Source organism: Chenopodium quinoa, unplaced genomic scaffold (genome assembly GCF_001683475.1).
Source record: "Chenopodium quinoa cultivar QQ74 unplaced genomic scaffold, ASM168347v1, whole genome shotgun sequence".
Lineage (NCBI taxonomy): Eukaryota > Viridiplantae > Streptophyta > Magnoliopsida > Caryophyllales > Amaranthaceae > Chenopodium > Chenopodium quinoa.
Genome location: NW_018744991.1, coordinates 1,032,587 through 1,104,675, shown reverse-complemented (window position 1 = coordinate 1,104,675; position 72,089 = coordinate 1,032,587). Strand labels below are relative to the sequence as shown.

The 72,089-nt window shown below is 35.2% G+C and overlaps 8 protein-coding genes and 1 pseudogene across 9 annotated transcripts; 5 read left to right on the top strand and 4 right to left on the bottom strand.

Moving 5' to 3' along the window:
* The first annotated feature begins 12,105 nt into the window (after positions 1-12,105).
* LOC110706721 (polyphenol oxidase, chloroplastic-like) lies at positions 12,106-14,072 on the top strand. The gene has a single exon (XM_021884679.1). The coding sequence runs from the start codon at positions 12,138-12,140 to the stop codon at positions 13,986-13,988; it is 1,851 nt and encodes a 616-aa protein (XP_021740371.1). The 5' UTR covers positions 12,106-12,137; the 3' UTR covers positions 13,989-14,072.
* A 4,652-nt stretch (positions 14,073-18,724) lies between these two features.
* On the top strand, positions 18,725-20,722 carry LOC110706861 (putative protein TPRXL). The gene is made up of 2 exons (XM_021884837.1): positions 18,725-20,166; positions 20,256-20,722. Exons 1-2 carry the CDS (start codon positions 19,486-19,488, stop codon positions 20,538-20,540), a joined length of 966 nt encoding a protein of 321 aa, XP_021740529.1. The 5' UTR covers positions 18,725-19,485; the 3' UTR covers positions 20,541-20,722.
* A 132-nt stretch (positions 20,723-20,854) lies between these two features.
* Positions 20,855-22,012, bottom strand: LOC110706862. Its single transcript, XM_021884839.1, has 2 exons — positions 21,672-22,012; positions 20,855-21,408 (listed from the first exon to the last, which is right to left on the bottom strand). Exon 2 carries the CDS (start codon positions 21,403-21,405, stop codon positions 20,926-20,928), a length of 480 nt encoding a protein of 159 aa, XP_021740531.1. The 5' UTR covers positions 21,406-21,408; positions 21,672-22,012; the 3' UTR covers positions 20,855-20,925.
* Positions 22,013-23,323: 1,311 nt separating this feature from the next.
* On the bottom strand, positions 23,324-25,355 carry LOC110706860 (polyphenol oxidase, chloroplastic-like). Its single transcript, XM_021884836.1, has one exon. The coding sequence runs from the start codon at positions 25,298-25,300 to the stop codon at positions 23,468-23,470; it is 1,833 nt and encodes a 610-aa protein (XP_021740528.1). The 5' UTR covers positions 25,301-25,355; the 3' UTR covers positions 23,324-23,467.
* Positions 25,356-35,054: 9,699 nt separating this feature from the next.
* On the bottom strand, positions 35,055-36,519 carry LOC110706859 (annotated as a pseudogene).
* Positions 36,520-42,683: 6,164 nt separating this feature from the next.
* Positions 42,684-47,463, bottom strand: LOC110706857. Of its 2 annotated transcripts, none has more exons than XM_021884834.1 (8): positions 46,905-47,463; positions 46,158-46,343; positions 45,971-46,066; positions 45,658-45,778; positions 44,157-45,579; positions 43,734-44,064; positions 43,471-43,623; positions 42,684-43,150 (listed from the first exon to the last, which is right to left on the bottom strand). In XM_021884834.1, exons 1-8 carry the CDS (start codon positions 46,962-46,964, stop codon positions 42,947-42,949), a joined length of 2,574 nt encoding a protein of 857 aa, XP_021740526.1. In that variant the 5' UTR covers positions 46,965-47,463; the 3' UTR covers positions 42,684-42,946. The 2 variants fall into 2 exon arrangements, with proteins under 2 accessions (XP_021740526.1, XP_021740527.1); XM_021884835.1 differs by lacking the exon at positions 46,905-47,463 and adding an exon at positions 46,720-46,887.
* Positions 47,464-51,697: 4,234 nt separating this feature from the next.
* Positions 51,698-55,901, top strand: LOC110706856 (uncharacterized protein At4g04980-like). The gene is made up of 5 exons (XM_021884833.1): positions 51,698-52,762; positions 52,837-53,002; positions 53,086-53,250; positions 53,815-53,967; positions 54,100-55,901. The coding sequence occupies exons 1-5, from the start codon at positions 52,407-52,409 to the stop codon at positions 54,295-54,297; spliced, it is 1,038 nt and encodes a 345-aa protein (XP_021740525.1). The 5' UTR covers positions 51,698-52,406; the 3' UTR covers positions 54,298-55,901.
* A 4,507-nt stretch (positions 55,902-60,408) lies between these two features.
* Positions 60,409-61,946, top strand: LOC110706761 (TMV resistance protein N-like). The gene is made up of 2 exons (XM_021884715.1): positions 60,409-61,461; positions 61,811-61,946. Exons 1-2 carry the CDS (start codon positions 60,965-60,967, stop codon positions 61,944-61,946), a joined length of 633 nt encoding a protein of 210 aa, XP_021740407.1. The 5' UTR covers positions 60,409-60,964.
* Positions 61,947-65,321: 3,375 nt separating this feature from the next.
* Positions 65,322-66,111, top strand: LOC110706760 (TMV resistance protein N-like). Its single transcript, XM_021884714.1, has 2 exons — positions 65,322-65,719; positions 65,976-66,111. Exons 1-2 carry the CDS (start codon positions 65,322-65,324, stop codon positions 66,109-66,111), a joined length of 534 nt encoding a protein of 177 aa, XP_021740406.1.
* The last annotated feature ends 5,978 nt before the right edge of the window (positions 66,112-72,089 follow it).

Here is a 72,089-nt window from a genome sequence, read left to right as displayed (position 1 = left end):
TCCGGCACGAACACTAAAAAGACGGGGCCCATTGTGTGGTTTGCGATAAAGCTCTCCACTTTCTCTTGCATGGCCGTGATCCGGCCCCGAGGTACCGTGCAGTAGTAGGGGGTATTTTGCTCTCGGTGAGAGGCGGATGGCTCCGCCCAATCGTCCCCCTTCTCAACTGCGTGAGAAAGCCTCGCCTCTTGTAGGCGACTGTTTTTCTCTTCTGTGTCCAGAGAAGCATGGCCAGAAGAGCTAGACTCGGAATCGTCCTCTGACGAGTCCAAAGAGGACGACTTCTCCCCTCTCCCGGAGGGGCCCGCCTCCTCTTCTTTAAAAGGAGCAGGAGAGAATGTAGAATTGTCAACTGTAAAATGGGAAGGGGTCACTTTGACTCCTCCCTCAGAACTGCCGGCTTTCAAGCCGCTTTGTTTCACTTCCACATCTGGCGCCTGGTCTGATGTTTCACAAATCGGCACCCTGTGGGAGGAGCCGTCTGAGTTTGAGATCCTGGCAGTCTTTTTTGTTCTGGCCATCATGCTCTGCATAGACACAGATACAGTCGGACTTTGTATAAAGGGCAAATATGGGTCCAGAATAGGGCAGGCGGCACTCCTAGTCCTAGATTCAGCCGTCCCCGGTGACCGGCTGATCACTAACCTAGGTCGTGTCGTGTGCTTCCGTGGTGCCATTTCAAAAAAGAATAAAGTAAAGAGAAAATTAAGAGTAAGAGAACCGACGGTTACCTGAACGAGTGACGATTGATGAAGTTCTGAAAATCCTTTGCAGTCGGCTTGTCAGAGCAGGCGGTAGGCAGAAAGGGTCCAAAATGTCAGAGCAAGTTCAGGGGTCCGAATGTTCTCTCACAAAGTTTTCAAGTGTGAAAATGACCGAAGTCAACACTCCTTTATATAGGCGAAGTGAGAAGGCGAAGGGTCACTTCCAGAATTCAAAATTTTGGCGGGAGAATCTCTCGGCCTCTCGCCGAGTGACACCTGTAGCAGGCCGTCGCCTGTTACAGGGCGATACCTGTCACAGGTAACACGTGACCAGTCACGTGCCACCTGTGAGGGGCAAATGATTAGGGGATTTTGCTCCCACCAATCGGAATGCGCCACGTGGGCAAATCAGGTCCTGCCAAGTGTTCCCCAGTTGGACCTCTCAGGGCTTGCCACGTGGCACAACGCTTATTCGTCCGCCTTGGACCTATTATGTCATGACACGTGGCATACTCCATGCCTAATGGAGAAGTCGGCCACCCAGGCCCAACTTCCGAGGGAAGCCCAATCAGCCCAAGGTTAACCTAAACCTAGATTGGCACGTTTCCCGAGGTTATAAATACCTCCCTTAATCCTCATTAAGGGAGATTACGCAGATTACGCAGATTACACACATTAAACTCTCTCACCTAGAGAGACCCAATCACTTTAATTTCCGCATTAATTACTCCTTAATCAAGTACTAACTTGACCGTCGGAGGCGGATCTCCAATCATCCGGAGCATCCGTTTGTTTTGCAGGTACAGGCGTCCGGTTCCAGTCTCGGAATTGTAACTCTCCCGCAGGACATCAGAAAACCCCGAAACATTAGTCCTTTTATTTCATTGCAAATCAGATGATGAATGTTACAAAACTTTTTTTGTTTTCTTTTTTTTTCTACCAAAATATATAAAGTCATATATTCCCTACATTCCTACAAGACCAACCTCCACTAATGGGCTTCTACCCATCACAAATTGCAAGACCACTTAAAAAACAAAATCCACCGATGGAATTAGAAAACAAAGTACATAAACACGTTTGAGATAACATGATTAAATTAGATTACTAAATATCAATAACCTATTTAGCCTAATATACTTTTTACATAAAAAAAAACTTCAGTAGTTCAGTGCCATTTATCCAAGTTTGGCCTTGGATAATTAGACAACTATAAATTTTCAGCCTCCATCCTAGTCATTTTAGGGGCACACCCGGACACCAGACACAATGAGAAATATTGCTATTAGACCAATATTTTGAAACTCACCATAGTACAAGATGCGATTTGGACTTGTTCACTTCCATCTCAACCACCATAAGCCTCCTGATCGCCAAGGATAGACTTAAGGTACACCACAGTTGCATATCTACTTAATATTATCCACTTAATGTTATCTATGACTGTTGTAAGGGTACCTGTACACAACCTCCAGAAAAAATGCATCACCTTCGGGGATACCTCAGCTTTCCATATCTCCATCCAGGCTTGGTGAAAGTTGTCAAAATCACAACCTTTCCCGAGTAAATATGATGATTTCATAGAGTACTCGCCATTTTTAGAGAATGCCCAAATAAGTTCATCCCCTTGGCCCTTCTCACTTAGCGGTATTGCGAGAACGCATTGGGAATCTCTCTCATTAAAGTGCTCCTCAATAAATTCCCAATTCCACTCCATCCTCTCAGTGTCAATCAATTCACTCACAAGATTCAAGTCGGTTAAGGCATTACTCGTGATGAACCGCCCTTCTTCATCCGCAACCCAAGGCTCCTTCCATATGTTTATATTACTCCTATCCCCTACCTTCCGGATTAGCCCCTCTTTCACGAGAGATTTGGCTTCCTAAATGCTCCTCCATGTATAGCTGCCCCCATAGCCAAGATAGGAAGCTAGGAATTGATCATGAGGGTAGTACTTTGCCTTGAACACACAGCCAAGTAAGGAGCTTGGAGCTTTAACAAGACGCCAAGCCTGGCGGCCGAGCAAGGCATCGTTGAAGATAGCAAGATCTCGAAATCCTATGCCACCAAGACACTTGAGCGTACACATCGAATCCAGTTTTTCCAGTGTATTTTCCTCTTCGATCCATCCGAACCCCTCCAGAAACGAGCCATGGCAGAGTGAATTCTTTGAATAATCACTCTTGGAAACTTATAGACACCCATAAGATACCTCGGGATAGCCCGAATAACCAATTTTAGAAGAACCTCTTTATCCGCCCTAGAGAGAAGTTTCTCTTTCCAACCCTGCAACTTTTTCCAGATTCTATCAATAACTGCCTCAAACATCGCTCTTTTTGATCTGCCAACCGATTGTCAGAATGCCCAAATATTTCTCATGTCTCCCCACTTGTCGCATATTCAGAAAATTCATCAAATCATCCCTTTGCTCTAGACTGGCCCCTTTACTAAACGAGACTTCCGATTCATCATAATTAATTTTCTGCCCGTATGCTCCTTCATACTGGTTGAGGATATCAACTACAATTGAGCATTCCTTCTGATTAGCTCGAATAAAGTGTAAACTGTCATCAACAAAAAGAAGGTGAGATATTTCAGGCCAATTACGACTAGCTTTTGCACCATGTAATTGTCTTACGTGGATTTTATTCTGTATCATATTCGAAAACACATTAGCCACAAGGATAAACAAATACGGAGACAAAGGGTCCTCTTTTCGGAGCCCCCGAGTAGGGCGAACCGAGCCACATACACCTCCATTAATTACGAAGGAGTATGATACTGATGACACACATTCCATAACCAAGTTCACCCATCTTCCATTAAAGCCAATCGTAAGAAGTAATTTTCGTAAAAATCCCCACTCCACCCTATCATACGCTTTACTCATATCAAGTTTCATAGCCATTGTCCCCTTCTTCCCTTTGCTTCTATTTTTCATAGTATGGAAAATCTCGAGTGCGACCAGAGCATTGTCTGTAATAAGGCGCCCCGGCACAAAGGCACTTTGATTTTTGGAGACAATATTAGGGAGAAAATTTTTTAATCTGAGGATAATCGATTTTGACACGAGTTTATACATGACATTACAAAGGGCTATAAGGCGATACTCAGATGTACACATAGGCTTATTAATTTTGGGAATAAGAACAATGTTAGTATTGTTCACATTACTAGGGGAAGTACAACCATATAAAATATTACTAACAAAAGAGGTCACCTCATCACCAACAATGTGCCAGAACTGTTGGTAAAAAATGGCGTGCATTCCGTTCGGGCTCGGGGCTTTACAGGGATGCATCTGCTTAAGTGCTGCAAGGATTTCATCCTTAATGAACGGTCTCAACAGTTCTCTATTAATTTCAGATGTGATATATGGCCTGACATTGCTAAGAACTTCGTAAATAGTCGCATCATTCGGCTTTGACGATAAAAATAGGTTCTCAAAGTGGTGGGTGATAATTCTTTCAATCTCCTCGGCATCCGTCTGCCACTCATTGTCATTGTCAAGGATGCCCGTGATAAAATTCTTCTTTTTTCGTTGGGAAGCTTTGTGATGAAAATACTTAGTATTTTTGTCGCCATCACGAACTTCCGACACTTTGCTCCGAATATACCAATAGGCCTCAGATTTGTCATGCAAGTCATCTAATATTTTCTCCAACTTAGCACACTCCTGGTTGCCTCTAAGATTGCAGTCATCTATCGCCTTGCGAAAGTTGGCTTCTTCCTTCCTCTCTCTCTCTCTAACCCAAGTTCAATCTCACCATATTGTAGTACCTCATTGAAATCTCCCCCAGAAAGGATCGGCAAGTTTGTTTCCTCACAAAGGTGTCAGATTAAAATCCAAGTTTTGTGCTTGTCTTCCTCTTTTTGCCAGCCATAAATCCTAACAAACCTCCATTTTCCCTTCGAACTAGTAATATCCCCACAAATATGGTTTTGTGAAAAAGAAACTACGCTAAAATCTACCTCCTCCTTCCAGTATAAGCACACACCACCCCCCTTTCTTTTACTTGACACACCGAAAGCATTCGAAAAGCCAAGGTTCTCTTTTAATTTCTCCACTGCATTCTTTTTTATCATTGTTTCCGACACAAAAATCATGTCGGGGGCATGACTATTGTTCCACCTTCGAAGCTGTCGAACTGCCGGGTAGTTGCCCAATCCCCGGCAGTTCCAACACAGGGTACAATCATCTAGAGAGGCGGGGTTGGTTTGCACCAACCTCCGCCACCATCATCATGTCCATTATAGTTGCATCAGACTTAACACGCTTCAACCCAGCCACCTCTTCCTCCATCACCTCAGTATCCTTCCTTCGATCACGTTTGAGAGATTCTGGTAACACCTCCTGGTTGCCCCTCAAAACATTGTCTCTAGACAACCTCCTCCAGCTACGGTTGCCTGGTTTATCACTCTGACTATGCAATTCAGAATTAGCACCAGTGAGCATGTTCTATGCTTCACCTGCTTTAAACACATACCCTGCCTCTTGAACTTCAGAAGATGGGAGTGATATCGCCTTTGTTGTGATTGTTTGGGTAGCAGTAGTACTATTCAAGCCTTGCAGAGACAAATTTGAGGGAATGGGGTCCGCTTTTCTGTTCTCAACATACTCCTCATCAACCTGTTTTTGTCACGAATTGGGGCTTTTTAGCCATTTTCAGGGATTCCACCTCTTCAACTTCTTTTGAACGCCCCTTTCTTGGGGTGGCTTTTTAGTGAAGTGCTCCACCCTAGCTTCTCTTCTTCTGAGACTCCGTGGAAATTCTTCTCAGAATGCCCCATAATCCCACACGCAAAACAGAAGAACGGTAGCCGTTCATAAGCAAAATCAACCTGCAGTTCTCTTCCCCTACGGTCTATAATTTTCTGGAAACGGCGAAGGGGTTTGGACGTATCAAGCATTACTCGGGCTCTACGATACCTGCCAATCCCAAACACATCTTCCTCAATTTCTAACACCTCACCCATCCCCTTAATTAGGGCTCTGACATGGTTAATTGGTTATCAGATCTGCATTGAAGGGCAAGTTCTTTATTTGAACCCAGAAAGGCGAATCAGATAAATTCACCTCCTCAGGCTATTCACTACCATCAATTTCTTTCAATAACACAAGCATGTTGTCAAAACACCATGGCCTACCTTTTAGCACCTTCTCCAAGTCCTTCCAATGGAAAAATTGGAAAGAGAATAAATTGGGTTTAACAACCCTAATTGCTAATCCATGAGCCGGCGCCCATACCCCTGTCATCGTCTTCTTGAACTCGTCGACATTAAAGGATCTCTCCGTTAAGATTACCCAGTAACATGAGTTCCAGATTATTGTCATCCTCGTTTAGGCTAATTGCGCCAAGGTCAATTGCTGTTTTTTCCTCCTCCTCAATTCGAAGGTGAGAGCAAAGATCTGTAATCTCTTCCGCCATTGAATTGCAGCGAAAAAGCCTCGTTAATTGGTCAGAGAACCACCGGAATCCGGCAGCAGCCTATCAGAAAGATAGGGGTCGCTCTTTTTCTCGAGAGAGAAAACCCTTTCTTTTAAGGGAGTACACCTCTATCTTGTCAGATCATAAAAGGACTAAGATAGTCGTATCTTAATTGGTTAAAATTTAAAAATGATTCATACTTCAGATAGGATATGAGAATTGACTAACTGTAAAGGTGTATTGCATGGTAAGTTTGGAATTTACGGGCTTGACACTTGACGGGTGGAGGAAGTTATTGGATCACATACTATGTGATATGATGCAAAAATATTTCGATAGTGTTGGGTCATTTTCAAATAAGAAAATGTGCCAATTATTTCAATTGAAGTCCATTAAAAGGGAGTACGCTTCTTTTTATTTATTTATTTTTATTTTTTATGTGGGCTAGAAAAGCAATAATAGTTTATTTACCCGTATGATGCTAATAGGTGTGAACTTATCAGCTAAGTTGTTTATATGGAGTATTGCTTTCAACAACAAAAAAAATAAAAATGAAGAAAGAAAAATAGCTTCATTTTAAGGGAATGGTATTATCTTTCTGTTTTTTTTTTTCCCTTAAAGTTTTCCTCTGACGGTAGACAATTTTTTTTAATTATTACTATCATTGGTAGCCTTCTAGTATACAATATAGGGAGTATATAAGATATTATGTATTTATGTCTAAAACTCTAAAATATGAGAAATTCTAAAATTTGATGTCCGTCTCACTATTATCTTGATGAGCTCTACTCAGTACGTAGTTCTTCTAGTACTTCTCTAGCTAGTCAAACACAAAGTTGTTTAACCTTGGCTCATTCTAGTTGTTCTTGAATGTATTAGCTCATTTACGTCTCTAATACCTATACTATATTTAAGGGGTTCCTTTCAAGAAAGGGAGCCTTGTGATACTCTTCACAGTATATGCACCATGTCACAATGCGACGTAAGCTTGCCACTTTATTTAACATAATAAATTATGATTTGAACTAAATTCGAACTCGTAACCTCCAACACATAAAGGTCATACATTTACCATCTCAACAAACTTTTATTAATGTTTATTTCACATAATTAACATTATATATTTCTTTCATTTATTAAGTAAATTAGAGGTTATATAGCTTACTTATTTTTCACAAGATACATATGAGGTAAAAAAGAAAATAAATACATCTGAGGTAAAAAAGAAAATAAATACATATGAGGTAAAAAAAAAAAAAAAAAAAAAACACCCGAGACAACGCCCGACAATACACTAGCTATACAAGTAGTCGAACATAATTATCAAATTAAAGAAGTACATACTAGTAACCTGGGACATCGCTCGTACCACACACTAGTTATAACTTAAAAGATGTTTTTGCTATGCATACAATATAGTATATACTAATGTTTTTTCTTCTTTGAAATGAAAAATAAAAAAATAGCAAGCAACCCACTCCAAAAAGAATACTCCATAGTCCATATAAATGCCAATTTGGAGTACTATTAATTATATTATTCGTACAAAATTAAAAAAGATTAAACCAGCTTAGCAATCAACATCATGAAGTTTGTACCTGATCTGTATTATTGTGAATATTGTCATAAGCTGGTTTCATATATATATTAAGAATAATTAAGAAATGGATGGATATTGATCAACCTTTACACCTTGTTTGGATAGAGAGAACTGAAAGGAAAAGAAGAGAAGACAAAGGGAGAGGGACAAATTATGTTGTTTGGGTAAAGGATTGGGTGAAGGAAGGGGAAGAAAAGGGAGGGATCCATTTTTCCTCTTTCTTTAATAAGCATAATCCTTCCAAAATTGGAGAGATTTGGAGGGAAAATGGAGCTCACCTCCCCCTCCTTTTCTTTTCCCTTCCCTTTCTCCTTTTTCCCTCCCCTTCCTCCTTTTCCTTTTCTTCCTTCTTTACTATCCAAACAAAACATTAATGTGGTCATATCCTTCCGTTTAAACAACTCGTTATAACATTTTTGCTAACTCATTACTTCATTAGATCATATAATCTTTTTTGAGAGAATTTAGATTAGATCTAGACCGAATAGGTTATAATGTTAGGATAATTACCACATAGACAACTATGTGAATAGTTGGAAGCTAAGTTTGAAAGAACAAGTTGTCCTACATTGAAGAAATAAAGAATGACTAACATATAAAATTGGTGGGCTAGCTACGTCATCCATCACTTATAAGTAAACACGTCAAGATGAATCTAATAAGAATCAATGCGTGCACATGAGTATATTTTTGTTATGACCATATCGATTAAGCGAATGGAGTATTGACCAGGGCATGTATACCCTTATGATTGTACGTGATAAGTAATGTATTTGATTTTTAAAGACACCAAAGTAAAAGAACTAAATTGAGAATAGGTTTCAAAAAGTCCCTTCCTATAAGTTATAAGCTAAAATGACTCAAACAACGCATCCTACATCCAAATGCAAGAAGATAGTATAGAGTGTTTTTATTAGATATTCAAGAATAATACATTACATATGGAGTTTTCTAAACTCTCGATCTCAAGGTATACAACTCTAAACTCTCTTAAGAAGACTAATAATAGCACGTCTTCAGAAAATGCACGCTAATTAATTATAGCTTTTGTTTTAAGGCTAATTCTTAAATTCATGTATCTATAACTCTATAGGGGAACAATTTGGAAGCTCAATTTTGGGGAAAAAAAACTATGTTCAATCAATCAAGCTATTGTAAAGCAGAGAAAGTGTAGTACTCGCAGCTTTTGACTTTTAGCCTTTTAGGAAAAAAAAAAATAAGGGGACGTTTGCTTATTAACATGTGTACTGTTGTAGACGCAAAATGTTTCCCCAAAATCAAACCCGATGATGAACAACCTTCACCGTCATTATTGATCGGGTTGCGTATTGAATCTACGAAGTGCTTAAAACCATAGCTTTAGCCCAACATTTCATTTATTTCACCTAAACCAATCCAATTCCTAGCTCATTTCCCCAAACCATAACTTATTTTCCCCTTTTCGTGACCACAGTCCACAACTAATAAAATCGAGCAAAACTGATTTTGTGACCCCATAATTTTGATCCAAATATTATTTGGTTGGATAGTCCTTGAAATAATCTTTCCAACGATATACCATAAGCCCAATTCTGATTTAAAACGAAGAAGATACGAGCAAAACACTAAAACTCGGCCCAAAACCGACACCCTTTCACTAAAACGTCCATATCTTAAAATCTAAAAAATCTTTTGACCTGATTCTAATTGGGTTGGAAAGTAGAATTAAAGATCTTTCCAATGATATATTAAATGCCTTATTCTAAGTTACGGATCAAAAGTTATGAATATTTTAAAAACGCGTAAAACTGGAAAGTAACGCGCCACGGTACTTAATACCGTGCCACGGTACTAAGTGCCATGCCATGGTATTAAATGCCGTGCCACGGCACCAAGATCTTCCCAAATTCTTTTCTTAACAAGTTTTCTCTTTTAAAAATGATAAAATTTGTACCGTGCCATGGTACACGGCACCCAGTACCGTGCTACGGCATCCATTTCCATGCCACGGTACCTTTTTCTTCTGCGACGCCTCGTTTCTAGGGTTTCTATCTCACTCCATCATTTTTATCTATAAATACGAGGCTCATTTATGAGTTTTGGGGCAGCAACCTATATTCTCTCTTCCTCCTTTCACATTATACATATAATTCAACCATCCTAATTACATTATTCATCCTTTAAGCACTCTAAGGAGTCCCTACAATACCCGAAGTTCCACACTTAAACCAAGGTGTGAAAGGTAGAACCGATTGAGGGTTTGGACCATATCAACTCTACTTTAATTTAATTTGATTTATATTTTTATTGAAATTACTAAAAATTTATTCATGATGTAGCAATTTAAAGGAGCGCGCGTAATGTGAGTGATTAATTAATTTAATTACTTATTTTGTTTATATTGCTAGTATCATTTTAGGGTTTATTATTTTGCTTTTGATGATTTGACTAACGATATTGTTTGGGGGTTTTTTATGTGTCCTACGGGAGAGTTACAATTTCCTAGTATGCTCCTTCCTTCGACTGCACCTGCACAAATTACGGAATACTCCGGCTGGGGCTGGGGTGTTCCGCTTCCAAAGATTAAGTTAGTCTCTTTCTAAATGAATAAATAAGACAATAAATGCTTCTCGATTTGAGAGCGTTTGCAAGGGGATTTGTGTTTTGTTGGTTTGTGGGAAAAATGATTCGATTCCCCTTAATGAGGTCTGCCCTTACTATTTATAGTAGGGGAGGACTGTACCTCAATTAGGGTACAATGACACGTGTCGCAAAGGGATTGGGCCTTTGCTAACAGTTGCAAGCTTGACACGTGGCAGGCCTTTATTGGGTCACGTGTCTTAGGGTATTTTTACCCTAAACAGATATTATGGTTAAATTGCTTCTAATATTATTGTTATTCTATTATGTATTGTTGATCACCATATTGCATGTTAATATGTAATTGAAAATAACGATTAATAAGATATATAATTTGGACAACCAGTTTAGGTTTTTTTTAATCTTGTTGTTAATCAAAGTAATCACTAATATTTAGAATTATGTGTTGCATTAATATTCAACCAATTTAGTCTAATTTAGTTTGGAGCAAATGAAATCTTTGTTTTTGTGCCTTTGAGATCGCAGGAAATACTTTTTACTATAAGAATCGAGTAGAGGCCAATACGGGTGAATGTGACTCCATGAATCACTTCGTACCATCATCCCTGTTCCTCCTTTCGTGGTTCCGAACCATATGGAGTTAGTAATCTCATGGATTATGAATGAGGTGTAACTTTCATGGGTTAATTGTTGTTGCCTATCGTTGTCCCTTATTTGTGGTTGCCTTAAATGATCCGTAAACGGTTTACAAGTTCCTTAAAAACTTGTTAGCGGCTCCCTACTTTCCTTATCCCTAATAAATTAATGTCAATTCCCACTTCTTATGATTGCAAAGCATATTCACACATGCTTAAGTAGGCGCGCTTCGAATGACGCCTACAACTGTCTACATAATACAGAGACAAGGCTTAAAATGCCTATAAGGTGATAATAACAATAACCACATGTGACATTTTAAAATTGAGCCCTTATTTAATTTATTGTTTCAAAGGTGGACATGTACATTACGCGATTTTTATTAGTAAGTTTAATTATGATAAAAATTGAAGATTAAATTAGCAGGATTAAAAAACATGACATCACATGACCCAACTTTTAACCGTCACTTCTTTTTTGATCTCAAAGGCTATTTGCCGTTGCTTACTTAGTTACTTGCTCACACCATTCATACGTAAACCACCCTCGCCGCATATATATTCATACTTTATTATATTATATACTCCGTATGTAGATATTATTGTTGTAACTATTACTTATGAATTATTAAAACATCACCAGTCATTTCTTTCAATTAATAGTAATTCAATCCGGTTCAGCTCAGTTACGCTTGGGTTATATTGAGTTTGTTCAAAATGATGAACTTTTATCTAGCCTAAGGGCATGCTGAGACTCTTACATCCCTAAGCTAATTAAGTAGCAACATGCATTTGCTTAATTTGTATGGAGTACCACGTTATGTAGTAATTAGCTGAGTTTCTGGTGGACATAAATTAATCCTTATTTATAAATGCAAATTCGCAATTTGTACGTTAACTTAATTACTAGTCGAAATGTACTTATTATGGTATAGGATTACTACAGAAATGGAAATTAAAAATATAAGTAGCCGGTATGCCGAATATCTTAATTTCTATCTATTCCGTAATTAGTTTTAATACGTGTTATGTGGTACTTGTCAATTTTCTTTTATAAAAGGAGTTTTTAATTTATTAATGATGTTAAGTAACTAAAGCAAGTAATTGATTCCTCTTATTTTATCAATTGTTATAAATATAATGGTAGTACAGCTACTCATTCTCCTGCCATATACCAATTCAAAAAACCATGCACATAGCAATGGCCTTATTACTTCCTCCTTCCACCACCACCACCAACCTCGCCACCGTCTCATGTAACCCTTTGCTATCGAGTTCATCACAACTTACCACCTATAGATGGAGCCAAACTCGCCGTGTTACTCCCAAAAATTTATGCAATACATCAACAAATGATGATCAACCCACCCCACAAAAAATCCATATAGAGACCAAAAAGTTGGATAGGAGAAACATGCTCCTAGGGTTAGGAGGTCTTTATGGGGCAGCCACTACCTTAAGTGGAAGGTATGTTACCCTAGCTGCCCCGACCGCCCCGGATGTGAGCCAATGTGGGCCATCCATATTAGATAATGGTAAAACCTTATATTGCTGTCCACCTAAACCCTCATCACAAGCTATGGACTTCAAGCTACCTAAAATTAGTCCTTATGACTTGAGGATCCGACCCGCGGCCCATTTAGTTGATGACAAGTACCTAGAGAAGTACTCCAAAGCCCTAGCCTTAATGAAAGCTCTTCCTAATAGTGACCCTCGTAGCTTTAAGCAACAAGCTAATGTACATTGTGCTTATTGTAACGGCGGTTATCATCAAGTCGGGTTACCGGATTTGGACTTTCAAGTCCATGGATCTTGGTTATTTTTCCCTTTCCATAGGGCTTACCTTTACTTCTATGAAAAAATCTTAGGTAAGTTGATTGATGACCCGAATTTTGGTATACCTTATTGGAATTGGGATCATCCTGATGGCATGGTAATGCCTTCTATGTTTAATGACCCTAAGTCTCCTTTTTTCGACCCTATTCGAGATCAAACCCATCTTCCTCCTAAGGTCATGGATCTAACCTATGACGGCCCACTCGTTCAACCTTACAATAATAACAATATGTCAAATAATGATCAAATAGCCCTTAACCTTACTATTATGTACCGTCAAATGGTGTCCAATGCCAAGAAACCTACAATGTTCCTAGGGGAACCTTACCGGGCCGGGGATCAACCTAACCCGGGATCTGGATCTATGGAAACCCAACCACACGGTACGGTCCATACTTGGACCGGTAACCCTCCACCGAATACTCCCTCGTGGGAGGACATGGGTGTTTTTTACTCGGCCGGGCGGGATCCAATCTTTTATGCCCACCACGCTCAAGTGGATAGGACATGGTCCATATGGAAGTCATTGTCCCCTAAGAACAAGGACTTTAAGGACAAAGATTTCTTAAACACCTATTTTTATTTTTATGATGAAAATGCTAAACTTGTAAAAATATACGTACGTGATTGCTTGGATACCAAGAAAATGGGGTACATCTACCAACCAATGGACCTCCCTTGGCTTAAATCACGTCCAATTCCTCGCCTTCACCTTAAATCATTAAAATCATCGTTCTCTAAGGTTAAAAACGCGGTGGCTGCAGAAATCACCGTGCCAACAATAACTTTCCCTAAGGCGTTAGACCACATTATAAGAACAAATTTACAAAAGCCACAAAAGTCAAGAAGCAAACCCGAGAAATATGAAGAAGAGGAGATTTTGGTTATTGAGGTCGAGTCAAGGCATGACCTTTACTCTAAATTCGACGTTTATGTCAATGATGAAGATGAAATTCCTACCAGGGAGAACCGTGCTAGGACGGAGTACGCCGGAAGTTACGTGAACGTGCCACATAAACATCATAATAAGCAAGGTGATAATGGTAATAACTTGATGATGAAGACTACTATGAAGTTAGGGTTAACTGATCTTATTGAGGATTTGGGGGCTGATGATGATGAAGGAATTGATGTGATCTTTGTACCTCGTACGGGAACTGAAAACTTGGTTATTAAGGATGTTAGGATTGAGTTTCTTTGTTAATTAATAGTACTAATATAATACAAGTATAATGTTTGTTTTGTATGAATGAACTTTTGATCTTCTTTGTTTATTAGATGATCTTTGTTGATAATTAATAATAAAAGGAGTTATTGGTCTACATTGTTTTGTGTTGTCATGTTAATGAAATATACTAATCTATAACATCTATACTTACTAATCTTTTATTATTGCGCTATGTCACCTATCCAACATTTTATGACGCTACCTCATCACTCAAACAATCTTAACCATTACACCACGTCACCCAAGAAACCAATATTATTTGGTATAAAAACATAAGGATAAGGAGATTCAAACCCTTAACCTTTTATAACAAAGATAACTATTTAACCATCTAAGCCCATTATCAATTATGTTATAAATATGTAAAAAAATTTATATAAATGCAAACCACAAGATTCAATTTTTTTTTAAAAAGAATACTCAAAGAATAACTCAATTTTGGTTTGACAACGACAATTTCACTTTTGAAAAAATCTTTAATAAAATTTATCGATTGCGCGTCTATAACAGCAGCAACCTAGGACAACGCCCAGGCTACTCACTAGTTCTCTCTTTAAAACAAAATGCATGTATTCGAAATCTTCAATTGTTTTTGTTTGCGTTAATATTAATAACATACCTTATATATATTTTTCTTAGAATTTGCTAAAATGCTTATCAAAATATAACACCTTTATTTACAGAATTGTAAATACATAAATTTAGAAATTATATCCTTTTCTTTAAAAAAGAAAAATTATTGCAAAGATTAATATTTTTTTTAGTGTTTAGAGAGCCACAAGCTAGGGCGGGTGATGAGAATCGATCTCAGGATCTCCTGAAATCGGGAGAGAAGCTCTAACCACTTGAGCTATCCCTCACTCTCACAAAACTACAATACATTAGAGTTATTAGACTTTAAATTAGTGGACCCTACACTCTAATTAATGGTAGAGTCTCTTTCATCAGGTTCACTAATCACTGTCACTAATATTTGGTCAAAGATGTTCTTTCCACCAACTCAAAGGACAAAGAGAATGGGCCTAATAGTATTTCAACATAATTTATAAAATATATATAGTCAATAGAAAGAAATACAGAGTACTTGTCATACAGTTATACACTTATACGGTTATACCCAAAGTTAAAAGCTACGAGTAACTAAGAGTGATCTACTACTACGTATTAATTACACATAACAACACTAATCGATGCATAATTTTGTGTAAGAGTAGCATTTGTACTATCAACCAACAATTACTTTTAGCTTTTTAACTACATAATCCAGTCCAAAATCCCAATAAAAAATTGAACTAACATTATTATTATTATTATCATCTCAAAAACAGATAAAGTCATACAACCTACAACAAATTAGTGGGAAGCCGAGATACAATCTGGGCCCCCACTCCTCTAGCTATAGCAAAGCCTACCCTAGTGAAGATATAAGTTGCAGCACGAGCCCCAATGTCTTGCGTCGACGAGAACCTCTGAACCCGTTTCAGCAACACGACAGCCTCCTTCTCCAATTCCCCAAGCGAAGAAAAGGAGAAGGGAATGAAACCATACCCCATCAGCCGACAACTAGCTTCATACTTCATCCGCTTCCGATGAGCCGCATCAGCCACAACCCGTCCAGGAACAAAGTGTACATTATTATTATTATTATTATTATTATTATTGATCATGATTTTTATTTTTATTATTATTTAAATTACAAATATGCCAACGAGAAAGAGAACATAATTTTGGTACTTTTCGAAAGAATATGCCAACGTATATAATAGTATAGGGTTCAATAATCAAACTTAATCAATTCTCGTAGATGTAGTTCGTATCATGTGCTACAAACTTCTGTGTAACTTGGTATCTTAAAATTTTACCGATAGCTAAAAACGGCAAGTAAATAAATTATAACTACCATCACCTTCAATGTCATTTAATACATTTTTTGTACAAATTAAAAAATAAATAATTGAGTATATTGTGATATATCTCATGTGTTGAGTATATATTTGTTTCATCACCCACCTACGACCGTACGTTAATTTTTCAGAAATAAAATGCATGCTAAATAACTCACTTAATCAAACATAAATAGAATCAATTAGAATCGAAATCTTATAACTAAGTAGAACGGTTATTTCACCAAATGCCCCTAAGTACTTCGATAATTCACCATATACCCATGAAACTTTCTAAATACACCATATACCCCTGAGTACTTTGATAATTCACCATATGCCCTTAATGACTAACGGAATTAAGTCCGTTAGTCATTAAGGGTTAAGTCTTTTTATTGGCTCCCTTTTAATTAGTTAATTAATTATTAAAAAAAAACTTTAAAAAAAAAAACAGCCACTATCCCCACCTACCAGCTATCACTCCCGCCCAACCCCAGACCCGCCGGCGCCGAGACCCACCTCCCTCCCGCCGCTCCTCTCCCTGCGATCGACGATCCTCCCCTTCCCCCTAAACCACCACGCAACCACCCGAAACCCACTTCCCTAAAAACCCGAAACCCCTAAAAAACCCCACCCTACCCCTGGAAAACCTCGATCGATCAGGATTTTTCAGGGGTGGGGGTGGGGTTTCAAGTTTTTTGGAGAGGGGGTTTCATGGGTGGTCGGGGTTGTTTTGAGGGTTAGAGAAAGGGAGAGTGTGGATCTAGGGTTTAGGGGATGGGAAACAACAGGGGTGGGAAGCTAGGAATGGCGTGCGGCGACGCTGGAAGCGGGGGAGGGGGCTTAGGTGGTCGGAAGATGTTCCGGCGCCAGAATTGGGGGAGGTGGCTGGGTTCTTGCGCAACAATGTGTGAGTTTGGGGGAAGGTGGGGGTCTTGGGTGTGGGTGGGGTTGACTGGGTGGTGGTCACCGGCAAGGGGGAGGCCTTGGCGCTTGGCAAGATGAGGTGGTCCGGGCGCCGGCGAGGGGATGGGGACTGGCTGGGGTGGGGGCAGTGGTGGCTAGGGTGTGGTTTTTTTTTTTCTTCTTATTTTTGTTAAGTTTTTTTTAATAATTAATTAAATAATTGAAAGGGAGCCAATTAAAAGATGCCACGTGGCATACCTAACCCTTAATGACTAACGGACTTAACTCCGTTAGTCATTAAGGGCATATGGTGAATTATTGACGTACTCAAGGGTATATGGTGTATTTAGAAAGTTTCATGGGTATATAGTGAATTATCGAAGTATTCAAGGGTATTTGGTGAACTAACCGTAAGTAGAAACACTTCAAAAGCATTCTAAATTTCTAACTAATATAACTACGTTACGAAAGTACTCCATACTAAATTAGATATAACTAAGAGGCTGTTTAGTTCACCTGATTTTAGCTGATCTGATCTGATCTGAACTTATTTTTTCTGATCTGATCTGATCTGAACTTATTTTTTCTGATTTGACCTTATTTTAATTATTTCAATATTCTACTTTTAATGTTAATCAATATTAATGTTTAATTATTATTGTTATTCTTATTATTATCATTATTATTATTATTATTATTATTATTATATTATTATTATTATTATATTATATTATATTGTATTATATTATTATTATATTATATTATATTATTACTATTATTATTACTATTATATTATATAATATTATTATTATTAAATAATAATAATATCATTATTGTTAATGGAATTGTTTCTAAAATTTCAAAAGGTGAGATTGTTTCTAGAAGATGGAGCAAAGGTGTGATTATTAGATTTCATTTTCCTTTTTTTTTATTTAAGCTTTTATATTTAACTTGTTTAGGGCGTTTAAGTGTTTTTTTATTCATTTATTCCTCTATTAAACCTTTTTTTATTCATGCGTGTATGGTTGTGTGGGAATGACACATTGACCCGTTTTAACCCGTCAAAACCCGAATTTAACCTGACATGAATTCAACCCGACCTATTCCTAACCCAACCCGAATTTAACCTGACCTATTACTAACCCAACCCGAATTTAACCCGACTTATTACTAGCCCGACCCGAATTCAACCCGATCTATCATTAACCCGACCTGAAATCAACCCGACTTGTTATTAACCCGAAATTAACTAGCAATCTAGGATTACGTCATATTTTTTTTTCTTTCCCTAATTCTATGAGTTATTTTCCTATTTAAACTTATTCAAATATTTTCAAAAAAATTCTCTATTATCAAATGTATTATAATTTACGTCTCAAAAAAACCTATGAAAATTTATGAATACCACTACTTTTTGGATGCATGTGCATTCTTTATTCAAATTTAGTAATTACTATTTACGAATACTACTACTTTGTAGGTGCATGTGCATTAATGTAGTCAACCCGAAATGATCCGACCCGAATTAATCTGATCCACACTTACCCGACATGTTTACCCGAATTGACAGCTCTACTTCCGACCCATGTTCGCGTTAGGCTCCTCTATATGAAATGGGTGTATAAATACAACTTAATATAGCGAAGGAAATTTGGAAATTCTTGTAATGAAAATTATATTTGTAAACGTTTATAATTTGGAGCTTATAATGAAATTTTAATTATTATCGTTTATTGTTTGTGCTATTTAATAACATGGACAATGTTGCTAGTTCAAACAAACGATAAAATCAAATCCGATACATCATAAATCAATAATAATAATAATAATAATAATAATAATAATAATAATAATAATAAATAATAATAATAATAATAATAATAAGGATATTTTGGATTTTAACACCTTACAAAAGGCTGAAAATGTTTTTTAACACCCCCCAAAAAAAAACTTTTATTTTAACACCTCCCAAAAATATAAAAGTTGGAAGTTAACACCAGTTAACGATTTCCGTCACGGAAATTTAACGTGGGTCCCACAAATTGGCTTGAACTTCAATTTTCACCCAGCAAAACACGAAACTTCTTTCTTCATTGAATTCGCAGCAACCTTCTGCATTGAATTCTTTCTGAACCTTCATTGATTTCGCTTTTGAACCAAAGGAGATCTTGGCTGAGAAGTGGAGTGTAGGGTGGTGTCAACGTTGGAGAAGATAAGCTCAGGAGGGTTTCTTCATCATCTTCTTCAACTACAAAAGTGCGAAAGCCGCTTGAAATTCACAGAAAATAAGGTAAAATTGCTCTCCTTTGATAGCAATTTCGTCAATTACTGGTGCTTCATTGCTGTAAACCTTGCAATAATTGGGTAATTAGGGTAAATTTTGGGACCACAGTAGGAAAGCCTTGATAAATCAATTTCTGTAACTGACTATGCGACTTAGGTTAATTGGATTTCGTAATTGAAAGTAGAGATTAATTAAGGTGGTTTATTGTTAATTAAACTAGCAAGTGTGGTTTGTTGATTAATTTATGTTACTGAGCACCTACATTGGCTTGTATATGTTTATTTTCAATTTTTTTATGTGTTTGTTTGTGTGGCTGTGATGGATTTGTTTATTCGTATTGTGCATGTATAGTTACATGGCTTTTAATATGTTTTATATGTTTTTCACTGGTGGGTAGATAATGGGTGACAAGGATAGTTTGGTTGACATCTGCCTTAGAGTGGGAGGTGCTTTTGTCCCTAAAAGAGTAACCAAAAACTTAGTGCCATATGTGAGGCATGTTCTGGGGAGGATAGACTTTGTGGCTAGGTCCTGTGTGGTGCAGCCATCCAGAGGGAATACATTTGAGGTGCAGCTGAAGGATGACCAGGTGTTGGTTGATTTGGACAAGGAGACCTGCACATGTTACCATTGGGAACTCACTGGCATTCCATGTGTTCATGCTTATGCCTGCATATTGGATATGAGGGGTGACATAGAGGCTGTTGTTGACCCATACTATACCATGGACACATACAGGTCTGCTTATGAACCAGCTGTCCAACCAATGCCTGGCCCAAAGCACTGGGAGAGAGTCAGAATGAGGGAACCACTACCCCCTTCTGTTAAGGTGCAACCTGGGAGACCAAAGAGCAAAAAAAGGAAGCTTGAGCCAGGAGAATGTTCTTCTTCAGGTGGTCAGGCAAGTACCAAGAGGAAGAAGCAATGCAGCAACTGTGGGGGATATAGGCATTATGCCAAGACTTGCAAAGTACCTGCTGCACCAGCTACAGAGCTGATAAAGTCAGCAGGCAGACCCCCACTGAACACTCCTTGGATGGTGGAGGAGAGGAAGAAGAAAGAGATTAGGGCTGCTAAAAAGGTAACACAAGCATTACACCAACTCCCCCTTTGTTTTATATATGTATGTGTCTTTTCCATTGACTTTTTATTTTTATATGCATGTCATAGAGTGCAATTGGGGCTGGACCAAACAGCATAGGAAACAAAAAGTTTCCTCAAGAGCAAGAAGGTTGTCTGCCATTCAGCAAGCGCCCACAGCCACAGTCTTCCTCAGCTAAGCATTCCTCAGCTCAGCCATCCTCTAGTCAGCCATCCTCAGCTCAGCCTTCCTCAAGTCAGCCTGCCTCAAGCCAACCAAAAAGAAAGACAAGGTCTTCCTCAAGTCAGCCTACAACAGCCACAGGTGTTGTAACAAGGGCCAGGCTGCAATCCCTCAACAACCTTACTCAGTGATGTACTCATGCTGGATATCAAACATTATGTCTGTTGAACAATTTCAAACTTTTATTATGTACTCATGACTGGTTATGTAACTTGCTAGTTTTTTAGTGGCTTCCCTTAACAAATTTGAACAATTAGATATTGAATTGTAATGGTTGCATGGCTTTGATTGCCATTGAAACATGTTGAAGTAAGGTTCTTTTGTCAACCTGTACTTGAACTATCTTAGTGTTTCACATATTTCCCATGTTTTAATGTTTCACATGTTTAAATAGGTTGATTAAAAGACAAGGCATAAATAGGAACTTAGACAAGGCATAAATAGGTTGATTAAAAGACATATTTATAACACTTCAAGTCATTACAAGAAATTATAACTACTTAATACAGCTTACTATTACACACCCCTAGCCATTAGGAAAATTACACCCATTGACAAACCTATACAAATGGCCATGCCCACCCAACCAAAACAGCTGATTGAAGACACCTTCCCTTCATTGCACTCCCTGTTCATTCTCTTCCTGTCAGCGTTCAAGGCCTTGCATCTCATCTTCAAATTATCAACTTCATTAAGTAGGCACCTCCTTTGGCCACTGATTTCATCAACTTCCCTTTTCAATTCATTAACTTCACCCTTTAGCAGCTTCTTATCCAACAACAGGTTGTTGATAACCCCTGTTTGCCAATCTGTTCCATCAGGTTGATCAACCCATTCGAAAGCTTTGCAACCCCTTGTTTCTGTTATTGGGTCATAAAACTTACATGATATGAACTTCCTGCCTGGATTCTCCCTTGTCCAGCTAGTGAGCTTGGCCATTGGCACACCACACTTACATTTTCTGGCCTCAGGAGGGGAAGAGCTAACAAACGACATAATCTGCATCAATTTTAGATCGACAGTCACATTTACAGATTTGTACACTGACGAATTAACATTGACAGCAACAAAATTCATTTTTAATTTCATAATACGAAAAGCCCCAAATTCAATTTCTGACGAACCCTAATTTCGCAATTGGGCATTTAGATGCGTACATAACATAATCCAACCATTAATCTGAGTACGAAACAATTGCAAATAATAATTGAAGAGAATTTAAACCATAATTACCAAACAACCGAACAATTGACCGCACTCACCTGTTTCAGCAGCTTCAATCTGTTCCTCTTCTCAAAAATCGTGGAAGAATCGTGAAAGAATTGTTTCAAGTATCGTGCAACAATGCAATGCGCTGCTGCTATTCAATAAGAACAACGATTTCGTTCATTGGGGGAGAATCGTGCAAGAATGGTTCTTATATATCGTGCAAGAATCGTGGAAGAATGGTTCTTATATACAGATCTTTTAAAAATATATCCGTTGGGGTGGGCCCCACTAACAGTTCTGTTAACGGAAGATGGATTTTGGTGTTAACTTCCAACTTTTATATTTTTGGGAGGTGTTAAAATAAAAGTTTTTTTTTGGGGGGTGTTAAAAAACATTTTCAGCCTTTTGTAAGGTGTTAAAATCCAAAATATCCTAATAATAATTTGATCTGAACTTATTTTTTCTGATCTGATCTGATCTGAACTTATTTTTTCTGATCTGATCTGATCTGGACTTATTTTTCCTGATCTGATCTGATCTAAACTTATTTTTCCTGATCTGATCTGATCTGAACTTATTTTTTCTGATCTGATCTGATCTGAACTTATTTTTTCTGAAATAAATAAAAATAAGGTGAACTAAACAGGGCCTAACTGTACCTAAGTACAAACTTATTAAATTGCTACTTAACTGCAACTACGTACTTACTAAAGTATTTGCTCAAATTAAAACTCGTACTCACTTAATGATGCTTACAACTTGCTACATACAAAATATAACTAGCACATTATTATTACATACTTGCTTACCAAGTAAAGTTTGATCTAGTGAAAATATTTAATTTGTATGAACATTGGGTCAAATATCACTAGGTGACTCCTTGCATTGAGTGTAACTTATTGCTTAACCTGTGGGAGTTTTGGCTCAATAGCCTTCTCCTTAAAAAAAAAAAAAAAAAAAAAAAAAAAAAAAAAAAAAAAGGAGAAAAGCTTACTACATTAGTATTTCGTACATTATTAAATAACTACTTTGTATACTTACTAGTACATTACGTACGTACTAAGCTGTCAAAATACCTAATAATCTACTAACTCATTAGTCATTTTCCTTTGAATTAGCTACATAACTTTGCTACCTTACTAAGCTAATAATTACTCGTACTTAATTTTATACTATAATATACCTCATAATTAAGCACCCTACATACTAACACTTACTAATTATAATGTGATCCTACCTTGGCTTCCATACTGTCCATAAATAGTCAAGATAGTTCGTCACAAGAAAACCTCAAACCTTTCAATTTTGAATAAACTTGTTATGTGCAACGTACAATAATTAATAGTATACTTTATTGTGTACTATTCCGTAATTTATTCCATTAATATTCTAAACCAAACAGATAAGTTTGCACGCACATGAAGATTATTGAAAATGGCATATACTCTAAAAGTATTTTTGTATATAAAAATAAACTTTTCGAGATTATAGGTAGAGCCACATAACCATGCAATCAATAAGAATTAAACTCTATTAAAATATTTTCCTAACAGCCTTCAAGTCTATCAAAAATAGCAAATTCAACTTAGGGAAATCAGATCACCCAACACCTGAAAAATTACTATATATTCGTACATTTTTTAAATTTGATGCGCACACACATTAAATTACATGCAGTACAGTTAAATCGACATCTACGATGTAAAATGTAAATAATTCATCACAATCGATAAGCATCCAACATCTTATTTTAAAAATTTTGAAGTACAAAAACAATCACACAAGAAACATATTCATGTAAAAAAAAAAAAAAACCACCCCATGCAAAACATTACATACGAGCAATCAATTAAGCAATCTCAATCTTCATACTCTTGATAACAACATTACCCTTACTTCCTGCCCTAAGCACCAAATTGACCGTGACACCTTCATCATCATCAGCTCCCAATTGTTCAATTAATTGAGTCAAACCAACCCTAAAAGTTGTCTCCAAGTCATGGTTTCCCTTATTATTACCATGCGTGTGCCTATGAGGTACATTCACAAAACTCCCGGCATATTCGGCCTTCACTTGCATCTTCTTAGACGGTACAACATCCTCGTCGTTGATGTACACATCGAACTTCACATACTCGTCGTGTTTCTTAACATCAACCTCTATCACAAGCACTTCCTCATCGCGATCTTTGTCTCTTTTACTCCTAGACTTTTTTGGCCTTGTAACGTTTGTACGTAATGACTTGTTTAATGGCTTAGGGAAATTGACGACTTTATTTGATTTTGATGTCGATTCCATGGCATGGGCTGTTTGAGGGGTTGATGAAGTTACACTTCTTACCCTAGATGTTGAGCTTGCAGTAGGTTGAGCGTTGATCCAAGGCAAGTCAACGTCTTGGTAATTATACCCAAGTTTCGTTGTGTCTACGCAATCTCTAACTCTTACCCTAATAGCTTGTGCATTTTCATCATAAAATATAAACGACGCGTTTAACCAATCTGAATCGGTATAATCACGTCTGTTCCCTCCTAAGGTTTTCCAAACGGACCACATACGGTCCATATTGGCATGGTGAGCGTAAAATAGGGGGTCACGTGCGGCTGAGTAGAAGTTACCCATGTTTTCAAAATTTTGCCTGTTACGGTCACCAGTCCAAACATGGACGGTCCCGTGAGGTATGTTCTCTACGGATCCACCCCCCGGATTGGGAAAACTCCCAGCCCGGTAAGGTGCACCTAGGAACAACCTTGCGGTCCTAGAGTTATTCACCATTTGGCGATACATGACTGTGAGATTATTTGCGATCATGGATTGATCCGGCAAATCATTGGAATCTATACCATCATAGTTGAGATCCAACACTTTTGGGGGTTGGTGACCCCGGTCTCGGATTGGATCATATAGGGGAGAATTTGGATCTGTGTACATCGTGGGCATTGTCATGCCCGCTTGTGTGTCCCAATTCCAAAAGGGTATAGCAAAAGTCGGGTCATCGATCAAATTGCCTAGTATTCTCTCATAAAAGTAGAGATACCACCTATGAAATGGATAAAATAGCCAAGAATTATGGACTTGAAGGTCCATATTTGGAAACCCTACTTGAGAGTAACCTCCATTACAATAAGCACAATGCACATTAGCTTGTTGGCTAAAACTACGTGGGTCAGTAGAAGGGAGAGCTTTCATTAAGGACATAGCCCTAGTAAATTTCTCCTTAAATTCGTCGTCTACCAAATGGGCCGGTTGTCGAACCCTTAAGGTGCTAGGAGGGGTTGGAAGAACAAAGTCCACTATGCTTGTGGTTCTTGGTGGGCAACAGTTTAGGCCTTGGGCGTTAGAGGGCAAATCTGCCGGGCCACAAGCATTCGGATTTGGTGTTTGCACGGGGGCAGCTAGAGTGGATGGCGCGCCACCTAGAGTGGTGGCGGCACCATACAAACCTCCTATCCCAATGAGCATATTTCTTCTATCAAACATATTGGCCTTCCCTTCATTATGGGTTGTTTTAGGGTTTTGGTCATCATTTTTAGCTACTTTGCATGAGATTTTCGGTGAAGGGCGGCGACCAAGGCTTCTTGAAATAGATAGTTGGGATGTTTTGGGGTATACATGGTGGTGGGAAAGCTCGGTAGCACCGGAGATGGTGGTAGTGGTGGTGGGAGGAGAATATAGAGAGGACATTGCTTGTAATGATAGTAAGATAAGAATATTAAACTTGAAAAGTTCGTTGATCTTTATAATACAATGGGGTGGTTTGTTAGTCAATATTTAAAATTAAGACAAGATATTAAAATCGGAATCTTTGTTAGAATATTAACATAAATTAAGAATTGAAGATCAAAACTAACTGACAGACCATGTGAAGCATTAACAAGAATATACAAAAAACTTGTACAAGATTTATGGGGAAAACAATTCTACACCTTGAGAAAATGCAAACAATAACTTCTACCCATGATAATTTTTCTATTGTACTGTGTTGCAGTCTTGCAGACGTAATATAGTACTGTATTAATTTGTGATAAGTTTTTAAAGTGTCACGCAAATTAAGTCAAATTAAGCTAAGGTACAAATGTCTAATGTTAAGATAAAGGAAATAAATACATAACGAGCTATTTTCATGGATATGGCTAAAAGAATTCAAAATTCCTCAATTGCTCCACTTTTTATCAAAATTTCCTACATACCGTCCACGTCATTCAACCTCTAAAAATATGATTTTTTTTTTCCTAGTTAAGAGCAAAATCGCTAATTGAATTAGCAGTTTTACCTTACATAATGTTAAGAAAATAATGCAAATTTTCTATTTAATCAAATTTGAGGGAGAAATAAATTACATAAACAAAATGTCTATTTATACCAAAGTGCAAAAAAACACAACCCCTCTTTTCTCTGAGTTATTTTTCTTCTCTCAGATTTTCTCTTGAAATTTTTTTTTACATACAAATGAAGGAAATGCTCAATTTATAGTTTTCCTAAAACAACCTAAGCCATTTAAAATTTAGCCTGCAATATTTATTACCATTAGTTATTTTTCCTTATATTTGGAAACACCTTTAATTTTCAATGGTAATGCATGGTTATTTAATAACCATTTTTTTTTTTTTATGTTTCTTAATTATCTGCCAACAATCTCCCACTTGAAGACTGATTTCAATCTGTCTTCACACCAAGGAGTAGAACCTCAACTAGTCTTCTATCATTTTAAGACCAATTGATGTTGAGCACAATTTCAACTTGTCAATCGTCACAGTTTTCGTTAACATGTTTGTTGGATTCTTACTGCCAAGAATCTTTGTAAGAGTTAACACTTCATCTTCTAGAAAAGACCTGATAAAGTGATAACGAATACCGATGTGCTTTGTTCTTGAGTGAAACGCCGAATTCTTTGCTAAATGTATAGCACTCTGACTATCGCTATACAAAATATTATTCACTTGTTTGAACCCCAGCTCATCTAACAAACCTTGAAGCCATATCATCTCTTTACTAGCTTCGGTCACTGCCACATACTCAGCTTCTGTAGTGGATAAAGCAACAATCTTTTGTAGTTGGGACATCCAACTTACGGCTGTATTTCCAACTGTAAATACATAACCCGTTGTGCTCTTTCTATTATCAACTTCACCACCAAAGTCTGCATCAACGTAACCTTGTATTTTCAATTCACCTTTACCAAAGTACAAACACTTATTAATTGTACCTCGTAAATACCTCAAAATCCATTTAACAGCTTCCCAATGGACTTTTCCTGGATTGGACATAAACCTGCTTACAACTCCCACTGCATGTCCAATATCTGGTCTTGTACAAACCATTGCATACATCAAACTTCCAATAGCCGAGGCATAAGGAACCTTGACCATATATTCTTTATCTTCATCTGTCTGAGGGGACTGATCCTTTGATAGACGAAAATGACTCGCCAACGGTGTACTAACAGGCTTAGCATCACCCATATTAAATCTCTGAAGAACACGTTTGATGTACTCTGATTGTGATAACTGCAAAGTGCCTCTCTGCTTATCTCTTGTGATTTGCATTCCTAAAATCTTCTTTGCTGGACCCAAGTCCTTCATGTCAAATTCCTTTGACAATTGATGCTTCAACTTTATAATATCATTCATATCAGAACCTGCTATTAACATATCATCAACATAAAGTAATAGGATGATATAACTGGATTGATATCTCTTGAAGTAGCAACAGTGGTCAGCGTTGCACTTCTGGAAATCTTCCTTGTGCATGAAGTTATCAAACTTTTTGTACCATTGTCTTGGGGCTTGTTTTAGCCCGTATAAACTTTTCTTAAGTTTGCATACCATCTGCTCTTTCCCACTTTTTATAAAACCTTCTGGCTGGTGCATGTATATTTCTTCATCAAGATCTCCATGAAGAAATGCAGTCTTCAAATCTAACTGCTCGAGATAAAGATCTTCAATTGCAACAATACTCAACACTGTTCTAATGGTATTGAGTTTCACAACAGGAGCGAATATCTCATTATAATCAACTCCTTCTTTCTGTTGAAAACCTTTGACAACTAGTCGAGCCTTATACCTCTTGGAATCATCGTGCTCCTTTTTTGCTCGATATATCCATTTGTTATGAAGGGCCTTCTTACCTATGGGTAACTCAGTTAGTTCCCATGTCTGGTTTGAAATCAGGGATTGCATTTCATCTTTCATTGCAAGCCCCCACTTGCTAGCATCTCTGGTCTGGGATGCTTCATAATAATCTTCTGGTTCCCCATCATCAGTTAATAACAAATAATTCATATATTTTCTATTAGGCACATGTGGTCGAGTACTCCTTCTTAGGGTAGGAGTTGGACAAGAAGGTTGTTGTATGTCATTTGATTGCGATGTACTGCCCTGTACAGTCTGTTCTTCTTGTTGCGGAGTACTTATGATAGTGTACTCTTGCATCGTACTGTCTGGGACATAATCTTCATCAATGAATGTAGAATCTTTTTGATTTGTTTCATAACTCTCAATTTTATGCCTATCTTTGTACATGACTCTCTCATTGAAAATTACATCTCTTGAACGAATAATCTTTTTGTTTTCATCATCCCAAATGCGGTATCCGAACTCATCTTCTCCATAACCGATAAAAGTGCAAACTTTTGATTTAGGATCAAGCTTATTTCTGCCTTGATCACTAATGTGCACATAAGCTACACAACCAAATACCTTTAAGTGCGACAATTTGATCTCTTTGCCGCTCCATACCTCCTCTGGTAATTTGTACTCCAATGGGGTTGATGGTCCTCGATTGATCAAGTAAGCTGCTGTATTGACTGCTTCTGCCCGGAATTGTTTTGGTAGACCTGACTGTATACGAATGCTTCTGGCTCTTTCTGTCAATGTTTGGTTCATCCGCTCAGCTATGCCATTATGCTGAGGCATACCAGGCACAGTTCTTTCCATCTTAATACCATGCTCGTAGCAAAACTTCTTGAATTTGGTGTCCTCATATTCTCCGCCATTGTCGGACCTGAATCTTTTGATCTTCAGACCTGTTTCATTTTCAACCCTAGCTTTCCATATCCTGAAAACTTCAAACACTTCGGACTTGTATTTTAGAAAGTAAACCCATACTTTCCTAGAGTGATCATCAATAAAAGTCACAAAGTACTGTTTTCCACCTATAGACTGGGTGGTTGTTGGTCCCCACACATCAGAATGAACAAGCTCCAATTTTTCTTTCATTGGAGTTCTTCCATATGTCTGAAAGCTTACCCTCTTCTGCTTTCCAAGTATGCATTCTTCACACATGTCAAAATTCACAGATTTTAGACTAGGGAGTTTTCCAATTGAATGCATGATCTTCATTCCTTTCTCACTCATGTGACCAAGTCTTTGGTGCCATAACTTGGAATTTTCATTCTCTGTTGCAACTGCAATCGAATAACACGCTCTAGCTGTCAAATAGAGAGTACCATTCTTTTTACCATGAGCAACTATCATTGCTCCCTTTGAAATCTTCCAATTATCACCTTGAAAGATTATAGTGTAACCTTCACGAGCCAACTGCCCAACTGAGATCAAGTTCTTTCTTAGGTCGGGAACATGTTTGACATCCTTCAGCTCCCAAGCTGACCCATTTAACTTAATTTTGACATTATCTTGACCAACAATATCACAAGGTTGGTCATCACCAAGGTATACCTGTCCAAGGTTTCTATGGACATACTTCTCAAAAAAGTTTTTATTAGAAGTAGCATGGAACAATGCTCCAGAGTCTAATACCCAAGACTCTTCTTTGCTCTCCAATGAGCATATCAACGCATCATCACCTTCTCCGGTAGAAGTGACATTTGCCTCTGCCTTCACTTCTTTGCCTTTTGGTGTTCCCTTGCACTGATTTTTATAGTGCCCAATCTTTCTACAATTCCAACACTCCACAGTCTTTGAGTTTTGGAAATTATTTGGATTCCTGGATTTTGACCTCCTATCTTTGGATTGTCCTCGATAGTTTGATCTTCCGCGTTCATTCCTTCTGATTAAATTTCTTCCTCTTGACTCTGTATGCAATACTAAAGAGGATGAAGATTCACGTGATTCTCTTCGTCGAATCTCCTCACTAAGAACCAGATCACGAACGTCATCAAACTTCAACTTGTTATTTCCCGATGAGCTACTCACAGCTGTGACTGTAGCATTCCAACTATCTGGCAGGGAAGATAAAAGTATTAACGCTAATACTTCATCATCAAATTTGATTTCAACAGAACTCAATTGAGTTGTGACAGAATTGAGTTCATTAAGGTGTTGAGCTACCGATCCACCTTCCGACATCCTCAAACTAAACAACCGCCTCATCAAATGAACTTTATTGGAGGCTGATGGCTTCTCATACATATTAGAGAGAGCTTTCATGAGACCTGCCGTTGTGGTTTCCTTTGCAATGTTAAACGCCACATTGCGTGATAATGTCAATCGAATAACTCCGAGTGCTTGTCTATCTAAAAGTTTCCATTCTGCTTCTTGCATGCCATCTGGCTTTTTCTCTTCCAGAGGTTGATAGAGTTTTTTCTGGTATAAATAATCTTCAATTTGCATTTTCCAAAATCCGAAATCTTTACCATCGAATTTTTCAAGTTTAACTTCTCCTTTGTCTGCAGCCATTTCTCCCACTCAAATTTGACTTTTCCTTTTAGGATCGTTTTTATTTTTATCGTAATGTGGACTAATTGTCAACCAAGCTCTTGATACCAATTGTTAAGAAAATAATGCAAATTTTCTATTTAATCAAATTTGAAGGAGAAATAAATTACATAAACAAAATGTCTATTTATACCAAAGTGCAAAAAAACACAACCCCTCTTTTCTCTGAGTTATTTTTCTTCTCTCAGATTTTCTCTTGAAATTTTTTTTACATACAAATGAAGGAAATGCTCAATTTATAGTTTTCCTAAAACAACCTAAGCCATTTAAAATTTAGCCTGCAATATTTATTACCATTAGTTATTTTTCCTTATATTTGGAAACACCTTTAATTTTCAATGGTAATGCATGGTTATTTAATAACCATTTTTTTTTATGTTTCTTAATTATCTGCCAACACATAAAACCGCTAATTGAATTAGCGGTTTTACCTTATATTAAACCCACAATTTTTTGTAAGGTGATTTTTTTACTCAAATAAACCGCTAATTGAATTAGCGATTTGTTCTACACAAAAAAAAAAAAAAAAAAGATAGATGACATGGACAGTATGTAGGGAATTTTTATAAAATGTAGTGTAATCGAGGAATTTTGATTTTTTTTTAATTATATTCATGGAAATCATTCATGCATAACTCTAATTAATGTGAGTGAGAAATTAAATGGTGATTTAAATTGATAGCCTAGTAGAGCACAGGTCACCGCAATTCCTCATAAGTTTAGGATATATATAGACTTTTAGCTTTCGTTTAATCCGACATGACAAGCTCTAGCGCGCGATAACCACTCCATTCAGTAACTCTATAAGTTTGCCTCATCTTTAACAGTTGTAAACCTAACATTGATAAATAATTAAAGACTTATTTAAAATTAAAGATAGCTCACCCTAACTAACCCACCCACCCTGAAGCCGAGGTGTCAGCAATTAGTTTAACAAAAAGTTTTGTCTACATCCGCATTGAGGTAACTTTTATTGAATTTAGGGTAATTTGTACACTTTTTTGGGTAACTTTTATCAATAAAGTATTAATAACTTTTATTTATATCAGGGTAACTTATATATACTGGGTCACTTTCATTCATTACAGGGTAACTACTTTGATCATTTTAAGATAACTTTGTAGTGAATGTACTATATTTTATTGTACAGCCGAATTTTTTAAATGTTTATGTTAGCTTAATTGATAGCTGCTACGTGTACAGGTGTACTACTTAATTAGTCCTAGTAAAATTTTAGAACTTCCAAAACTAGAAAGACATGAATCACACATGATGCAACGAAAATGGCATCAAAGACGCTAATATATAATTTAGCAATTATTGAGTTTCTAAAGATTCTAAAATTGTCTTGATTTACTGTTTGTGGCAGGCTCGTCTACAAAATTAATTTCCTTATAATAACAAATACAGAGTATAAAACAAAGGATATTTGATCCGGTAATAATAATACGTAAAAATAAAAATAAATTTACTCTCTTTGTATTTGTACTTAAGAGGAGGCTGAACTTTGTACGTAGTCCATCTATAAAACCTAAAATGTTGTTACTACCTTGTTAAAATTGTTTTAATGAATAGATTATTAATTTTCAAGCGTTATACTACCTTCGTTTCTTTTCATTTATAACAATCAGACATTTTCTACTCACATTTTATGTCAAATCGTTACAAATAAAAAGAAATAGAGATAGTAATTTATACTTCTAGATAATTAAAAATAATATAAATCGATCAAAAATTTGCATTGACATACATGCCTAAGAGAAATGGAGGAAGTAATAAAATACGAAGGGAGTACTTTTTACACAATCTTTTTACATAGTTATAGATTTAGCTTGTCGTACAAGTTTTGTAAAGTTTAAAATTCACATCGCATTCATATAGGACTTGTCGATAAAATTAGTAAGGGAAGTTTTAAGAGTATATAACAAATAGTCTAAAAGAGGGAAGACCTTAAAGTCAGGGATGGAGTATATTGTGCTTAATTAATCTCCTTTAAAATTTACTACGTATGTTAATAATCTTTAATTGTATTTCAGCGATGTCTGCAAGAGATGTAATACAATGTAAGATTTATTCAATGATCGTAGCTTTGATGAAAAAAACCTTATTTAATTCAATTTTATGTATTTGTTAATTTAGATTTCTTTTGTAGATGACGTATGACTTTTCATTAATGAATTAATATGTTTCAAAAAAAACAAAAAGTTAATCTTTATCTTTCTACCAAAACTCGAGAGCTAGTTTGCGTTCCTAAACTTAGATATAGTAGCTAGAAGTCTTCTAGAATGAATAACGTGGTAGAGACCAATTAATGAACAACCTCCTCATCAATTTGGGATCAGATTATTGACAAAAATATATTATATATTTAATTTTTTTATGAATAAATAATTGAGATAGTTAATATATTTATATTATAATTAAGTAATTATATATGGTTTTCTTGTAATCATGTATGAACTGTGTCACGACTAAGAAAATTTATTTAATAAGCAAGTATATATGTTCAAATTATGTGCACATGATTCATGGCATAACATTAGGTGTAGAATAAAAAACTAGAGTTATATGTAGAAACATTGAAATGTAATTTTTTAAAATTTTCTTTTATTGGACATATACAGGCTCGCAATAAACAGTAGTATTACAAATTTTTATTCTATGGAAATTACAAATAGCTTTATGCCTTTACTAGTTCGATTTTACAAACTAATACGGAGTAAATAAGAATACAATTTCATATGAGTACATCTTAAAATCTTCATGCATAGGGTGTATTATACGGTCTTCAACGTAAACCACAAGGCACAAGGTCACCATGTAGAATTTCGTAAACATTTTTGTTTCATATAAATATAGGGTTGATAATAAATGGTTATAAATAGTTACAATTAGAAAATAATAGAATTTGTTACTAAACCTCTCTATTTCCAATAATGAAAGCAAAATACTTGTATTAAATAATACGAATTACGTTATTATGAGTTTTAATTATTAGCGCTTTTTTTAATTAAAGCAAAAATATTTATGATACGTCACGTGAAGAGTATATCTGTTTGAAGCATTAATCTACTTACTTTGAATAATGTATGTTTACCAACTCCTACTATACGCATCTCATAGAACAGACTCGTTCAAGCTAACGTGTAATACAAAAATAGAGTATAACTTAATATCATTTAATCAAAACTTATCACAACTAATCTAATAATTTTTTATTTTTATTTTATATTTTTAAAATAGACCTTGTCGATCTCCTCATACAGATCAGATTTATAGTAGTAGCGTCAAAAATGAAAAAACTAATTCTTTGAACATTAATATGTTCATTGATCAATAATGTACAATGATGGTCTCAATAATGTACAATTTTTATTGACTATTTGTCTATTCACCTAGTAAACTTGATGTCATGACATCAAATCTTCCATCTCCAATTCGATTTTTGGGGGTGAGGATAAATCTCTAACCCTATTCGATCCCCTCACTTTCAAGTGCCTGCAAAAACAGAACTAAAAAATGAGTAAATGATGTTTTCAGGCCTTGGTTCATGCATATATATCATAGATATTTACCTTAATCGATTGTTATTGTTATATATATACATACTTCGTATTATCCAGATAGTAATATCTAGATATGATTTCTACGCCGTGTTAGTTAATGTTATCCCCTATAATATACAAGTATATTCTGATATGAGTGAATTTGAGAAGGAAATCGTTATATAATATGTGCTATCAAGAACAAGAAGTTTGTGCCAATTCAACACATGCCCACAAGGTTTATGTAACAGCGCGACAATGGCAGAAAACATAATTAACCATAATTATGTATGTATCTATTATTACAAATTAAATAATGTCAAGAGTGACAATACATAAATAATTAGGGGTGGGACTTTTCAAACCGAACCGTGAAACCGCCCGTTACCGAACCGAACCATCACGGACCGATCCATTTATAAACCGATAAATTTAAATCGAAAACCGAACTGAACCGTTCAATATCAAACCGAAACCGAATCGAACCGCTCAATGTCAACCCGTTACGGACCGTAAACCGATAACAAACCAAACTGCTCAAATCCGAACCGAAACGAAACCGAACCGAATGGTTTATAAACCCGTTAATGACCCGAACCGTTTATAAACCGAAACCGTTTAAACCGTAAAAAAAACCGTTTAAACCGAACCATTTGTAACCCGCTAACCGTTTAAACCGACCCGTTTATGAACCGAAACCGTTTAAACCGCAGGAAAAACTGTATAAACCGAACCGTTATAATCCGCTAACCGTCTAAACTGAACTGCCATAACCCGTTAAACCGTTAAAATCGAACTGTTTTCGAATCGCAACCTGTTTAAACTGATCCGATTACAAATTGCTTAATTCAAATTGAATTATTTACAACATGAATGGTTAAATAGTAAATACAATTAATGTTAATAAATGTAGATCTAATCAAACGGCTTAGGTTTATACAAAGGTTTATATCACCTAGATCTAGTCCAACGGCATTATTAATATCGTTTTAGATTACTTACTTATTTTAATTAATATCAAATGTAACATACTAGTATTATTATATATTTATATATATACTTTAATTTAACAAAGGTAACAATAAATATAAATTTTAAAATAAATGCAATAAACATTACTAAATGTAGATCTAATTAAACAACTTAGGTTTATACAACGGTTTATATCAAATAGCTCTTGTAATCGTCTGGTTAAATCTGAGCTTAGTGTAGAATTTGATATGGTAACTGAACATATGTAGTCTAGGCGTCTAGCACATTATCATCTTCCTCTTCCTCAGAATCATTGTACTTTAATCTCTCTTCAATGCTCATGTTTCGGGTTGAATCAAATTCTCAAAAGTACAATTACAAATCTCCTAGACTATCAATACTATGGAGTTACAATTTCCAATCAGTCAATCACAATTCACATTTATACCACACCATTCAATTTAAAATTTGACCAAGTTACAATATCATTCGATTGTTAACAACTTAATAATTTGAAAATTCGAAAGACCCATTTGCCTAAGAAGAAATTAGACCAATTCACAATAAAATCCAATATTATCATGACCAAGTTTTAACCAAACCTCAAATAAGCCCAATTTCGATCAATCCCAAATACAGGAAGAAAACAAACAATTAAAACATTATTCCATAATATACAAATTAAACCATTCTTTAGCCACAATTATTTCATAACACTACCACAAATCCAGCAGATAAATAGCATTAAAATTAGAGTAATATCAACAAGCAATTAAAAAAAGTCACCATTTTCATTGATTAAAATTCACAATACATATACCAATACATAATGAAACTACTATCACTACTACCCAGATTAGATTTCAGATTTATCAACTGAAACTTCATCAAACTACTATTACCATTATCACAAAACACTAACCCTAGAAATTCAAATTCAATCAAAACCCCCAATTAATCCCTCTCACCACGAATCCTTCGGGCAAGCTGAATACCCTTAAGCATAATAGTAACCCTCTTAGCGTGAATCTCACAAAGGTTAGTATCCTCAAACAGACCAACCAAGTACGCCTCAGCAGCCTCCTGAAGAGCGGCAACAACAGAGCTCTGGAAACGAAGATCAGTCTTGAAATCCTGAGCAATTTCTCTGACAAGCCTCTGGAATGGAAGCTTCCTGATGAGAAGCTCAGTGCTCTTCACTCCGTGATCTCACAAAGCGCAACGGTTCCAGGTCTGAAACAGTGAGGCTTCTTCACTCCACCGGTGGCTGGGGCTGACTTACGGGCTGCCTTGGTGGCGAGTTGCTTCCTTGGGGCCTTTCCACCGGTGGATTTTCTTGTGGTTTGCTTGGTTCGTGCCATTGTTGATGTTAAGAGAGAAAGTGAAGGTTTTAGAGAGAGAAAGTTTGGGGTTGCAGAAAATGATAGATGATAAGATGAAGGGTGGAGTGAGAATGTGAGTGATTTGGGAGGGAGAAAGAGAGCGGTTATTTATAGGGAGGTGGTTTTGAAAATCGAGGTTTTGAGGGAAAGGATGTGGAGCGTTGATTTGGGGGTATAATCGACGGTTTTAGTTAGATTTGGAGTTGGGCACACAGATTACGAATTTGGGGGCTAGTTATTGGCGGTAAAGTGGTTTAAAAGGAAATTCAAAGGATTTGGTTTGGCGGGAAGTAGAATTGGAAGGAGAGGAGGTGAAATTTTAGAGAGAGAAGTGTAATTGTGCAAGTAAAACGGTTGATAAGAGTAATAGCTCATAATGGGTTTGTAAGTTATAAATTGTAACACCTTGAAAATCGTGCACGCATTGCGTGTGCTTCAGAACTTGTAAGTTATAAATTGTAAGAAATGCAAATGTTTCAAAATTGAAATTGATTCAATACGACATAGAAAATGACTTAATGTATATCAATATCTGACATCTCTATACGTATACATATCTGTGAGTCTGTGACTGTATATGTAATAAACTAATAACTTAATAAAATAATAAGTAATAATACTAATAACTAATAAAGTAATGAAATCTAAGTCTAACCATTGTTTCTCATGGGTATTCAATCTAACCGTTGTATATTTGACTATTTGTACATTAATATTGAACAATGATTTCATCACCACTTTAGTGATTTCGTGATTTCGTCCATTTAACTTATCAAGTTGTTTGAGTTAGTAATCTAAATAAAGTAACAAACTAAATAACGAATCCATTTAATCTCGTGTAACTTATAATCTATAACAAATGCAATGTTTGGAAATGGAAATTGATTCAATACGATATTGTTAATGTATATGTAATTATGTATTAATTATTTAATTATTATGTATATCATATCGTACAAATGTACGGTTGGTATCATTATCATACTATCATTGCCTCATTGAATCATTGGTATGTACGTATAATCGATAAACATATCTGATTATTAAAACTTAAAAGTTTAAAACACTTGTTGATCGATCTAATTGAGTACTTGTACTTCCTTAATTATCGATTTATCGTATTCTAAGTATCAACTCATTAAATCATGGTCATGACGCGATCTTTAAAACAATCATTAATTCATGACCCAAACCTCTTATAAACCGAACCGGCATGATCCGAACCGTTCATTAACCGAACCGACATTGGACTGTGTAAACCCTCCCCTAAACCGGCCCATTTCAAACCGAACCAGCATGATCCGTACCGTTTATAAACCGAACCAACATTGACCCGGGTAAACCTGCCCCTAAACCGACCCGTTTCAAACCGAACCGGCATGATCCAAACCGTTTGTAAACCGAATCGACATCAACCCGGGTAAACCCGCCTCCTAAACCGACCCGTTTCAAACTGAACCGGCATGAACCGAATTTTTTATAAACCGACCCGCTTATGACCCAAACCGAATTTAAACCGTAAAGAAATAAACCGAAACCGAACCGACCCGTGACTAACCCAAACCGAATTGAACCGACCCGTCAGCTAAATCAAACCGTTTCAACCCGAACCGCTCCAAACCGAAACCGACTCGCACCTAGGTCAAACCGAACCGCCAAACCGAAGTCCCACCCCTATAAATAATCCATTAATATTAATATATTGAAGGTAAGTATGCATAAACTTGGACTAGATAGAACGGCATCTTTAGCTATATCTTTTCTCAAAAGAAAAAGGTTGATTATTATAATCTTGTTTATATTGTAAAAAATTTAATTATAATCTTTTTATTGTATAAATTATAACCAAAATGACAAATTATTGTTGAAAACAATATGGCACAAAATCACACACCATATATGAAGAGAATATGTTAATTAGATTTGAAACATCTATCCGTAGGACGGTGACTTGCTTTGACTATATGATGCCTAATTAACCTCTTCATGAAAGTGTGTTGGGATTTAAACAAAATGAATGAACCTATATAAAAGTATGTAGCTTGACATGGTATTTCTATAGATCCTTAATTACAATTTAATTAAGCCCGGTATGATTCAACTTAACTTAAGATTCTTAAGAAGTGCTATTACAAACGTTATAAGTTCGGACAAGTTAAGACAAAGTATAGGTTTTAATTTTACTTCAGATAAAATAATTAAATCAAACAGCTGATTGATTGAGTGCGATTTGATTAATCAATCAATATGTCAACTTGCATTGCCATTGAAAAGCACGGTGTAGAATAATTTGAGCATATATAACTACCAAACTTTGATCAGCATGGATTTGGTTTTCCAAGTGTGACAATTAAATAGTGTAAGGGATTTGATTAGGTGATGTAGTCCATTTAGAATACTAATTAAATTAAATTAGGTTGATGATCTGAGCCATCTTATCTAACATCCAAGTTTCAGATTATTATATGTATGAAACTTATATTACTTTCTGTTTGATAAATTAAATTGTTTGATGACCTTGAAGTTTTTTTTATTTTTGCATGACTATTCTACACTAATGACCTCAATGATGAACATGCGCATATATAAAGTATGTTCCTAGCTAATAATTCCATCTTACGTAAACCTGAGGGTTAGTTTACAATGTAGTACAAAACTACAAATACCTTACTAGCTATATGGATTATATAAATCCTTGTCCTAATTTATAAATAGATGTTTACATATTATTCATTAAAAAAAAAAAACCCCTCCATAATACGTAGTAGTACATAATTAAACAAATGAACAAGTATATGGATTGTGGTAATTGTTAATTCACTAGTCCACCATGACAATAGCCTATAAGATTAATAGGTACTATGCAAGTAAGTAAATGATGGAAATTAAAATTGAGACAATGAGTCTAGCACAAGGTTATGAGGGATTGAGGGTCAATATAATCAAGTAAATCAACCCAATAGACTATTATCCCTCTTATTCATTGTTTTCGTATTTTAGTGTTCCATTGTTCGACTAAATTGTATTTTGCAATAGTAATTTAATCGGTGGTTCGTGCACCCGAGTGTACCATGCGCATGGTACACCCGTATTATGCAGAAAGAACATGGCTTATAATTATAAAGAACATTATGAAGTTTCACAAGAACACAACATTAAAATTTAAAGAACACAGTTCATTTTTAAGAAACAGTTTGTAAAAAAGGTAAAAGATAATTAATAATTGATTTTTACCACGAATTTAATGTTAAATTATTCCAAAATATTCAATTTCCAGAATTTCTTTATCTAAAATTATTTTCGCCCAAAAACAATTCAAGGTTTTCTTTTCAAATTTCAAAAATTCAAATATCAAAATTTAAAATTTCATTTTCAAAATTTCAGTTTCCAAATTATTTTATTTCAATCATTTTCTTTTAAAATTCTCTAAAAAATTGATCATATATTTTCCCCATATTTTTTATTTTTATATTTAGTTACAATGTTCATCTTAATAATATAGGAATATTGTTTGTAATATAAAGAACATAATTTGTTATATTGTTACGTAAACATGTTTAATCTATTGTAAATACCTCAAAGAATATTGTTTGTAATGTAAAAAAACATATAGTTTAGACCCAAAAAACATATTAATCAGACTCAATGAACATATTCCATTCCAATTAAAAAATGAATATGGATCCAAGAAATGATAGAAAAACAAAACATTTATCATAATATGAAGATATCATCTCCAACCTCAGAAAATAACAGTAAAAAAGAAAAAAAAAATCGAAAAATTGAAAAATACCCTTTTTCTCAACAACGAATTAGTCAATTACTTCTTTTGATTAAAAGATTCATCGGAGCGATAAATTCAACTCCGTAATAACATTGAATCATTTCAAAATTCAAAATGGTTTCTCTCTCTATATCAACACAATTTCTCTCTCTTAACAAAAAAAAATGAAATTCTATTTATGAAATGCAAATAATAAATCAATTCCATAAATCAAGGAGTATAAATAACAAATCAATCCCTTAAACCAAAGAGGGAATCGTTTTGGAATTTTCGCCAATGTACTTTATATTTGTACACAATGTTCTATCCGCGTTTTTTATAACCCTTGTATTTTGACCGGATGTACCATGCACATGGTATACCCGAATAAATACACCCGGGTGTATGATGAAATTTTCAATAGTAGTTTGTATTCAATTTACTTTGACCATCCCATTTAATACCATGCATGTCTTGCTTAAGTTGTCACCCCCAAATCCAATAAAAATATCAGCTTTGATTTAGTGGTAAGGTTTGCATCTCACATCAAACTCCACTAAAGGCATTTTAAGGTGAGAATTCCCTTACGCATCCCACCTCTCTCCACTCCCAAATGGCCTAGCCAGCAAACCCGAGTCGGATGGATCAATGAGAGGTTCTAGCCCGATAGAAACTTTTTCCTTACCTTGAAAAAAAATCCAATCAAAACAAAATTACAAATACTACCTAGAAAATTTAAAGTTGTGACTTATCATACGCGTGACATACATCAGTTGGTTTATAAGATTCGGGTGTTTGGGCCTATGTGTATTGATCTCATCATATCAATAGGGCTTATAATCCTTATATGTATTCATCCTAACATATCCATCAAGTTTATATGGAGCAACACTTTAAAACCACTAGACTTCATTCCACTCTCAAGCTATCATCGGCGTTGAATGGCCAGGAAATGACTGCTCTTTAAAGAGAGAAACTTGCGAAAATCACTAAGCTAGGCTATCTTAAAAGGAGACTATCGCCTAACTTGTAAGTAGTTAATTGCATGCTTGTTCTTTGAATAGTCAACATTCATGCTCACCAACTGTTCGATAAATTGTCTCAACCAGTTTTTAATTAATAACTATTTAAATCATCGAAATTTCGGGTGCACTTTACTGTTCAATGCTCAAATTTAAGGTGACTTTTAACCAGTTTTAAGTTAGTTTTAGCATGCTTTGATTTTTATTGCACATCAAGAGTGATTTTATAGTGTTCCGGTATGGTTAGCCGGGAACTTATGTCCGAGGCCGGTAATGGTCTCTTAACTAGTTTGATACGTGCATAATCAATGTTGATTAGCTACTATCGGGGAATTGTTCGAGGAAAACCGTTCCAATGGAAAAGTTTGTGCTCCGTGAAGTCCAATAAGGGTATAAACGGTAATTTAAGTGTGTGAGAGTAATTGAAATCGTCTCTTAGAAGTGAATTATGACATATGAGGGATATTTATAGAATACGAGAAGCAGGTGCTACGTGAGGTGGAGGTCACGTGGGGGTCTTGACATGTGGATGGCAAATGTCTACATGAGCGAAAGCAACTCTTCACGTGGACTTAATGAATAGGTAGACATGGACAGATGCCTAGTAGACAGGGTCCAAATTTTTGGACCTGGCCCATTTATCTAATATAATACCGGTAGACGGTAATATCCCATATATATGGGATAAGTTATATAATATAATATAATATAATATGATTATTAGTAATTTTAATGAGGTAAATTACTGATAAAGGGAACAACTTTAACATATAGATAACTTCATATTATATCGAATTAACCTGCGATCCTTTTTAGAATTATTTTACAACCAACGTACCAACTACCAAGTAATGTGGTGCAATTTTTAAAATTCATTTGTTTTGTAAGTGGGACAAGAGAGAATCAATAGGACATTAAAAAAAAGTAAAATTAAACAGAAATTAGGAAGCTTTATACTAGTACGAGACTGAGTGAGTACATGAGATATCGTTTTGCAAAATGCATCTTATCAACTTTCGTTGTTTTAGAAATATTAGATTTGAGTTACTAAGTGTTTGTACCTATTTTCATTAGTTCATTAGTAATCTTTCCAAACGAAATTAAAATCCCTGACTAGGAGTCTATGTAAGATAAGAATTAGACGTACAATAAGGAAGGGTAGTATGGTAGATGGCCTATCCACCCTATTTGTTCCATGATCTATGGGTCTTCAGGTGATGCGTGACTATAAGAAAGTGTAATCGCAATCAAGCATGTAACATTAAATCTCGTGCAAGACATTCTTTAGCTACGCTTATAGCATTTGATTCAATAGCAAAATGATCATAAACACTAGGACTTATGCATTAAGTTCATTAGTAATGACTAATGAGACATTGTATCACTTGTCACTCTCGTGGTTAGACCTTCATGTAGAGGTAAACCTTCCTGAATAGAGTGTCTTTCTATGGCACTTTCACCCGTTTTCCCTCCAAATCTCCTCATTATACCCTAACACAATTGTCAGTTGTGCACAACGAATAAGACTAGAAAAAACCAAAGGATGCTATGGTGAAGATGGAATATGACTAGATAATGTCACTCTAAGAGATGCATCCTGAAGTTACATACAAAACCAAAAATGTTATATTATGTAGAAGTCTCAGAAAGAAATAGACAAATAAATGGTGGCCGTGCAAACATATGTACGGATCATATTTTACATAAAGCAGCATATAGATAGCCAGAGATTAGCTAGCTATGCTGCAGAAAATTCTTCCTCAAGTCTCATCAGTGATGTACGCTCTTGGTGGAATCTAACATCTATGAATTTGCCGTTCAAGGAAACCGGGGCATCATCAGAATGACCCTTTGCATGCTCAATAAGTAATGCTTGAACAGAAAAGAATAAAAATAAAGACTTAAGAAAAAATTCTAATGTATTTACTATAAATAGGTTAATATTATAATTTTAGTAAAGGAGTTAATCACTTAATCTTCCATGGGATCGGTCTCTATTTCTTGAGCTAACTCCCTTGTTAGGCTGTCTGCGCGCTCATCTTGTCCTCCTGCAAAAGAATAGACTTTAAAGGCAAACTGAAAAGCCCTCCAGAGCATCTTGGCGCAAACATTTTTCTGCCCTCCTGCTTTGGACCAAGCTTGATCATTTGATGCTGCCTTTGCATCTCTTCTCTCCTATAATTCCAAGATAAAAAAATAAAAAAATTTGACTTGTATTAGTTTTGTTTTCTGTTACTAAATCCTACAACATTCATTTCATTATAAGTACGTGTATGTGTCAGGTATGATTCTTGATTGTCCAACATTGGTATGGACTGTATATAAAACCTTCACTTCTTTTTGGATTTGATGCATAGCTGAGCTCAACACATGGACATGTACTTGTGTTTGACATGAGCACCCGAGGTGGATTAGGACAAGTTTTGTTTTACTTGGACAAAAGAGGAGAGATGTAAAACTTAAAATATGAAATTTGGTTGGTTTGGGTTAACTACCTTTAGTGCCAATTCCATGCAGCTTGATGAGACGTCCACCATTGCTTCCTTAATCTTGACGAGAATTTGAAAGTCAAAATGAATGTTGTGGCTTTGAAACTTCTTTGCTTCTTCATCTTTGGTTCGTTCCAAACCTTCCAGTTCTCCTTTAATCTGTATGAAATTAAAGTTTGTTATGTTGAGGTTGTACTGATTGTTGCTACATTTAACATGATAACCAAACTAAAATCTTATCCTTGATATTGCTTCTAAGGTTGATTTACCTTGTTGAAGTATTTCTCGACTTTGTCAAGAATCTGGGCCAAAGGAGACTCCATTTTCCAGTTTTGTAATTCAGATAATATCCCATCAAGTTTTTTATGCAATGCTGCTGCCATCCTCAAGGCTTCTAATTTTTTGACTGGGAAACCTTCGAACCTTGCAAAAACCTGGCTCTCATCTGTGAGGACTTCAAGTGTGGATTCTACTTTCTGATAAAATTTATGCAGTTCATTCATGTCCTTCGTCTGGAATGAGCTCAGAGTACCTTGCATCTCCTTAATTGTTTTTCCATACTTTTCAACATCTTCCTCAATTTGCATGAAGTATGCTGACCTGAAAGTTCAGTATGACAGTAGTTAAGTAGTGTTCTTCTATGCTACCCAGTCCAAAAATAGAATGCGAAAACAGTCATATTTTGCAGCTACCTTTTAGTCATCTCTGCAAGTGCATCGGCCATGCTCTGTCCTCCACCAGAACTACCATTACTCCCTCCTCCTTTTTTCCCTTGAGAGGATTTTCCTGTTAAAGATGAACCTTCCACCTTTCCCTTGAGCAAACGGTATAAATTTCCCATGTGAGATGACCTTTTCAATTTTGTGGTGCTCTTTGCACGTAGGGACCTAGCACCTGGAGGAGGTGGTGGTGGTCCACCTCCTTTACCTGGCATAGGTGGTGGCGGTGCTTGTGGGCCACCCTTCGAGCCAAATGGAGGTGGTGGAGGAGGGGGGGCCCTTGAACCAGGGGGTGGAGGTGGTGGTGGAGCTCTTGCTCCAGGAGGCGGTGGAGGTGGAAGGGCCCTTGAACCAGGGGGTGGAGGTGGTTGTGGAACTCCCACACTAGGAGGTGGTGGAGGAGGAGGGGCCCTTGAACTAGGGGGTGGAGGTGGAGCTCCTACACTATGTGGTGGTGGAGGAGGGGCCTTTGAACAAGGGGGTGGAGGTGGTGGCGGAGTTGATGGAACCGTATCCATTGATGGAAGTTTTGCACTAGGAGGGGGTGGAGGAGGAGGAGGAGGAGGAGGAGGCCTTGAGTTATAAGGAAGTGATGGAGCATTGGAAACGGATGGAGGAGGCGGTGGTGGTGGTGGAGTCCTTAAATTTAACGGTGGGGGTGGGGGTGGGGGAGGAGCTATTGCATTATTAGGTGGTGGAGGGGGTGTAGTTGATTGTGGTGGTGGTGGAGGTGAGTGCAACTGCTTGACCGGTGGAAATGATGACATGACAGTTGGTGATGATGGGGTAGATGGTGGTGGTGTAATTACTTCTTCTGATGGAAGTTGAACTTGTAAAAGTGGTTTTAGTGATTGTTTTAGGTTCTCTTGATCACTGGACTCCAACTTGGATTTTGAGGATGGTGGTTGAAGTGCCTCATTACTTTCCATGTCTATGATCATGGGAACTGGCCCTTGTTTTGTATCCGCCTCAGTCTTTACCTCACTATTTTCTTTTTTCCCATCTTCCATTGGAATGATAGTTGGCCCTTTGCTGATCTTCTGGTTCTGCATATTATTTTGAAGGATCATATGGAAAGAGAGGCGCTTCCAATCCATTGCACTCAATTTCTCTACTGCTTGAACCCTGAGATCCCAAAGACGAGGGGGAGAATAGCTACCATACTCTCCATATCTTGGGGACTCAGGTAGGACGGAAGTTGGGGTATGAGGTGAAGCACAAGTTGATGGACCTAGATCAAAAGATCTCCTGTCAAAAGAGATGGACCTTGAGCTTAAGCTTCGGCTTGAGCTTGAGCATGAGCTATAGTCTTTCTTTGGTTCATCCTCTTCCATTACATCAAACCTCTCTTTGGCTGTCCTGTTAATGCAGTCCAATATAGTCAACACTATCTTAGCTGCAAGACAAAGAGCATCCTACCTTAGCAAGCGGAATTCTGTAGTAATTAAGCATACTTGAAAGAATTTAAACATACCGAGTTCCTCCAAGGGGATTTTTTCAACATTGCTATACTTGAACTTGTCCCTCACCCTAGGATCTTCTATCCATGCTGAATCTCCCACACATTTTAGGACTTCATAAAAGCTGATCAATCCCTGATTAATCACAATGAGATATTTGTTTAAATTTGTGATGAAAAACACATGTTTGAGATAGAGTTGCATTACTACGAACATTGGGATGAAGATTATCTGTGCAGAACTACACACATATCTTTACTTTTACTATCCTTCAATGCTTTTTTACCAAATGGGCTATCAGGAGATTAAACGGAAAAATTTACTAACCTCATGTGTGTTTCTCTCCTTCAGTTTTGCTGTTGGAACACAGTGTACAAATTCAGGGTACATTCGATGAAGATCCTCTCCGGTCAAAATTAGCAGCTGCAGGAACAAAAGACAATGATGTATGTTTCGAACATTAATGTTAAAGAAGCATTTTTTTATTTTAAGAAAAGAAGAAAAGTTGGGGTACCTCATGTATTGGAACAGAGCCATTTAGGGGAGGAATATCAAAGATGTCCCTAAAAGTCATGATCCTCTTCCTCAGCTCCATGAACATTAGAATGTTGTTGCCATTGCTTTCTCTGTTGCCTGACTTGGGAGTCGGGCTTTCCATCTCTTTCTGTTGTTTGACATGCGTATTAGATAGCTTAGTCGGCTGCAAGACAAAAAAATGCATCTTATTTGATCAGCCATATTGATATTTTAAAATTCAGGCTTACCCATACATTCTTGTTGGAGCCTTAGAAGGTATACATATAAGAATTGAAGGTTTAAGTAATTTATAGCGCAGAGATTTCCTAATATGTTCGATGTATTTGAGGGTTTTATGATCATTTTCTTGGACAACATGGTGAAAGGCAGAATTTTTCAGATATAGCTGTGAATATCAATTAGGAATTCATAAAATATGAAAGCAAAGAATGTTAGCTTAGAAATGATCATGGTTTTTTTGTTTTTGTTTTTGGAATCGAGGTTTATAATGTTCTTGCTAGACGAAAAGGATGAAGATGTTATTGGTTTAGGAACATTACCATGATGAATTACTGATGATGAAGATATTTAATGCAAGATTGACTCAACTATCTCATAAACATCATTTTCTGGGTTTGTTTGCATTTGCAGGTTGATATACTTTTTTTTGCTTATGCTCCAAAATTCTGATAAACTTTACTACAAGGATGTAGAAATATTCTAAGAAGAAAAGCCACCAATATACCTGCAATTTGACCGTTCTTCGACGAAACAACGAAGGAATACAGGAAGTGGCTCCAGCCATTGTAAGGTCAGGATGACTTTTTATTTTATACAATTTTCTTCATTAAATTAATTATTTTTTTTTTTTGGTATTTTGATGATGATCTTGATATGAAAATCAAATGACGCGTTCCATTACACCTGTGTAGGTAGAATAATTAATTCCGAAGATTATAAATAATGCAATAAAAAGGAGAAAAAATGATCAATAATAAAAGAATGTTTCAACGTTTAAAAAACTGTAATTTAATCAAAATAGGCGTGCAGGACATTTTTGTAAGGAAAAGAAAGGGGTCGGGGTGGGGAGGAGGGTGGCTCTCCACAAAAGAGAGAACCTAAGAAAGGTTTTCCTTTAAGGTACCGAGACGACGGTTTTGAAATTATCTGGAAATTTGCCTGTTTAGTTTTTGATTTTCTGTTTTAGAACAGAAATTTTAGATAAGGCCTCCTTATTACCCCCATTGCAACGGCTATATGAATTCCTAAAACATTTCCATGGTAGACAGCTCAGAGGTCAATACACTATCTGTAAAGCCCCTTTTGTTACCTTGTTTGGGTTTATTTTTCAGGTTAAAATTTTCAAAAAAAGGCTTCTTATTTTTAGAAATGCTGTTATATTATTACTATTTTCTTGGTTATCTGCTGTAATTGTTTCATCTGTTATTTTCCTCTATGGTTAAAATAAAATCTAATCATCAACATAGTGATTAAAAGTACAAAAAATTCAATCATGCCAATCAAAAATAGTGATGTAATATAAATATCTGGTTTTATATATTGAGCTCAGTCGATTTAAATTCTGATTTGTATGCATTAGACAATATTATGAGTATCTTCATTGTACAGTAGGTTTAGTACAACCAAAACTATTTATTGGTTCATGTGGTCAAGGTGTAAAAAAAAATAAAAATAAATAAAAACACCAAATCGTAACCTTAGTTGTACCATGGACAAGGTACAAGCGTACAATCCATTATACATATAAAATTGCCCTTTATTTAGGACCAAATTATTTTAATTTTTTTTAATATATATTGATTTTATTTAATTAATTTGAAGGGAAATATCTACCTAATTTAGTCATATACTACCTCCATTAAATATTTGCAAATTTGAAATATTTTATACAAAGTATCTCACAAATAATACCCAAAGTTGCAACTAATATTTAATGGAGGTAGTATATGTGATATATCTATGGATTCATCAGGAAATCTAAAAATATTATTTGCAACTATATGGTGAATATTGTATAATTTCTTGATCTAAAATTTCATTTCTTGTCAACATCATATAAATAAGTTCATATTTTGCCTCAATTTCAAAGACATACATAATCGAAGAAGTAAATCTGATAACTCTGTGATATTGGATTTCTTTATGATTTTAAGTCACTTTCTAAGAAAATGAAATATAATGGAAAATATTTTGGATGTTGTCAACATGGCTTGTAATACAAGCAGGGTTGAAAATAGTAAACTTGTAACAAAAAAAATTGCGGCTTGAAATTCTGTCAACAACAAAATATTGAATAAAAATGAAATTTCAAATTTTCAAATTAAAAGTTGGAGAAGCAAACAGCTTGACCTTGATAGATTTGACTGTTCAGCACAATTTAGTTTAATGGTTAGGGAGCAGGTTTATACAAAAGCAATCTTTAATTAGCTGAACTGGTAGCCAACATGCATAATTTGAAAGGGACTAAAGAAGCTTAGAAGAAACTTCATTAAGACGACATAGACCATTCTTTGGATCAATTAGCTCCATGAATTCCATGTTGAATCATGCATTGTATATGTCCTGCCTTATGCGAAAGTCACGGTCAAATATCTTAAGCATTGGTGCAAGGCATGTAGGTATTGAATTAGTAAGAACATGGTCCAGCTAATTCATGGCTGCAGCACTACATTAGAGTAATCGTGACAAACTGAGAAAATGACCATATAAATTAATGATCTTATCAAATTTCTTCATGCCTTGTCTTGTTTGTTGAATGAAATTTCCACACCCCTTTTTCAATCCTTCCTAGCGACAAATCTTATTAAAAAGAAGGAAAAAGACTACAAAAGTTGAAAGAAAAGGGAATTTTTTTAAAAATAGAAAAGAAAAAAATGGAGAGGCTTCTAAGGATTTTGGGTTGAGTTGAGTGCCAATTCTCCTCCGCCTCTGATTCAGGGAGATTGTTACAGTTTATTAAGGCTACTTACATAAGTTAATTCCTGTAGTTGTTATACTATGAATCTTTGTATGCATCATGGTTGTGTCAATACATGATACTAGGCACAAGGGTGTTTGATGATCAAACTCGAGCTCCTCTGGAAAGTTTCTCTTACCAAGGATGATTCTAAATGTTGTCTTCTATATGTACAAATAATACGTATCCAACCTTCTCTAGCTGAATCTTTGTATCTAGAAGCAAGCTTTTGGTCTGGTTCCTAACTGTGATGAATGTTTTTTGTTCATCACAGGGATTTTCAGGGGTCATTTATTCATGTAGTTTCTTGTATTGAAGTTCCCTCTTTAGGTTTGTTGGAGGAGTTTCATAAGATATTGTTCACACTTCTGATGGAAAACACAAGGTGTAGATTTGAGTAAGGAAATTTGCAGCGAAATATGGAAATTAAATGTGAGCTTGCTGAAGCCGTTGGTGAAAGAGAAACTGGCATAATCTTCACTTTGGAGGCCCTTTCTGGCCTCTACATGTCCAATATTGCTTTGGATGTTGAGAATGTCTTGTGGAAACGGAAAGTGAGGCTGAAAGAGTGCAAGTTAGACAAATTTTGGTAATTCTTCTTTGCACCATATAATGCTTTGCTGTTATCTAGTGGTGTATACTTATTGATAGCTATCCCCTTAAAATTTTCTTATTACACCTTATATATCATTAATCCTTTCATAATGAGATATTGTATTTTATGGACCCCTTGCACAAAGAAAGGCGATATAGCATTGACAAGGGGAGAACATTGGAGATGATATGCATTTGATTAGTTGATTATTGAAAACTAGCTACTTCTTTTCATGTGTATGCAAGCTCTTAAATCGTGATATGCATGTTGCCTATGTCGTATGCTGGATAGCAGTAAAATTACTAGGATCACAGCCGACTCCAACAATCCGCTTCATACTTGTACATACTCATGTGACTCATGTCCCTTAAGATTAGGATTTTTGTCATAGCTACAACAGAGAGTTTATTATCTTCTATGATGCTTGTAGCTATAAGCTTAGAGTCCCCTCTTGGAGGATATCAATACTATGATAGCTATGACCACTCTATGATCAACAATAATTTAATAAAGTCGGTGATCACAGGATCGGAAGGTTTGCATAAAAGATAAAACTGTGGATGATGAAATTTGAGCTGAAGGTGCAAGCCAGACCAAAGCTGGCGCAGAAACAAGAGGCAGCAGTGCTTTCATAATCCCTCTTTATACAAGTCCATTGTTAAATTGGTTTCTTGAATTGTTGTGGACAATAGTGAAGATATTGGGTTTTCTAGCTTCTGATTGATCTTCGAAAACAGATGGATTAAATCTGAATGAGTCTGTCAAGTCGAGCATTGGTTCGCCGCAAGAAGGTAACCAAATTGAACACTCAAGGTTGGGTTATAGGAGCAGGCACTGATGTAGGATCGGATGGAATTTTGAAATATTCTTTTGTCATATTCCTGCATAAGTATTAAGGACTTCTTTTTTCTTAAGATAATACATCACCCCGAAACACAAAAATAAGAGTTTTTCCATTGTTGAATCATATAGGATGGACAACTTTTGTATAGAAAAGGAACATATGAAATCTTACATGAGAATATGAGATGCTTGTTTGAGTATTTAAATTCTATTTCCTTTACACACAATAATTTATGCTTTGTAATACTATACGTTAAATCTTGTTTCAGCTCTCCCAAAGATGGATTCTTCGATCTTAATCACAAAATATGTTAGTCCGTTAATTTTCATCAGAACCTGCAGCATGCAGTATGACAGTACCAGAGGAAACAGAGAAGTGATACTATTAGGGGGGTAACTGCGACAACAGCATTACTCAACTACTCGAAAAGAATGCAAGGTTATTTGTACATTTCACAGCAAATGCAGAATCTCAGATCAGATTGAATCCAGCAGGAAATTGTGAAAGTCTACTGTCCTGAGTTCTTGACTCCTAAATCTCATGAACAACTTGTGCAATTTTGTCAAGGACAGTTGTTCTGATCTGACATGTATCATGCATTCTTGCTCGGAAAATTTGTACAACCGTATGATACAGTGATGCGTGGTGCAGTGGTTCGAGAAACATTGACACTTAAAGCAGTGCTTCTTAGTGCAGTTAATGGTGGTTTTCACTCCAGAATGACTCACTGAGAATGATAACGGGCAAGTACTGGTAACTATGTACTCACTATTTCTCTTTGTTTTCACTGTCCTAAAAACATGCCATTTGAGTATGGAACAAATATATTAGAGTATTAAGAAATGATATACATGGTTAGAACTTAGAAAATATATTATAGAATAGTAAATCAGATTTGCAGAATATTTTGTCAAGTGGCTTCTTGCATAATATATTCGTGATTGGTTGGATCCGACATAAATATACACAAGAATGATGGTTTGACATAAAATACTACAAGGAGATAAACGCGGCTTATGATTTAATGTTTCAATTGCTTTTTATATACGTCGTATAAATATAACATGTGATAATGATTATAACTGATAATAATAATGACTAATTTTATTATTATTATTGTTGGCTTGATATCTCTGATGATCGTGGAAAGGTGCATGTCCTTAATAGCTAAGAAAACATTTATTGGATGCAAATGCTTTATTTTATTTGTTGTGTGTCCAATCTGTCAAAAATTAGCATTCACTTTGACGGTATCATGTGAAGTAGTAACGTGACTAATAAACTGTGCAAAGTAAGTAACTCTCAGGAAGAGAAGATCTTCGGCCAGGTATGCAGTATGTATTTTTTTTAAAAAAATCTATATCCAAAGTTCAATCAAAAGAAATAAACTGTTATCAATAATTTCTTTTGGGAAAAAAAAATAAAAAATTAGTCTTTCACATTGATTCATTCAAGTTTTGAACATCTACCAGCCAACCCCCGGTAGCATTTTATATTTATATTACTTGGTTATAATTTCTTTGAATGCATCAATGACAATTTGGTCAATTTCTGATACAAGCATAATCACAATATATAGAAGATGTACTAGCTACTTCCCCCCATCCAACGCCAACAATCAACACAAGACCTCCATCTCCATCCATATATCCATCGCCTTTTGGTGGAGCTACACCCCAGACATCTCCGACGATATAGTCTAATAAGGTGGGAAAAAGGGGTGTAGCTCCACCACCACGTAGTAGTAGATTGCAAAAAATTGTACATCCTCTCTTGGTTTTATCAAAATCAGAAGGTCCTTGCGTGGTTAAAAAAAAAAAAAAAAAAAAAAATGGTTAGTGAACTTTGTGCTACACCGCCTATGACAGGCAAACCTTTGCCTGGTAAAGATGATGAGCCATTACTACCACTAATGCCTGGAAATGGAGGTGGACCCTCACCTCCCTTGTCTGGAAAAGGAGGTGGCCCGCCACCACCTCCATCGAAGTTTATGGGCAAGAAGAAAGCCACAACAAATTTAAAGAGGTCTACTGAAATGGGGAACTTATTTCGGCTCCTAAGGGGGTTGATGGAAGGATCCTGTTTAGGTGAGGGATCATCTCGAGGAAGGAAGACGGGTGGTGGGAGTAATGGCGGATCTAATGGTGGACAAAGCATGAATGATGCACTAGTAGAAATAGCCAGAAGGTATGACTGTACGTAGCTAGCTTACTTTCAATAATATGTCTCTTCAAAATTTGTTTAACTGTGGCTTATTTCAGGTCAACTTACTTCCAGCAAATTGAAGAAGATGTAAGAACACATGATAAGACAATTAAGGGGATTCAATCTTCTCTTAGCTCATTCAAAACAAAGGACATGGATGTACTGCTTATGTTCTACCAAGAAGTAGAATCAAAACTCGATGTCCTAACAGATGAAAGCCAGGTCTTAATCTTGATCAATAATTATGCTAGTGTATCTCTTGCTTTTGTAGTCAAATGATATTGATTTGTATTCTTGTACAACAGGTTCTAGCGAGGTTTGAAGGCTTCCCGGGGAAGAAATTAGATGCCTTGAGGATGGCAGCAGTGCTATACAAAAAACTGAGTGCAACTCTATCTGAGCTACATAACTGGAAAATCGAGTCACCTCTGGCTCAGCTTCTTGATAAAGTTGAGAAATACTTCAACAAGGTAACTGAAAAAGAGAGATACATTTTCATATACTTTGTACTAGTATTTGAAATCTTAGCTACTGTTGTCACCACTACAACACAAAGCACAAAAATTTTGAACTGAGCTTTAACTAACAGCATCTATCAGTTCTATGTATTCATTTCAGCTTTTTGTGTACACTGGTTTAAGCAATAGCCAACAGCATCTTATAGGATTTCAAAGAACTTAGCATACTTAAGATCAATTATGTGGTGGTCCAGGGAATGAATGAAAAGGGGTTATTACAGATAATATATATAAAGTAGTTACATATAACAAAAGCATTTGTTATTTGATTATCCAACTTAAACCAATGCATTATTCATTATAATTTGCCTAATTGATTTTCATACATCTGAAAGAAAATGGACAAAGTCAATGGGAAATATATGTTATTGTAGAGAAGTGAAGTGAATTTATAAGCTGAAATATTGATGGATATGTATGGGAGTTAATTTAAAACATAGTACAATGAAAAGGGACAATTAAGGGGGTAATAGTTTTGTTTTGATGCAAAATTTCACTAACAGAAGATTAATGCAGATTAAAGGGGAAATGGAAGCCATAGAACGAACCAAAGATGAAGAAGAAAAGAAATTTCAGAGCCATGGCATCCACTTGGACTTCAACATTATCTTAAAGATCAAGGAAGCCATGGTGAATGTTTCATCGAGCTGCATTGAGCTGGCTCTCAAGGTAATTATGTAAATCAACCACTTATTTTTATTTTTGTTAATCTCCAGCTAACCTTAGCTTCTTTATTGAAATAAACATATATACCCTTCTTGATTCCCTCAACTTGGCTGTTTTCCACTTTTCTCCACCTAGGAGAAGAGGGAAGCTAAGACAGAAATAAATGATCAAACTTTGGCAAAAGCAAGAAATCAACACAAGAAAATAGACACCGAAACTCTTTGGAGGACTTTCCAGTTCTCTTTTAAAGTGTATTCTTTTGCTGGAGGGCAAGATGAGCGCGCTGAAAGGTTGGCAAAAGAGCTAGCTAAGGAGATACAGGCTGACCCATGAAGGATTAACTTATTTGTCCATTAATCAATTGCACACATAGTATTAATCACATCTCTGCTGTACATGAATTATAAGTTAAACTTAGTTGTTTGTTCCTGATGAATCATCAATTCACAAGTTAAGGGGCGCTGTGATGCCTGCTTTCCTGCATTCTGAGATCTTAGTTGTTTGTTTCTGATGAATATTCAACTCGCAAGCCAAGAAATACTGTGATGCCTACTTCTCTGCAGAATGCAATACATATATCAGAAGTCTAAACACTACTTCATGCATGGTTCTTCAAATCTGAGGTTGCATTTACGAGTCAAATTCATAGTAAAAGTAGAAGTGACATGAGTCGCATGACTTTTTGTCATAGATTTGAGTAGATGCCCACAGATTGTGCACCAGAGGGCTACAGAATGCAAAGCTATTTCAGGTCAGAGGAAATTTGCTATAAGGATGAACAAGATCAGATTGAGCCTATTGTTCAGAAGCGAGCAAGCAGGCATGGGAAAAATGCAATCAATGGTAGTTTCATCGATTAACAATACTTCAGGACAAGAACTGAGGAGCAATATGTGATATCTTGAGTTATATCAGGCTGCTGAAACTAACTGGAAACATCATCTGGAGTAAACTTTGTATTGGGGATGGGCGTTGAAAGTACAAAGTAAACAAAGTACTTTGGAAGAAAAGGGGGAGGGGAAGCAAGGGGGTTTTTAGGTATATCTTGCAACGGTACTGCCTACTTCCAATATGTTCTTAATGATGATATAAAGAAATATGCAGTCAGTCTATCTATAAATAGCAAGGTATGTACCTGCTTGAGAAGATGTGCTTGGGCATTTGTATCATTGCATGTTCACCTGTGTGATCATAATCATAATCTTGGCTTACAGCTTTTATAGAGAGGCGGCATTTGGAACTAAATATTTAATTTCTATGTCGCATTTGCATTCATGAGATTTGCACTCTTTGATGTGGCGCATATCATGGAAATCCTGCCTTGTTGGGTACCTTCTACAACTATTGTGAGAGATAGCTCTGAAATAGACGGCTGCTAGCATTGCCTGAGTAAGCTATCTTGTAAGGGATCATGCCTGAAAGTTCAAAGTTAGCTGTCTCGCTTATCAGTGTCATATAACTAAGGATGTCGTCCAAGGCCATGTAATTTCCTGCCCTTCTTAAGTATGTTGTGTTCTCTGACTGAGGTCAAGGTAATTACACAGGCAGTGCTCAGGGCTTGGCCAGCTCATGTACTCCATCTACAGACCAGAGGCCGGAGCATATGCTTACAGTATCATGATAAAGGGCCCCTTGAAACCCCTATACATGGGCCATTGATGGCATTGATTCAATGCTTACACCAATGGTTTCCCAGAGGCTAGATCAGATCATGTAGATGTCATCACAAACAGCTGAATGTGTCATCTTTCCTGTGAATTCTGTGATCAAGCAGATTGATTGGAGCATTTTGACATTTTGTATATGGTTACAACCACCTTCAGATAAACCAGCTAAGGATCGTAAATTGAGAGTCTGAGTTGCAGAGTAGAGTGCATTTCACTTCAAGCCTATATGCAAACTTTGCTAATGGTAATGCTCGTATTACTTGACCTTGACTACTTGTGTGCTCTGGTGTTTATGCGTGCACTGACATATTCTCTTAAGAGCCTAGCTAAAGGAAGCTCAAATTTGCTTTCATTGCATAAAAAAAATAAATTACTCTCTTCGTCTCAAATCATTTAATGGTAACTAAAATGAATCCAAAAAGAGTTTATTCTATACGTTTCCGTCATTTTAGGATATGAATGCAATGTTACTTTTATCACTTTAATATATCAATCAATCAAATATTATAATTACAGATTTACAGGGTATATTTCATTATATTATAAATATATAAACATTTTTAAATATGGAAGGGATGGAACAACAAGGAAGTTAAGACTGAATTCAAGAATTTGAGGAAAGGAACATAAGTGCACCTAAAGGATCATGGGGAAACAAAAGGCATGTTGTCCCAAAAAAACTTAAATACATATACCTTGATTTATTGTCTTTATTCTAGTATATGCCACTCCTTAAGTGTTGTATTAATAGTAAGGTTCATAATGTAATAAAAACTAGTAGTAATATGAATATGTAACAGTTAATTCAGGAGGGCACCAAGAAACCTCAAAGGCTGCAACGAGGAACCGAATATTGGCTACATCAAAAGAAGCAAACATCTCCTACCATATATTTGCTAATGAAAAGGAAAAGTATACTGAGAAGAAAAGGAGATTGGGAGAAGTTAAGGGAAGTATGGTGAACTATATATATAATATAATGGTTTGGGAAAGAAACTCAGGGAAGGGGGGACCAATTCTGAAAGTAAAATGCCTGCAAAAAAGCCACAGGTTATATTGTAATCAATACTTAAACTTTACTTAAGGAATTTCAGCTCATGATTTGTTTATTATCACTCTTATCAAATTGTATGTAGCGCGAACTTTAGTTTCTTCTACCTAGCATTAGTCACAAGTAATGTCCTCTGCACTTCATCACATCCAGTTTTTGTTTAAACTCAAACCATTACATAGTTCTGCATGTGAAATAATACTAAGAACTAATAAGAAGAAACCTGGTGTGTCAATAATAAAGTTGCAGGCCATAAAGAGAAGGAATGATAGTCCTTTAAAGGAGTTAATAAGAAGGTACTTCTCAATTTACGATGAGCACCAGTTTTGACGTTGTGAGCTTGCAGATCATTATTTCAACAAGACAATAAAGGGTGATGATGCAGAGAAGAAAGAGCTTGTAAATATAATACAAAGCTCACAGTAAGACTTTTAACCCACACTTGATCTCTATTTTTTTTTTATACATTTTTTGCTATTGATAAATGTTTGTTTTAAGAGTTAACTAACAGATAATTGATGTCACTTTCTTTGTTTGATTGACTAAATGCATAATCAGAAATTTTGTCAAAAATCATAAAATTTCCTTATTTCGACTTTCTTATACTTAACAACAGTTTGGCCTGCTTCAAGACGAGTTAATAATATGAATTGGGCAATCATTTCCAAAAGAAGATGGTTGGGAAAGGGTCTGCAGATTACTTGTGTATAGTGTATTGATATAGGATGGTTTTAGACAGATTTCCCTTTTAAAGTTCACAGATTGTACGATTTAGTACTGCTGACTGATACTGTCATACAGTGTATGCAGGTTAGATGGCAGAAATGCCGAAAACTGTAATGGCAATGGTAACAGCAGGGGCAATGGCAACAACAATGGAAATGGAGGAGATCACGGAGGTGATGAAGGCCAAGAATGCAATCAAGATGAGTTTCCAGGAGTCGAGTGGTGGTTGTGGTGGAGGTGGAAACAAGCCTGCAGTAAAACCGGATATGGCAGTACTCGATCCAACATGTGGCCGATGGATGCAGCAATCCAAGCAGTAGCCAATGAGGTGTTGGAACCAGCAGTTCAAGCTATAGTACTGAAACCAATCAAGCAGCATGTAAATATAGATAGGTTCGTTTTGGTACTAGTGTTTGTAGCCTTGTTGATTTCAAGCATACAAATGGTTGCACGACTTGCAATAGTGTCTACGACGGTTTCATTAGCAGGTCTAGCACTAATTGCCTTGGCACTTACATGGCGGCCTTGGAAAAAGGAGGGGTAGACAAAGCTAGTACGAGTATTTCTTATTACAAGTAACTTTGTTGAATATACAATCTAAAAATTGGTGTAAAGTAGAACCTAATGCCAAGTCTATATTAGGCGTTTTACCTTCTTTATTCGTAATGACACATCCAATATCTTAAACCTTCTTTATTCGTCGTAATGACACATCCCATATCTTAAACTTTCATTTATACGTAACAAACACTATGTTATCTCAAACTCCCTACAATAATATGAACAACCAATGCATCATTGATACAATGCATTCAACTTTTTAGCTGGTTAAAATTTAAAAGAACGTATAACTTATACAAATAAAATAAAATCTTTGCTCATATGCAAAGCTCCAAAACAATTAATGGAAAAAAAAAAAAATGAATTTATTACGTAGTGCATCAGTGTATTGTGTATTTGACTATTTGTCAATTGTCATTCACGAAATCACGACTCTTTTTCAAAAATAAAAATAAATACATAAAATGGTTTTATTGGTTTACAATTAATACTCCATGATCAACAAGTAATTCTGATTTTTTTTTTTTTTTTTTTAACTTTGAAGTATGGGAATTCCGATTTTTTGTATAGAAAAAATATTTAAAAAGTTTTTGTTCAAAAAAAAAAAGTCTAATACTACTACTTCCTACTTTTTTTTATAGTTGCAACTAGACCTGTCAATTTTTGACCCGACTCGCAAATCCGACCCGAACCCGACCCGTTTTGTGGGTATTGAACAAAATTTTTTTAACCCGTAACCCGATTTAACACGAACTCGTTTGACCAGCAAATTTGTAGGTCAAAGTTACAGGGGCAGCACCCTCAGCCGTCTGGGCTTGCCCAGCTGGCTGGCCGGTTGGGTGGCTGAGACCTTTGTCATCCCGGTCCCTTGTTTCTTTGGGACGGGGGCGCCTGGATCTGAACGACCCGTCTGGGGACATGTAGGCTTCGACCTCTTGGTCGTCGCCACTATCTTGGTCCGTATGGACCTTAGGTTCGACCAGAGGCCGTTTCTCATTATTAAGTGGTACAGACTCATGGGATGCCATTCTGGAAGTACTTTTCCCGCAGACGGCGCCAATGTTTCGGGGTTTTTTATGTGTCATGCGGGAGAGTTACAACACCAGAACTGGTAGCCGATTGCCTGTACCTGCAAAAGCACGGAGACTCCGGTTGGTTGGAGTTCCGCCTCCGACGATCAAGTTAGAATACGTCTGAGTGAGTAAGTATGCGGAAAGTAAATAGTCTCTCGGATTCCAGGAGATTCTGCAATTAATATTGCTCGGTATTTGTATCTTGTATTTATGATAGTGCATGAATGAATAATAAATGAGGAATTTCCTCTATTTATAGTAGAAGAAGATTTGTTCCCCTATTAGGGTTACTGTGCCACGTGTCAGCATCCGATTGGATCTCATTGGGCCTCTGTGGGGGGCTGACACGTGTCATCTTGCTATTGGGCCACATGGCATGGGTGGTCTTACCACAAACAAGAATATTTCATTTCTTGTGTTTACAAACTTTTGAAAATCAAAATCAAATCACTTTAGGTGTTCAAATTCAACTTATAATTATATATATTGAATACTTTGTATTTTATGCATGCTTCAATATTTAGGGCCTTGATTAATTGAATACCATGCTTTAACCTTTTATATAATATATTGAGTAAGTAGATGACAAAAACTAATTAGACACTTAATTTATTTATAGTACGCATAAGTCGTTGTTGTATTTTTTATTTAAATACTATATTTTCATTTTCAATTTAAAAACCACGCTAATTCATAAATAAATTGGTTAGGGTTTCACACATAAGTTTATTATGACTTCTTTTTTTTTTTTTTTTTTTTTTTTTTTTGCACTTAAAATAATCATTTACATTATTTTTAAGGGATGTTCATTAACAATAGTATTTGAGTAATTATATATATATATATGACAAAAACTATTTGAATAATTAATTTAATAAGTCATTATTGTAGTTTTACTTAAATTTTGATCTCATGATTTTTATTTAAATACCCACGTCAATGGTTAATTCATAATACATGTTATTTTAGGATTTTTTGTTTTGTTTTTTTTTTCTTCGTAATAATAAAATGTATGTATTGATGGTCTTCACATGCACCACAATACCACATATAGTGTGGCCAGGCTAACCCTTCAATAATCCTTCTTGTTAATAATAATAATAATAATAATAATTATTATTATTATTATTATTATTATTATTATTATTATCTCAAAAGCTGACAAAGTCATACAACCTACAATAAATTAGTGGGAAGCCGAGAAACAATTTGGACCCCCACTTCTCTAGTTATAGCAAAGCCTACCCTAGTGAAGATCAATGTCTTGTTGTCTATTATTATTATTATTATTATTATTATTATTATTATTATTATTTTAAGAGGCCTTCTTATTAATTTAGTGTATAAAAATTAATATAGTTGATTAGCCGTCGTTACATGCATTAGTAGAAACATATATAATTATCCGTGTTTGAAGGAGTAAAACTATCCCCAATTATGGGTCCTAAAATATAGTCAAAAGCTCAAAACTCTTTTTGCTCGCTCCTACGAATTAAGTCTTGCATAAACAGTCAAAATCTTCAAACCTTTTATTTTGTTTTTCCTCTTCTAAAACTTATTTCTTGTCAAAATTTCCTAAAGTGCGACCATCACTTGGAAAATATTGTTGAATTTTCATTCAAGAAATCAAAATGCTCAAAATTAAAGTACTCCTAATAATGGACCAACATTCTTGCATCTATGTATATATATATATATGCATACATCTCATAATCAATTAACAACGTAAAATCATCATATCCTCAATAGACAACAAAATTCACAAAACCAAATTGAAATTGTACAACTTAACTTTTGAAAAGGTGCAAAAAAAAGTACAATCTAGTACCATATTCAGCAAAAAAAAAAAAAAAAAAAAAAAAAAAAAAAAAAAAAAAAAAAAAAAAAAAAAACTCTTGAAAAGAAACACTAGCTAATTAGCCATGCAACGCTCAATGATATCAAAAAGCCTAGCCTCATCAACTCAAATCCTCCGTCCCTTAATCCGCGGTATTCCTCCATCAAACCCAAAACCACCATGTGATATATTCATCAACCACCGAGGGGTTGACACGAAGAGGACAATAGCCGGTCTTCTGTATCAACATCTCTCAGGTCTTGGGTACGACCCTTTCTTAGATAGCAAGAGTATGAAACCCGGGGATAAGCTATTTGAGAAGATTGACCCGGCAATCAAGAATTGTAGGGTTGGGGTAGCGGTTTTTTCCCCACGTTATTGTGAATCGTACTTTTGTTTGCATGAACTTTCATTGATGATGGAGTGCAAGAAGAAGGTGGTGCCCATGTTTTGTGATGTGAAGCCGTCGGAGCTCCGGGTTAAGGATAATGGAAATTGCTCTCCCAAGCAACTTGAGAGGTTTCATAGGAGTGTTGAAGAGGCTAAAAACATTGTTGGTCTAACATTTGATACCTCAAATGGGTAAGCTATATTATTTCTATATTTGTAGTACTATATATAGTACTAAAAATATATATCTTGTTAAACATTTGAGAAATACTTCGTACTTGGTATATGTTTTTAATTAGTTTAGTAATTTAGAATGATATTGAGTAAAAATTCTGTATAGTATAACTATTTAGAATATAAACCAAGTTAAAATTGATAAAATTAAGAGTAGCGGAGCATATATTATAATAATAAAAAAGAACTAAATTATTTCTTCAAAAAAAAAAAAAAAAAAAAAAAACTAAATTAAAGTGTTATTGTATAGACTAGCTAATTCAAATAGAATTCTAACTATAATAGTTATGCTTGTCTTTCTTTGCAGAGACTGGTCAGAGTTTTTGACAAATGCAACAGAAACAATTCTTCGAAATTTGGTTGAAGCTGAAGAAGATGAGAAGTACTTTAAACATAATATTACCAATTATTATGAAGCAAATTTGGCCGAAAATTCTAACTAAATCAAAACTATTCTTTCTAAAACTTTTCTTCACTTTTATTTTTCTTTGATCATTGAAAAAATTCCTTTATTCAATTTGTTAATTAATTTTGACATTATAAACGACAATGACAAAATTTCTTTATTTCTTTGTAAATGTACTTTGTAAAGCTAACACAAATTTTCAGATTTTAAAAATTAGTTAGGTTGATTACTTCCAAGGACAAATATTTGTACTATGTTGTTTTTGCGGCTACTTTTGTTTGATGTTGTTGTAATTATCATAAACACTAGAATACTTTATTGTGTTTATGATCACTTAGATTCATCATTTTTTTTTCTTTTGATTGGCTCATGCCTCATTATATTACTTGTAATAATGCGAAGATGTAAATGAAAATTATGAGATTTGTATTGAGAATAATTGTATAATTCGATTTGTCATCATTAAAGTATTTGTATTAATAATTTAATATTACATTATCTTCTCTATTATGATATGAGTGACACGATCACGTCATCACGGAATACTGAAGTTGTGGATATAGAGGTGTATGCAAGTACAAATTTAGCAATGAGAAGCTATTGCGTGCGGATGCCCGCATGTTAATTTCCGTGCGGCTGGCTTGGCTGATATGTTTCACTTGTTGGCTTATATGTTTCATGTGTTAGTTGATATGTTTCATTTGTTGGCTGATATGTTTTTTTATGTTGGCTAATATATTCTTTTGGTTGGCTGATATATATTTTGTTTTAATTTTTGATAGGTTTCTTTTGTTGACTGATATCAGACATCATTTATCTTATATATTTCTTTAATTGGTTGATATGTATATTTTAATTATTGTTGGCTTATATGTTTTATTTCGTTGGCTGATATGTTTATTTTGTTGGCTTACCTGTTGCTTTTGTTGGCTGATAAGCTCCATTTGTTGGCTGATAAGCTCCATTTGTTGGCTGATATATTCCTTCTGTTAGCTGATATGTATCTTTTGTTGGATGGTATGTTGCTCTTGTTGGCTTATATGTATATATCTTTTGTTGGCTGATATAATCTTTTTATTGGATGATAAGTTTTTATTAGTATCTGATATGTCCCTAATGTTGACTGATATCAGACATCTATTGGCTGATATGAGTTATTTGTTGGCTAATATGATACTACTATATTTATTTCTTTCTCTCTCTTTTTTCTCCCTCTTCCTCTCTCCTCTTTCTTCCTTTCTCTTTAATTTGTTTCTCACGCCCATAACCAAACCGCGAATCAACCTCACTCACCCTAACCTCACGCCACACCCAATCAGCCACCAGCCTAACCTGCTGCTGCCCTGCTACGAACCACCACGACCCCTCCCCTGCTACTACGTGCCACCACCCCTCCCCTGCTAAGAGCACCCTGCACACCCATATCGCAGCTCCTGCCGGAGCCCAGCCGCATCCACAGCCAGACGCGCAGCCAGGTGGAGTGCCCAACCACGCAAACCAGGCCAGCAGGGAACTCCATCGACCAGCCGCTGCTTCAAATCTAAGGTTTCAATCGCCGATCGTCATCGTCATCGTCGTCATCCACCATTGCCGTCATCGTCATCGTCGTCTTCATCATCGTCGTCTACGGACGCACGAACTGTTGGGGTGCAGACGCCCGCACCCTATAGTTTGTGTTTAGCAATAACTTTATTCTTTTCTAACAATGTTTGTTATGATGTTTTGTAGTATGAATTTTTACTGATTTTATTGTTTTTTATTCTTCTAAATTTAGCAATAACTTTATTCCTTATAAATGGTAATATTCCAACAAAATGAAGAGAAAATTTTATGGGACGCCATTATTATTATGTCCAAGGTCCACTATTAGTTCATTTATTCATTCTATGTGATATATTGAAGTATTTATTTCTAAAGATCTAAATATTACATAGGGTTACTTAATATTAAGAGTATTTGATTATTTTGAAACAAAATTTTACGAGTATTTAAAAATATAATAGTTGTAACTAAGTGATGAATAGTTTTTAAAAACAACAGTATTGACATACGATAATTCGACAAATATACCCGGCCCCCTGGTGAAAGACTGTATCAAACATATGAAAGAGTGCATCAAAGTTGTCATTTTTTGGTGTCAAAAAAGTTGTCATTTTGTGATATACAATGCAATGATCACATTATATTTATGGGAAGCTTTTTTATTCGATCCAATATGATATGTAATCATATTACATGTTTAACGTCTATATTAGATATAAATAGCGTATTACTTCTAGCTTATTATAATGGATTGAGTTTAGTTTCATAAAAATAAAACAACTATGTTTAAGTAGAACGAATATTAATAGAACGAATATTAACTATTTTTTACTTTTCAATTCTAAAATATGATCTTTATTTCAAAAAACATTCAATTCCTGATTTTTGTTTGGAAAAAAATATTATATTATCAATTCATTTCAGAAATAAATTTCAATTAGCTTAAATGGAGATCATTTTTCTATCTATATATAATTTAATGATTTCTTTCCTAAATTATATATATATCACGGAGTATTATTATTTTGAATAGTAGGTATTGGCAAATTATCTATTATTAAAAAAAACAAGACATTTTCTATTTTATTTTATAACAATCTACAAAATATAATAAAAATCATGATTTGTTTCCTTGTTTTTCTGATCTTCAATATCTTCCCATTAATTAACTAAGTTTTTTTTTTTTTTTTTTTTTGAGAAGGGTCAATAAGTCATGCATTATATATCATTAGTTGTCATTAATGTGAAATAATTCCACGTTAGCTCAAATAATTTTTTTTTACTTCATATTATACCTAAACACTTCAAATTAGCAATCTCTAGTTGTATACCCAATGCTATTTTATACTCATTTAGCTAAATCATTTGTTTATTTTCAGAGCTAAACAAAACGAAAATTTATGTAAGCTAACGTAACGTGGCATTTCAGATTAGTCACAATTCAAAGACACCTTAGTAAAACAGAAAATTTTAACACCCCCTCATGGTTCTCACCTCTATGTTTGTATAACTGAACTTATTTTTGAATTTTTTTTTAATAAGGAGCAAGAGTAGCACCAATTTTTGGATAATGTATTATATATATATATATATATATATATATATATATATATATATATATATATTTTAAAAAAAAATAAGCAAAATCCGAAAAATCCCTCTATATATACTCCTGTCATTTTCACTAACTTTACACAGAACAGTAACACCATAACAAATAACTAGGGTGTTGTTAAAAAAAAATAAAAAAATAAAAAAATAACTAGGGTAGAGAGCCATGCAACGTTCAATTATCACCAAAGGCTTAGCCTCGGCTAACAAAGTCCGCCGCCTTTCCGATCACCCTTCAACCCAATTACCACCCTACGACATGTTCATCAACCATCGAGGGATTGATACAAAGAAGACCATCGCTGGTCTTCTGTATCATCATCTCTCAGGTCTTGGGTACCACCCCTTTTTGGATAGCAAGAGCATGAAACCCGGGGATAGGCTCTTTGAGAAAATCGACCCTGCAATCAAGGAATGCAGGGTTGGGGTAGCGATTTTCTCTGAAAATTATTGTAACTCTTATTTTTGTTTGCATGAACTTGCCTTGATGTTAGAGTGCAAGAAGAGGATTGTGCCCATCTTTTGTGATGTGAAGCCCTCCGCACTCCAAGTTATTGATAATGGTACTTGGGCTAGAAAAGAGATTGAAAGGTTTGGTCAAGCTCTTGAGGAGTGTAGATACATTGTTGGGGTATCATATGATAATAAGAAAAATGGGTTAGTCCTAAATTAAAAAAAAAAAAAAATTATTTAATTTTGAATTTTTAAAATTAATTTTTCGGGTAAAATTGTTGTAAAATATTTATGGTTGAATAATCTCATAATGTTGATAAGTAATTAATTAATGTAATTATTTTAAGTAGTTCACGTTACTTATCAACATACTAGTTAAATTTTTAATTTATATATGTAATTCTTGAAATTAATCTAAAATCACTAATCAATTGCTATGCATTTATGTGCTCCATTGCAGGGATTTGGCTGAGTTTATGGCAGAGGCAACAAAGGCAATTCTTCAAGCATTTCATGAGGATGAAGAAGATATGGAGTACCTTAAGCACAATATTACCAAATATTATGATGGGAATTCGGCTGAGGCTTCTATCTAAATCGTACAAGTTGTAATAAATCGTTGTTAAACTCGTCTTAATTAATAATTTCATTTCGTGTAGAACAATGTTGGGAGTGTTATTACCTTGTGTAGACCTCTCCCGATTATGTATTAAATGTCGCTTTGTCTCTTGTTTAATGCATCAGATGTTTTCTCTTTCATTAAAAAATCATTTAGTTGTTAGCAAGTTTTAATTTACGGTAATTAATTAATTTTGTTTTGAAATTCATGAGAAGGATGACTATATTCCCTTTGTTCTTTGATATAAGCTATTTAATCTTCATTTGAATGACATATGTCTATGTCCAAACAAAGTTTGACAACATAAAAGCACATATATGACAAATTATAACTGTTTCATTGTGAAACTAACTAACATTAAGTGACATGGCTAAGCCAGACAACTGATTCGTATATATGTTAGACATTCTACCTCTATCTCTTTTAGATAAGACAATATACGTATTATTTTAATTTAACTCCTTCCCACATTTCGCTTGTTTTACATGCAATTGGGGGTGGTAACAATTTCTTCATTAATTGCATTTAGATTGGACTTCCAACAATGAGCTTAGATTAAAGCTAGTCATACAACCCCTCCTCTTTGAACAAATATATTATTGGGCTTAAAAAAATTGTATTCAATTAATTTTTAAATTTGGTTGCATTATTGATTTCGTTCATCAATAGGTCACTATTCTCTTTAAGATAAACAATAAAGGATTATGATCTTCATTAATGCCATTTTAATTTTATACATGATTAAGTTACTTTGTGGTAAAATCCGTGACCTTAGTTCATTTCCTACCCTTTTGTCGGCCGATATATACAAATTTACAAATTATATAGAGTTCAACTTCAACTCAAACTAAACACACTATTAGCTGCATAGTAACAATGATAAGATGATCGTTAGTACAAACCAATACATGCAACGAATATTATCCGATCCGATCCTTTCTATTAAAATTAATTTCTGATTAGTTACTGAAAATATTGGTAGCGTTTATATTCCTTTAATTATTAATTAATGTAGGAAGGAGATATAAATTCACTCCAATTGCAAGCCTATAAGGGGATTCTATACTAAAATCAGTTGGTGATGATAATAATATACCAGATTCCTCAAAAAAGAATAAAAAAATATAGCTCCTCTATTTTATAAGATGATGTTTTGACTCTTTTTTCAATGTGAAACAGTTCACTTATAGATAAAGAGTTTCAATAAAGTTTTTACAATTAATTGCGTATATATTTCTTACTTCGCATGTGAAAAAGGAGCAAAATGCAAGCCAATGTGCCATCATGATAGAAGAAGAAAAAAAAAAAAAAAAAAATCTTAAGACTTTTACCACTTTATTAAAAAAAAAACAACAACAAAAAAAAGATATCGGCATTATGCCATTATGCATTCCAAATGTGATTCAAAAAGCGTGATTAGCAAACAATGGAATTTGTTAGAATTACTTTTCAACACGACTATTTAGAATGACAATTGGAGAAAATATTTATACTCGTACCTATTTACTGTGCATCATAACATAATACACTCCCTCTATTTTTATTTATTTGCAATAGAATACTTTGACAAACACTAACATGAAAATATTTTATTAGGTAAACGGATAAATTAACTGACAAATTTTTACCATCAATAAGAAGAAAGTGATACGGAGTAAGTAACTACGGCTTAATATTATGACTTAATTCATCATTTACCTAGTCTAGCTAATTATTTTCTTAAATAGCGTGTCAAGAAGGTGTATTGCAAGTATAAAGAAAAAGAGAAAGTATATAACATCATCCATTATCTATGTATCCTTATGAAACAAAACTCAATTTGAATATCACCCCCTTTTTATATCAATCAATCATCAATCATATAATAAGTCATATCATTCATCAGTTGAGTTTATAACTATGAGAATTTTTGGGCTACACACTTTGTTGGTCAAATGGTAATTGTTAAGTTTCAATGGAATTTTCTAGGACTAATGTTCTGAATCTCAAATATTCTCAAAGTCGAAAGTGCACGAGAAATTACCATCTGGTTTCTGCATGTATTTGAAGTTTTGAACTTCTACAAAAAAAAAATTCCTCATTTTGGCAATATTATGTGCACTTGAAAGGGACATAAAGACAAATCTCACTTTTTCTCTAAGGTGCCCACCGACTTTGTCCCCTGAATTCTCTTCTTTACATCTCGATGGGACTTTCTTTCCGTAGAGATGTTAGACACTTTGTTTGGATTAAGATTGATCCTTATTACCGAATATTGCCTCAATTTTATATTATTTGCAATTTTAAAATATTATTGGTGAAATTCTTCTTCCATTTTAATAATATTGCAACAACTGGATTTTTGCATTATTCATCACGCTTTTTTGACCACATATTATGACTTATACGTAAAATAAAATATAGTTATGTGGGGTTTTGTTAGATTCGTCTCGTAAAATACTTTCACAATATCAACTTTTAATAATTTTTACTCTTATATAATTATAGATATTTAACATATAAAATACATTTTGGGATGCGTAATTTCATCCTTGTTCCAATATTTGTGGAACGAAGGAAGTATAAACTATTTTAAAGCTATAAATAATATAAAATGAAGGTAGTATATTGTGATTGTGTAACAATAATTGTGTGTGTGTGTGTGCTCCCTCCATTCTTAAAAGTTCGACTCACTTTGCAATTGCGCAAGTCTCCAATGAACATCTTTGATCATGAATAACTACGGTTGTATATAAGTGAAAATTTTAAAAAGTTGATATTTGGATTATTTATAATAAGGAGAATCTAATGTGATATCACATGCTAATTTATTTATATTGTATAGCTCATAAAATGTGGTTAAAGTTATTTTATTTTGACCACATGAATAGTAAGTGAGTCGGACTTTCATAAAATGTGGTCAAACTTATTTATTTATATATATAGTGCCAGAGCCCCCTAATTGAGCAGAGCCTCTTTTCATATTTCACATGGTACAGAGCCGTTTAATTTTACAAAAATCAAAACCATAACCTTTTTTTTTATTTTTTTATTTTTTATTTTTTATGGTAACAATGTCTCTACTCCGTATCTTACAGTTAATCCAGTTTAGCATGATCGTAGTAAGCACATAAAAATTGATTATAACTTTGTTTGTGAACGTGTAGCTCACGGGATCTTGTTATTCGTTATGTTCCTACTCAGCAGATATTTTTACTAAGGCTCTTAGTAGTTGATGTTTTGAATTTTTTAAAGGCTAATCTGCGCGTGATTTCTCCGACACAGATTGAGGGGTAATAGTGTAATCTTAAGGTTATTTATATAAGTGTGTAATGATATTGTTTATATATATATATATATATATATATATATTTGAGTGTCAGGCTCCCTAATTGGGCAGGGCCTCTTTTTATATTTCACACAAGTTTACTTTAGAAAGGATGTGGTGATATTGATCTAATATCTACTAGTTAAACATTAAGATTCACTATAAAATTCCTAGTTTCCTACTAGTAAAACATTAAGATCCACTAATTTTAATTCTTTTGTAGATATTACATATGGAGTATCATTCAAAAAGAAAAAATGAAAACAATAAGAAATACGGTGATTCCAAACAGACCCTTAAGTATTTTTTAATCTTCGTAATAAGGTCCCATATGGACTGTTTTGGACTTGTATTGTGTACATGCACGAAAGAAGTAGCCCATATTCAGCACCTATATGATTGGGTTACCAACTGTAAGAGAAATCTCTAAGAACTAGCCCATTCAACAAAATTGATAGTTTTGATACAAATTTGGCCCACCAAGAGCGGCCCAGTTGTTGTTAACAAGTTTTTTTTTAGGTTTGTTGATCAACTAGTTATCTAATTCTTCTGTTCAATCATAATTGCAAGATTTTTCTTTTCTTTTTTTATTTTGGAAAGTGTACAAGTTAATAAATTGCAAAAAAATTTATTCAGTGAACTTAATATACTTTTTGGGTTGATGACAATGTGAAGGGGTAATGTATGATGTACATCCTTCTTCAATAAATGTTGTGTCATGTTATCATGAAGTATATACTAGTAAGCGCACCTAGTATGTCGGGAGCTTGTTATATACACGCGGGTGTACCGTACACTTATGGGTATTTTGTTCTCATTTTGATGATTATTTTTTATTTAATCATCAAATGAAGAGCAAACACTAACATTGAGTTAGTTGGGTGTACGGTACACCTGGGTGTATATAGCAAAGAACTTTAATTTCATAACAAAGAACTATAGTATGTCCAAGCAAGCCAGTACATAATTGAGTAAGTATAATCTCTTAAAGATTCTGTGGACTAAACAAGTATAGTATGTCCAAGCAAAGAACTTTAATTTCAAACTCATAATTGAGCAAGTATAATCTCTTAAAGATTCTGTGGACTAAACAAGCTAGTACGCATATCATCCACTCAGACATTCTTTTTCGACTATTCTACAAGTCGAGATGATCCAACTCAACAAGATACCTCTAGTAAAAAGGTAACAAGTTATGATAAGATGAGTTATAAAATTGACTAATGCAAAAATTACCTTTTAATATGGTGATGCCAATGTAGGGAGCTTGGTGGTGCCTTACAACCCACAAATTAAATCTTGATAAGAAAATACCATAAGCTGTCAATATGTATATTAGTTAGTCACACGGTGTTTATCTATAAGCAGCAAACAATGGTTGGCAAGCACATCTATCTTTACATACTAAAAGAGTTAACAATAAAGTTTAATGAATTATGAAGATGCAATGAGTATTTTACTTAAAGAATAAATTGAAAGAGGTAATCTTTATATTGTGGTCCTTTTGTAAAGTTGATACATTTAAACAATGAGGCCTAACTTTGGTGGCATTGTTGATTGTGATGCTTCGAGACATTGCACTAGAAATAATTAATAAAGAGGTGGAAAATTAAATGGAATGTTTATTGATTAGTAGATATTAAAAGAGACAAACTTTATATTTTGTTAGGCCTCATTGCAACTTAAGATTATGAGATTGCTCATGTTTCCTTTTCTCAACATACTTTGTTTTTTTATTTAATTTTTGGGGTTTTATTGGTTTTGAGAACATATAAAAGGTGGAAGATGAATTTATCGAATCTTAATCATATTTTATTAATTTAAGTTTATGGTTTACTATAATTTTGATTCGTATCCTGTTCCACTACAATAATATAATATACAAATAGCTCAATCATTGTTATTTTTTTTGTTCGAGTCTACTTGAGGATGCAAGAATTATTTGGTTGTCTATGTAATGAGCTATGTGAAGCTACAAAAACTAACTTTATGATTGAAGTAAATATATATAATAGGATCATTGAAACTATTTTGACGATGTTTCAAATTAATTAATGTACTAGCTAGCAAGTAGGGGTGGGACTTTTCAAACCGAACCGTAAAACCGTCCGTTTCCGAACCGAATCATTACGGACCGATCCGTTTATAAACCGATAAATATAAACCGAAAACCGAACTGAACCGTTCAATATCAAACCGAAACCGAATTGAACCGCTCAATGTCAACCCGTTACGGACCGTAAACCGATAACAAACCAAACTGCGCAAATCCGAACCGAAACGAAACCGAACCGAATGGTTTATAAACCCGTTAATGACCCGAACCGTTTATAAACCGAAACCGTTTGAACCGAAAAAAAAACCGTTTAAACCGAACCATTTGTAACCCGCTAACCGTTTAAACCGACCCGTTTATGAACCGAAACCGTTTAAACCGCACGTATAAACCGAACCGTTATAATCCGCTAACCATCTAAACTGAACTGCCATAACCCTTTAAACCGTTAAAATCGAACTGTTTTCGAATCGCAACCTGTTTAAACTGATCCGATTACAAACTGCTTAACTCAAATTGAATTATTTACAACCTAAATGGCTAAATAGTAAATACAATTAATATTAATAAATGTAGATCTAATCAAACGGCT

Coding starts and splice junctions, on each gene's coding strand:
- LOC110706856 (XM_021884833.1), top strand. CDS start 52,407: ATGGTTAGTGAACTTTGTGCTACACCGCCTATGACAGGCAAACCTTTG. Junction 52,763..52,836: donor CTAGTAGAAATAGCCAGAAG/GTATGACTGTAC, acceptor GGCTTATTTCAG/GTCAACTTACTTCCAGCAAA. Junction 53,968..54,099: donor GCATTGAGCTGGCTCTCAAG/GTAATTATGTAA, acceptor TTCTCCACCTAG/GAGAAGAGGGAAGCTAAGAC.
- LOC110706760 (XM_021884714.1), top strand. CDS start 65,322: ATGTTCATCAACCATCGAGGGATTGATACAAAGAAGACCATCGCTGGT. Junction 65,720..65,975: donor TATGATAATAAGAAAAATGG/GTTAGTCCTAAA, acceptor GCTCCATTGCAG/GGATTTGGCTGAGTTTATGG.
- LOC110706721 (XM_021884679.1), top strand. CDS start 12,138: ATGCACATAGCAATGGCCTTATTACTTCCTCCTTCCACCACCACCACC.
- LOC110706862 (XM_021884839.1), bottom strand. CDS start 21,405: ATGTCGTTTGTTAGCTCTTCCCCTCCTGAGGCCAGAAAATGTAAGTGT.
- LOC110706857 (XM_021884834.1), bottom strand. CDS start 46,964: ATGGCTGGAGCCACTTCCTGTATTCCTTCGTTGTTTCGTCGAAGAACG. Junction 46,344..46,904: donor GAAGAACGGTCAAATTGCAG/GTATATTGGTGG, acceptor TTTGTCTTGCAG/CCGACTAAGCTATCTAATAC. Junction 43,624..43,733: donor TCGAGAAATACTTCAACAAG/GTAAATCAACCT, acceptor AATTTCATACAG/ATTAAAGGAGAACTGGAAGG.
- LOC110706860 (XM_021884836.1), bottom strand. CDS start 25,300: ATGTCCTCTCTATATTCTCCTCCCACCACCACTACCACCATCTCCGGT.
- LOC110706761 (XM_021884715.1), top strand. CDS start 60,965: ATGCAACGCTCAATGATATCAAAAAGCCTAGCCTCATCAACTCAAATC. Junction 61,462..61,810: donor ACATTTGATACCTCAAATGG/GTAAGCTATATT, acceptor CTTTCTTTGCAG/AGACTGGTCAGAGTTTTTGA.
- LOC110706861 (XM_021884837.1), top strand. CDS start 19,486: ATGGGTGACAAGGATAGTTTGGTTGACATCTGCCTTAGAGTGGGAGGT. Junction 20,167..20,255: donor AGATTAGGGCTGCTAAAAAG/GTAACACAAGCA, acceptor TGCATGTCATAG/AGTGCAATTGGGGCTGGACC.